Source organism: Coregonus lavaretus (genome assembly GCF_964263955.1).
Source record: "Coregonus lavaretus genome assembly, chromosome: 7".
Classification (NCBI taxonomy): Eukaryota; Metazoa; Chordata; class Actinopteri; order Salmoniformes; family Salmonidae; genus Coregonus; species Coregonus lavaretus.
Window position 1 is genome coordinate 21,493,150 of NC_139994.1, and position 63,832 is coordinate 21,556,981.

General features: G+C 42.6%; 1 protein-coding gene across 3 annotated transcripts; it reads right to left on the bottom strand.

Annotated features, from left to right (window-relative positions):
• Nucleotides 1–22,092: 22,092 nt before the first annotated feature.
• LOC311132816 (uncharacterized protein) lies at nt 22,093–60,606 on the bottom strand (the record flags this gene model as incomplete). 3 transcript variants are annotated; one of them, XM_084166159.1, is made up of 11 exons in its annotated part: nt 22,093–23,372; nt 23,830–23,988; nt 29,822–29,900; nt 30,113–30,182; nt 31,614–31,676; nt 36,622–36,697; nt 38,195–38,265; nt 38,727–38,844; nt 40,704–40,837; nt 58,749–58,874; nt 60,493–60,606. In XM_084166159.1, the coding sequence occupies 11 exons, from the start codon at nt 60,604–60,606 to the stop codon at nt 23,360–23,362; spliced, it is 1,023 nt and encodes a 340-aa protein (XP_084022285.1). In that variant the 3' UTR covers nt 22,093–23,359. The 3 variants fall into 3 exon arrangements, 1 of the variants encoding a protein (XP_084022285.1); XR_014613544.1 differs by lacking the exons at nt 29,822–29,900; nt 58,749–58,874; nt 60,493–60,606 and adding an exon at nt 45,457–46,174 and having other exon boundaries at nt 22,093–23,365; XR_014613545.1 differs by lacking the exons at nt 29,822–29,900; nt 58,749–58,874; nt 60,493–60,606 and adding an exon at nt 45,457–46,174.
• Nucleotides 60,607–63,832: the final 3,226 nt, after the last annotated feature.

A 63,832-nucleotide genomic window follows, 5' to 3' on the forward strand; every position in this document is an offset into this window, starting at 1 on the left:
TTCGAGGCTGACGTTTGGCAACTCGAACCTTCAGCTCCCTCCACAGATTTTCTATGGGATTAAGGTCTGGAGACTGGCTAGGCCACTCCAGGACCTTAATGTGCTTCTTCTTGAGCCACTCCTTTGTTGCCTTGGCCGTTTGTTTTGGGTCATTGTCATGCTGGAATACCCATCCATTACCCATTTTCAATGCCCTGGCTGAGGGAAGGAGGTTCTCACCTAAGAATTGACGGTACATGGCCCGTCCATCGTCCCTTTGATGCGGTGAAGTTGTCCTGTCCCCTTAGCAGAAAAACACCCCCAAAGCATAATGTTTCCACCTCCATGTTTGATGGTGGGGATGATGTTCTTGGGGTCATAGGCAGCATTCTCCTCCTCCAAACACGGTGAGTTGAGTTCATGCCAAAGAGCTCGATTTTGGTCTCATCTGACGACAACACTTTCACCCAGTTCTCCTCTGAATCATTCAGATGTTCATTGGCAAACTTCAGACGGCCCTGTATATGTGCTTTCTTGAACAGGGGGATAGTGCGCGGCGCTGCAGGATTTCAGTCCTTCACGGCGTAGTGTGTTACCAATTGTTTTCTTGGTGACTATGGTCCCAGCTGCCTTGAGATCATTGACAAGATCCTCCCGTGTAGTTCTGGGCTGATTCCTCACCATTCTCATGATCATTGCAACTCCACGAGGTGAGATCTTGCATGGAGCCCCAGGCCGAGGGAGATTGACAGGTCTTTTGCGTTATTCCCATTTGCGAATAATCGCACCAACTGTTGTCACCTTCTCACCAAGCTGCTTGGCGATGGTCTTGTAGCCCATTCCAGCCTTGTGTAGGTCTACAATTTTGGCCCTGACATCCTTGGAGAGCTCTTTGGTCTTGGCCATGGTGGAGAGTTTGGAATCTGATTGATTGATTGCTTCTGTGGACAGGTGTCTTTTATACAGGTAACAAACTGAGATTAGGAGCACTCCCTTTAAGAGTGTGCTCCTAATCTCAGCTCGTTACCTGTATAAAAGACACCTGTCCACAGAAGCAATCAATCAATCAGATTCCAAACTTAGAGTCACGGGTGTTCTCAGAGTTGTGTAGACGGTTAGGCGCGGAGAACACGCGCACTACTCCGCTTCACCCCCAGAGTGATGGGCTGGTGGAAAGATTGAACAGAACATTAGTGCAGCAGCTGGCTATCGTCACCTCAAAACACCAGAGAGATTGGGACACCCACTTACTGTTTATTCTTATGGCATGTAGGTCGGCTGTTCAAGAATCGACTGTGTGCTCCCCAGCGCTACTAATGTTAGGTTGTGAGTTGCGCACCCCAGCCGAACTGACGTTTGGCCACCCTCCTGATAACGACGACGTGGTTTTTCTCGGCACGAACTATGTTCGTCGTCTGCAGAACCGGTTAGAAGCGGCTCACACCTTCGCATGAGAGCAACTTGAGAACGCAGGGGTGCGCCAAAAGCGCCACTATGACTCGCACGCTAGGGGGAGAATGCTTGTGGCTTCACAACCCCACGCCCAAAGCTGGACAGTGCCTGGGTGGGGCCGTGCCTGGTGATAGAGAGAGTGGGGGAGGTAACGTACCGTGTGGAGGTTCCCCCACGGAGCAGGAAGGTGGTGGTCCACCGGGATCGATTGGCGCCCTACAGAAGGAGGAAAACGGTAGGGAATGGGAGTGAGGACTCTGCTGTGAGCACACGGGGACAGTCTAACGACTCTAGCGCGACCTGAGCCTGGGGAGGGGGCTGCCTCTTCGGAAGGTGCTGGAAATGACATTGGGGCCGATGAGTGTTCTGGGGGTCCACCGGTGAGAGCTACGGGGAGGCCCAAGAGACTGATGCGACCTACGCATCGTTTTAAGGATTTTTATTTTGTGTAACCCTAGGGGCTAGGGTTTAGAAATGGGGGGGCTATGTAATGACCCGGTATTGTGTTCTGTGTTCATGGGTGTGTTATTGTTCTCATGGGTGCTAGCAGGGATTAAATATGCCAGGACAGATGGAAAGGTTGGGGGGGTATGATGGGTAATCCCTCTGGGTTTTGAAATGCATAAATAAGGGCTACTGTCTCATTCGGGATCTTGATCTGCTCCTATGAGTCTGCCACTTAACTTTACATTGTGTATTTGTGTACGTTCTGAATTTTGCGGTGTGGGCTGTGGCCTGAACAATAGCCCAGTTTAGGAATAAACCTGTGTTCTGCCCTGCACATCTGGTGTCTGTCTGTTTTTCCTTCATGACCCAGCCCGGGTCATTACAATACATTTTTGCATAGAAGCACAGGGACATAATTTAGTGTTTTGTGTAAGCTATTATAATAGTGCACCAGAGACCCGCTTTGGAATGCTTGAGGGTGAGGCTAAAGTAATTGGGGTGAAATACCAGATCAGAAAAACATAAAATCACGGGAAGGGACAGAGTTGTAAACTCGCCACTGCGAAGGGAACCATAGAAAGCCAAAATAAACACAGCGTCAAACATAGTGTAAAGAAAAGGGGGGAAACAACCTTCCCTGAGAATGGATAGCATGTGTTGGAGTATAGAAACCTTTTTTTATGCCTTTGAGCATTAATTTAATAACGGGGTTAGAAAATAAACTCAGAAATGAAGGATCACAACATCTGGCAAGGAATTAAATAAGCACCACCATACAGTGAATGTGACGCAGGGGCGGCCTGTTCAATAGGGCGATATGGGCGACGCACTGCCAAACGGGAAAAGGAAGGGATTTTTTTTCTAATCAATTATATCACGGCAACAGTAGTTATCAGTGTTGTAATCTATACGTCTGATCTGCCACAGTGCCACACTGCCACTAAATGTCGAATCAGGCTAAAGTCGTGCTTCAAATGGCTCCCCCCCCTTTTGGGGCGATTTCAGTCAGGTTGAAAATCGCCCAGAAGTCTGTAATAGACTCCCATGTAAAATCTATTTTTTTCAAATTTCAGAGCCTTCAATACAATCTCAATGGGTGTCTGTGGGCTTGCACTTACGCGCTTTCGTCATACGTTACGTAACCATGAACGTAACTGATAAAAGAGTGGATTGTTTGAAAGAAGTTCCTTTTTGTCGGCGAACAAATGAAGATAAATTGGCAACGAAACAATTAGGACCTCCCAGACCAAATTTAATAATTCAACAGGTTTCTACTAAAGGCGGAAAGTCCTACACCCGAGGATTTTCCAAAAATTGGTACGAACGAAAAAAGACATTGCCACTCACTCAACTGGATGACGAGGGATACAGGCTAGCTGTCCGCCGCCACAACGATGAGGTTAGTGTTGATAATCACAAGTTTACTGGATGTGGATATGGTGTAATAAAGGCAGTTTATTCAGAGGTAAATATATCTGGAATCGCGTTCACGGACCCGTTCGTCAAACTCTTAGGGAGTTATAAATTAAGCCCCATTACTTACCATATCAGATAAGAGAAATTGCTGCAGCTACATATATTTTACATCCTGGCCCTACATAGTTCACTATTTGCATCACTTACCAAAATATTACATGTGGTCATATATGCTTGGAAAGTGGAGATGCCATAGAACGTCAAAAAAGTAAACATTGCTGGAGACACATTGCCGTTTTGGAGAAGACATCGCGTTTGCTAGCGAAGAGATTTGTTGTGGCAAATGAACTTGGGCTGGGAATTGCCAGGAACCTCACGATAAGATATATGCATCAGCATTGCGAGTCTCATGATTCTATACGTATTGCGATTCGATACTGTGATTTTATTGCGCACCATATGTCTGTTGCAGAGGGATCAGAAAGCCATGAGAATGAGTTTTGATCAGTCATGGAAATAAAAGTGCTAAAAACAAATTGGCTCCCAATGTGAAAAGATTGAGAACAAGCTATGAAGGAACAATAATGGTGTTTTGGTGCAGGTACAGCCAACTAGCGCTAAAATATTGCGATATTGTCAATACAGTATATCGTAAAGTATCACTATGTAACTCGATTTCTTTCACCCCAATCCCTCAAATTAACGGTAAATAACTGAATTGTTTGCCCCACATTTAGCTAAGATGATTAGCTAGCCAGCTAAAATGTTTTAGTTAGTTAGCAGTCGCATCTACAATAGTTTACTGTCAATAACATGTCTCCAAAAATGACGTGGTGTCTCCAATTGTGTTGACATTTTACAATTGCAATGCGCATCCATGAGTATCCACTTTCTGTAGCTCAGCTGGTAGAGCATGGTGCTTGTAACGCCAAGGTAGTGGGTTCGATCCCCGGGACCACCCATACACAAAAATGTATGCACGCATGACTGTAAGTCGCTTTGGATAAAAGCGTCTGCTAAATGGCATATTATTATTATTATTATTATTATTATCTGAAGAGAGCCCCGAAACATTGTGTGCAGACATTTTATGCAATAAATGAAGTAGGTTCAATCTAGTAGTTCTGATCTTCTGATTGGTCCTGATGAGTTGGGCGAGGTCACCTCCAGGCTACTGTCACTGTTGCATTGGCTCTGAGTCGGGTTCTCTGTCTTCAAATGTTCAGCCTAAGAGAGGGGATTTTTGTGTGTGTGTGTGTGTGTGTGTGTGTAACAGTGATGATGTGTGTGTGTGTGTGTTTGTGTGTGTGTGTGTCCTCAGAGCAAGAACTCGTGAGTTGGAAGAACTGAGAGGCCTATGGCGTGGGTGTTGTCCTTGGCCACCTGCTGACAAGGCTGACAAGATAGGACCCTTTTGTCCATTGTTATTGGATAGGAACAGAACTTATAACCAGCTCCTGACCTAAATAGATCTTAGCACAACATTTTACTCAACATATCATATTCCATATTCACTATAACAAATATATTTACTACGACATTAGCAAGAACCGCCACATCCTCAGCCGGCTAATCCAGTGTGTGAAGTTTTGCGGAGTGTTTGAGTTAGCTTTGCGAGGCAAAGATGAAACTGAGGGCTCCACCAACCCTGGTAAGCCAACACTTTTGAGATCAGTCAATAAATGCTTCTGGTATTGACTTATATGCTGCCCCTGTCTTCATGTTGTTGCTGGACATATCTTTTTTTTAAATGTGTGTAGGTCACCTAAATCATCAGAAAAATTGCCCCTCCTGAGAATTTTTTCAGGAGCCGCCACTGAATGTGAGCAAAATGATGATGATGGTGCATGCAGAACGTGATAAAGGCACCGATATTAGTTATGAGGGCAGGATGTTAACGTTAAACAAAACGCAGAAAGCAGCAAACTATTTCTATGCGGAATTGTAAGACTTCAGAGTAGAAGTGGATATGCCATTGCGCATGTAAACGAACCCAATAGTGCGGCGATCGCAGTATTGATTAGAACAGCAGCATTTCCACGCGAGGAGGAAGTGGCACCGAACCTTCCTGGCTGCTGGGCAAAAGCGATGAAACTGCAGTATTCTCGTTGGCAGGGATGTACACAGCATTAATGATAACATTCTGAATGACAGACAGCCATGTAAGGTGCCTGACCAGGGGCATAACTATGTTGGCTGACGAAGTCCTTTATTGATTATGCCAACTGCTGCTTCATTGTCACAATGAACAATGGTGCGTTTTTATTGCAATACACGGCCCCATATAGCACAAGCCACAACAGTGGGGCAGATTTTTTTATTTAAATTTTGATAAGTCTTTATGATCTAAGTTTGAACGCTTGGATGGCCATCTACCTGCGAAAGACTGAACCTGAAAATCCGCCCCTATACCCACGGAACTAGCCGCATCCGTGAAGAACTGTAGGGCATGCGAGGACACTGGCATCTCGTCATAGAAAACAGAGATGCCGTTCAAGTGGTTGAGGAAAACAGCCCAGATCCAGGATTACTGGTTTGAGGGGACCTGGTTTGAGGAAGCTAGCGTTAAGAGGCGTGATATACACTGAGTGTACAAAACATTAGGAACACAATGACTGACCAGCTGAATCCAGGTAAAAGCTATGATTCCTTATTGACGTCACCAGTTAAATCTACTTCAATCAGTGTAGATCAGGGGTGTCAAACTCATTTTAGCTCAGGGGCCACATGGAGGAAAATCTATTCCCAAGTGGGCCGGACCGGAAAAATCATGGTATATATAACTTAAAAACAACAACTTCAGATTGTTTTCTTTGTTTTAATACGATCAACGTACAACATAAAGCTGGAGCCTGAGGACAGTGTGTCCAAAATAGTACAAGCACAACATCACTATTAATCATAAAACACGTCAAGTTTATTTGAAAATTCTAAAGAAAAAGAACACACAAACACACAATGCCTCAGTGATTAACAGAACTGTTTCACAGATCACATAACTATATCAGGGTGTCATTTCTCAGGCAGAAATGTAGATAAAAATAATGAAATCCTGTTCCCCAAACAAGTGCAAGAACCACAGAGTCAATAATAGGTTAAATATACAAATAAAATAAAATCAATTAAAAACAATAGCACATCAACATAAAAACATATAAACATAAAGCTGGAGCCTGAGGACAGTGTCCAAAAGCACAACATCACTATTAATCATAAAACACCAAGTTATTTGAAAGTTCTGAGGACAAAGAACACACAAACACACAATGCCTCAGTGATTCACAGAAGTATATCACAGATCACAGAACTATATCAGGGTGTCATTTCTCAGGCAGAAATGTAGATAAAAATAATGAAATCCTGTTCCCCAAACAAGTGCAAGAACCACAGAGTCAAGAATAGGTTAAATATACAAATAAAATAAAATAAATTAAAAACAATAGCACATCAACATAAAAACATATAAACATAAAGCTGGAGCCTGAGGACAGTGTCCAAAAGCACAACATCACTATTAATCATAAAACACCTCAAGTTATTTGAAAGTTCTGAGGACAAAGAACACACAAACACACAATGCCTCAGTGATTCACAGAAGTATATCACAGATCACAGAACTATATCAGGGTGTCATTTCTCAGGCAGAAATGTAGATAAATATAATGAAATCCTGTTCCCCAAACAAGTGCAAGAACCACAGAGTCAAGAATAGGTTAAATATACAAATAAAATAAAAACAATAGCACATCAACATAAAAACATATAAACATAAATCTGAAAGCGTTGCTCAAACTCCCGTAACAGTCCCGTTATTTTATCTTTGAACCGCTTCATGTCTGCCACATGTTGGGTCGCGCACACATTTTTCAGACAGGGGAAATGAGCTGCATCACCACTGGCAAGTTGCGTCTCCCACAATGACAGCTTCAACTTGAAAGAACGTATGCTGTCATAATACTGCATGACAACTTTGTTGCGCCCTTGCAGCTGTTTGTTCAAGTTATTCAGGTGCTCTGTAACATCCACCATAAATGCAAGGTCCTGCATCCATTCTGCGGAATGAAATTCTAACACTGGTTTGCCCTTTTCTTCCATGAACTGTTCCATTTCTTCTCGTAAATCAAAGAAACGCCTCAGCACAGCACCTCGGCTTAACCATCTTACCTCAGTGTGGTATGGCAGGCCATAGATGTGGTCTTTCTCTCTGAGAAGGCTGTCAAACTGACGGTGATTCAGGCTTCTGGATCGGATGAAATTAACAGTTTGGATGACCACCTTCATGACGTTATCCATCTTTAATGACTTGCAACACAAAGCCTCCTGGTGCAAAATACAGTGAAAAGTCAAAAAATCACGTCCTCCATTTGCAGATTGCACTTTCTCTCTGAACTTTGTCACAACGCCTGCTTTTTTCCCGATCATTGAGGGCGCACCATCTGTAGCCAGGCTGATAGCGCGGGACCAGTCCACTCCGACCCTGTCCAGCGCGCCGACGAGTGCGGTAAAAATATCAGCTGCTGTCGTTGTATCTGTCATCGGCACCAACTCCACAAACTCCTCGGTGACGGTCAATGTGTCATCAACTCCGCGGATGAAAAAATGGCCAGTTGTGCAACATCTGTAATGTCCGTGCTTTCATCAATTGCAACCGAAAACGCAATAAATGACTTTACTTTTTGCTTCAACTGGCTGTCCAAATCCACTGAAAGATCGGAAATCCTGTCTGCAACTGTGTTTCTTGTCAGGCTGATATTTGCAAAAGCCTGCCGCTTTTCAGGGCACACAATCTCCGCTGCCTTCATCATGCATGTTTTTACAAATTCACCCTCACTAAATGGTTTTGAAGCCACTGCGATTTCATTAGCAATGAGGTAGCTAGCTTTCACTGCAGCGTCACTGATGTCTCGGCTGTGAGTAAACACAGACTGCTGTTTCTTCAGACCCGCCAACAGTTCATTCACCTTCTCTCATCTCCGCTGTCCTTGAATGTTGTCATATTTGTCGGCATGAAGACTCACATAGTGGCGACGAAGGTTATATTCTTTCAGCACTGCAACATGCTCTGAACACACCAAACATACAGCTTTCCCATTCAATTCCGTGATTAAATAGGATGACAATTTTTCTTGGAACACTCTGCACTCTGCGTCCACTTTTCTCTTTTTTGACAGAGACATATTGGGGCAATGAGGGTGCCAAAGCACATAATGTTAAAAGTAGAAGCCGTAATAAATATCGCGGGCAAAACAAAGTAGCTCATTGGCTGCACGTGCTTGACCTACTTGCTCTGCCCCGGTATAAACAGTTTGCTTGCTTAACACAATTGCTATTGCGCCATCCAGTGGACGCAATTGGAACAGCAGTTTATTTAATAGAAAAATTGCAGCGCATTTTTATACTTCTAAAAAAAAAAAAAAATTTTTTTTTTTTTTCTTCCAAAATCATCTCGCGGGCCGGATTAAACCCGTTTGCGGGCCTGATCCGGCCCTCGGGCCGTACGTTTGACACCCCTGGTGTAGATGAAGGGGAGGAGACAGGTTAAAGAAGGATTTTTAAGCCTTGAAACAATTGAGACATGGCTTGTGTGCAGTATGTGTGCCATTCAGAGGGTGAATGGGCAAGACTAAATATTTAAGTGTCTTTGAACAGGGTATGGTAATAGGTACCAGGCGCACCGGTTTGAGTGTGTCAAGAACTGCAATGCTGCTGGGATTTCTCCCCAAAGTACACACAGTATAAGCAAATCAAATGCAAGTCAATGGAGACTGGAGAGTGAGTCATTTTACAGCCTTTTCCCTGTAAAATGTTTATATACATATTGGTCCAAACTGATCTGAGAAAGATTTTAAAAACGCTGATAAAATGACTCCAATGAATTTGTTTATACTGTATATACTCTAGGGGTGTGTGCGTGAGAGAGAGAGTGTGGATTTATTTAGATATTCGTTTTATATTTATAAACTGAACAAAAATATAAACGCAACATGTAAAGTGTTGGTCCCATGTTTTATGAGCTGAAATAAAAGATCCCAGAAACCTTTTCCATATGGACAAACAGCTTATTTCTCTCAAATTTTGTGCACAGATTTGTATACATCCGTGTTAGTGAGCATTTCTCCTTTGCCAAGATAATCCATCCACCTGACAGGTGTGGCATATCAAGAAGCTGATTAAACAGCATGATCATTACACAGGTGCACCTTGTGCTGAGGACAATAAAAGGCCACTCTAAAATGTGCAGTTTTGCAGTGGTGGGAAAAGCACTCAATAATCATACTTGAGTAAAAGTAAAGATACCTTAATAGAAAATGACTCATGTAAAAGTGAAAGTCACCCAGTAAAATCCTACTTGAGTAAAAGTCTAAAAGTATTTGGTTTTAAATATAATTATGTATCAAAAGTAAATGTAATTGCTTAAATATACTTAAGTATCAAAAGTACAAGTATAAATCATTTCAAATTCCTTATATTACGCAAACCGGACGGCACCATTTTTTAAATTAATTTTTTTACGGATAGCCAGGGGCACGGTCCAACATTCAAATATAATGTGTTTAGTGAGTCCGCCAGATCAGAGGCAGTAGGGATGACCAGGGATGTTCTCTTGATAAGTACGTGAATTAGACAATTTTCCTGTCCTGCTAAGCATTCAAAATGTAACGAGTACATTTTGGTGTCAGGGGAAATGTATGGAGTAAAAAGTACATCCTTTTCTTTAGGAATGTAGTGAAGTTAAAGTAAAAGTTGTCAAAAATATAAATAGTAAACTACAGATACCCCAAAAAACTACTTAAGTAGTACTTTCAAGTATTTTTACTTAAGTATATTACACCACTGCATATCTGGCACACAACACAATGCCACAGATGTCTCAAGTTTTGAGGGAGCGTGCAATTGGCATTCTGACTACTGTAATGTCCACCGGAGCTGTTGCCAGAGAATTTAATGTTAATTTCTCTCAAGTCGCCTACAACGTTGTTTTTTCAAATTTGGCAGTACGTCAAACTGGCCTCACAACCGCAGGCCACGTGTAACCACGACAGTCCAGGACCTCCAAATCTGGCTTCTTCATCTGCGGATCGTCTGAGACCAGCCACCCGGACAGCTGATGAAACTGTTGGTTTGCACAACCGAAGATAATCTGCACAAACCGTCAGAAACCGTCTCAGGGAAGCTCATCTACGTGCACGTCGTCCTCATCAGGGTCTTGAACTGACTGCAGTTTGGTTTCGTAACCGACTTCAGGGGGCAAATGCTAACATTTGATGGCCACTGGCACGCTGGAGAAGTGTGCTCTTCACGGATGAATCCCGGTTTCAACTGTACCCAGCAGATGGCAGACAGACTGTAAAGTGTTGTGTGGGCGAGCGGTTTGCTGATGTCAACGTAGTGAACAGAGTGCCCTATGTGGCGATGGGGTTATGGTATGGGCAGGCAAATGCTACGGACAACGAACACAATTGCATTTTATCGATGGCCATTTCAATGCACGGAGATACCGTGACGAGATCCTGAGGCCCATTGTCATGCCATTCATCCGCCACAATCACCTCATGTTTTCGCATGATAATGCACGTCCCCATGTCGCAAGGATATGTACACAATTCCTGCAAGCTGAAAATGTACCAGCCTGCATACTCACCAGACATGTCACCCATTGAGCACGTTTGGGATGCTCTGGACATGTACGACAGCGTGTTCCAGTTCCCGTCGATATCCAGCAACTTTGCACACCCATTGAAGAGGAGTGGGACAACATTCCACAGCCACAATCAACAGCCTGATCAACTCTATGCGGAGAAGATGTGTCGCGCTGCATGAGGCAAATGGTGGTCACACCAGATACTGACTGGTTTTCTGATCCACGCCCCTACCTTGTTTTAAAGTGTCTGTGACCAACATATGCATATCTGTATTCCCAGTGATGTGAAATCCATAGATTAATGCTTAATTTATTTATTTAAATTGACTGATTTTGTTATATGAACTGTAACTCAGTAAAATCGTAGAAATTGTTGAAGCGAGAGAGAGAGAGAGAGAGAGAGAGAGAGAGAGAGAGAGAGAGAGAGAGAGAGAAAGAGAGTGAGAGAGAGAGAGAGAGTGTTGATTTGTTTCGATATTGTTTTCATATACACTACCAGTCAAAAGCTTGGACACACCTACTCATTCAATGGTTTTTCTTCATTTTTACAATTTTTTACATTAGAGAAAGATAGTGAAGACATCAAAACTATGAAATAACACATGGAATCATGGAGTAACCAAAAAAGTGTTAAACAAATCAAAATAGATTTGAGATTCTTCAAATAGCCACCCTTTGCCTTGATGACAGCTTTGCACACTATTGGCATTCTCTCAACCAGATTTATGAGGTAGTCACCTGGAATGCATTTCAATTAACAGGTGTGCCTTCTTAAAAGTTAATTTGTGGAATTTCTTTCCTTCTTAATGCGTTTGAGCCAATCAGTTGTGTTGTGACAAGGTAGGGGGGTATACAGAAGATAGCCCTATTTGGTAAAAGGCCAAGTCCATATTATGGCAAGAACAGCTCAAATAAGCAAAGAGAAACGACAGTCCATCATTACTTTAAGACATGAAGGTCAGTCAATACGGAACATTTCAAGAACTTTGAAAGTTTCTTCAAGTGCAGTCGCAAAAACCATCAAGCGCTATGATGAAACTGGCTCTGTCAACTGTAAGTGCTGTTATTGTGAAGTGGAAACGTCTAGCAGCAATAACGGCTCAGCCGCGAAGTGGTAGGCCACATAAGCTCACAGAACAGCACCGCCGAGTGCTGAAGCATGTAGTGCATATAAATCGTCTGTCCTCGGTTGCAACACTCACTAACGAGTTCCAAACTGCCTCTTGAAGCAACAGCAGCACAATAACTGTTCGGCGCGAGCTTCATTAAATGGGTTTCCATGGCCAAGCAGCCGCACACAAGCCTAAGATCACCATGTGCAGTGCCAAGCATTGGCTGGAGTGGTGTAAAGCTCGCCGCCATTGGACTCTGGAGTATTGGAAACACGTTTTCTGGAGCGATGAATCACGCTTCACCATCTGGCAGACGGACGAATCTGGGTTTGGTGGATGCCAGGAGAACGCTACCTGCCCCAATGCATAGTGCCAACTGTAACATTTGGTGGAGGAGGAATAATGGTTCGGGCTAGGCCCCTTAGTTCCAGTGAAGGGAATGTTTTTTTATTTATTATATATTTTTTACCCCCTTTTTCTCCCCAATTTCGTGATATCCAATTGGTAGTTACAATCTTCTCTCATCGCTGCAACACTCCAATGGACTCAGGAGAGGTAAAGGTCGAGAGTCATGTGTCCTCTGAAACATGACCTTCCAAGCCGCGCTGCTTCTTAACACACCACTTGTTTAACCCGGAAGCCAGCTGCACCAGCTTGCATGAAATCAGCTTGCAGGTGCCCGGCCCGCCACAAGGAGTCTCTAGAACACAATGAGCTAAGGAAATCCATCCGGCCAAACCCTCCCCTAACCTGGACAACGCTGGGCCACTTGTGCGACGCCCCATGGGACTCCGAGTCATGGCCGGCTGTGACACAGCCTGGGATCGAACGAGAGGCTGTAGTGGCGCCACTCGGGAGGGCCCATGAAGGGAAATCTTAACGCTACAGCATGCAATGACAATCTAGACGATTCTGTGCTTCCAACTTTGTGGCAACAGTTTGGGGAAGGCCCTTTCCTGTTTCACCATGACAATGCCCCTGTGCACAAAGCGAGGTCCATACAGAAATGTTTTGTTGAGATCGGTGTGGAAGAACTTGACTGGCCTGCATAGAGCCCTAACCTCAACCCCATCGAACACCTTTGGAATAAATTAGAACGCCGACTGCGAGCCAGGCCTAATCGCCCAACATCCGTGGCCGACCTCACTAATGCTCTTGTGGCTGAATGGAAGCAAGTCCCCGCAGCAATGTTCCAACATCTAGTGGAAAGCCTTCCCAGGAGAGTGGAGGCTGTTATAGAAGCAAAGGGGGGACCAGCTCCATATTTATGCCCATGATTTTGGTATGAGATGTTCGACGAGCAGGTGTCCACATATATACATGTAGTGTATCAATGTGGCCTGTGTAAACACTTGTAATTACAATGTTGACACAACATTTCATGTATTTACACCAAAAAGAATTTGTTCAGTGGCGCATTTTGATATTGTACTAAGTATAGTACAAGGATGTGAATATCCTAATCAGACAAAAATTCAAAAAAGGCTTTGTCAGCTGTTACAGAATCACACAGTGTTCACAAAATGTCATCAATACAATACAAGAGTGAATAATCAGTGTGTCCTCGGACCTCCAGTCTGGCATCAATCACTATCAACAGATATGAGAATAATCCATAATACTCAGCTTCAAGTCTAGTGATCATCAACCCGCATCTTAAGTGTAACAAATAGAACACTGGAAATCATGTGTGTTAAAGAAAGGGAAAATATATAAATGCCTGGCGAAAACCAAACTCTGCATTCCACAGTAAGAACATCATACCAAAGATCAAGCATGGTGGTGGTGGTGTGATGGTTTGGGGATGCTTTGCTGCCTCAGGACCTGGACAACTTGCCTTAATAGAAGGAACCATGAATTCTGCTCTGTATCAGAGAATTCTACAGGAGAATGTCAGACCATTGTCTCTAAGCTGAAGCTGAAGCGCAGCTGGGTCATGCAGCAAGACAATGATCCAAAACACACAATCAAGTCTACATAAAAATAGCTAAAAAGCAACACATTTGAAGTTTTGGAATGGCCTAGTCAAAGTCCAGACCTAATCCCAATTGAGATGTTGTGGCAGGACTTGAAACGAGCAGTTCATGCTTGAAAACCCACACGTCACTGAGTTAAAGCAGTTCTGCATGGAAGAGTGGGCCAAAATTCCTCCACAGCGACGTGAGAGACTGATCAACAACTACAGGAAGCATTTGGTTGGAGTCATTGCAGCTAAAGGTGGCACAACCAGTTATTGAGTGTAAGGGGGCAATTACTTTTTCACACAGGGGAATTGGGTGTTGCATAACTTTGTTTATGAAATAAATAAATTATTTTACCAAGAAGGAGAGTGATGGAGTGCTGCCTCAGATGACCTGGCCTCCACATTTCCCTGACCTCAACCCAATTGAGATGGTTTGGGATTAATCAGACGGCAGAGTGAAGGAAAAGCAGCCAACAAGTGCTCAGCATATGTGGGAACTCCTTCAAGACTGTTGGAAAAGCATTCCAGGTGAAGCTGGTTGAGAGAATGCCAAGAGTGTGCAATGCTGTCATCAAGGCAAAGGGTGGCTATTTGAAGAATCTCAAATATAAAATATATTTTGATTTGTTGAACACTTTTTTGGTTACTACATGTGTTATTTCATAGTTCTGATGTCTTCACTATTATTCTAAAATGTAAAAAATAGTAAAAATAAAGAAAAACCCTTGAATGAGTAGGTGTGTCCAAACGTTTTACTGGTAGTGTGTGGGGCGAGCACGGCCCCATTCACATAGACGGGGCTGCAGTGGAGCGGGTCGAGATCTTTAAGTTCCTAAGTGTCCAAATCACTAAGGACTTAAAATGGTCCACACACACGCAAACAGTCATGAAGAAGTTGCGACAGCGCCTCTTACACCTCAGGATTTTGAAAATATTTGGCATGGGCCCTCAAATCCTCAAAACGTTCTACATTTGCACCATTAAGAGCATCTTGACTGGCTGCATCACTGCTTGGTATGGCAACTGCACCGCCCTCGGTGGTGCGGACAGCCCAGTACATCAGTGGGGCCGAGCTCCCTGCCATCCAGGACCTCTATATAAGGCTTTGTGAAAGGAAGGCCCGGAAAATTGTTAAAGACTCCAGACACCCAGGCCATAGACTGTTGTTTCTGCTTCTGCACGGCAAGCGGTACCGGAGCAACAAGTGTGCACCAACAGGCTCCTGAACAGCTTCTATCCCCAAGCCATAAGACTGCTAAAAAGCTAACAGAATGGCTACACGGACAATCTGCATTGACCTATTTTATTTACATTTTTGCACCGTCTCAATGCACACTCACTCTATGCACACTATAGACACTCACTCACACACACTCACACTCCAACAAACACACACACTTCATTTTGCTCACACACACATTACAAGCACTCACATTCATACTGACTCTACACACACGCACGCACACACACTCACATTCAATCATCATATAAGCTGCTTCTACTCTGTTTATCATATATCCTGATGTCTAGTCACCTTACCCCTATACATATCTACTCCTACCACTCCAGTATCCCTGCACATTGTAAATATGGTATTTGTCACTGACCCTGGAACTGATCCTGTATATAGCTTATTTACTTTCTCTTATTTCTATTTCTCGTGTGTTTTTGTTCTACTTGACTTTTTTTTTTTAAATATATAGTACTACAGATATTGATTATTGCATTGTTGGGAAAAAGCAAGCAAGAAAGTCATTTCACTGTATTTGTGCATGTGAAAATAAAACTTGATATTTGAAAATAGCATCAATTAGCATTGCTACTTTAGCTAGCTAGCTGGCTAACTTAGCTGGCTACTGTAGCTAGATAGGTTCTTTACAACGATTTGATGCAGTCAAACAGGCACAACCAGATGGTATGATAGATAACCTATGGCAGCAACAAGTTTGTCTAACTAGCGCGAGTCGGTTTGGCTACTTTCTCTCTCTCCATGCAACACACATAGATTGTTACACCGGTCTCTGCTCCGCTCTCGCCCCTCCCCCACCAGTCTGCTGAAACAAGCAGAGCACAGTGCACTGGTGCGCAAGCAAGTCTCCATTGAAGTAAACAAATAAATATAGTTTTCTTTAAAACACATGTATTTCGACTATCCGGATATCCCCAAAACACATCATGATATTATTTGAATAGTGAAATCATTTCAAATGCCCATCCCTACATTACTCCATAGAGAATCTTTCCAGATCCTTGATATCCTTTGCCCTGCGCTTATGGACTGCCCTCTTCAATTCAAACAACAGGTTCCAATGGGGTTCAGCTTTTATTCAGCTACAAATGTCTTATTAAGGCACATGATAGTCCACATGTTCAAGAAGACATTTCAGCAAAATAATGAATTTGGAAGATGTATTTTATTTTATCTCCTGTGAAGTAGGAAAGTGTGTCTAATGTCACGTGCTTCATTTCCGACTTGCTAACTCGTTGTAGAAAGATTATCCCATGTTTCCCACTTGGGAAGTATGAGAATCAACCAATACGAAGCTCTACGCAAATAACTCTGATGTTCCGAGTTTCCGATAGAACGTGAACTCTGCATTACGCTCACCTTCCTGAATTCGGACACATATGGAAGAAACATTAGATTTTTAAAATATATTGTCAATAATATTCTAAGATCCTTTTGTAGGATTATAATAATTCATAATTCACTTATATGCTATTATTAAATAAAGAAAATAAATTTCCCAGAATGCATCAAACACTACAGAATGGAAGGGATCAACCTTATCTCATGACAAAAAAATAATAATAATACCGTGTGACTGAGTTGTAATCAAGCTAATATTTCTTTGCAGTAATAAGTGGCAGATGCTTTTGGAAAAATATTTGTCAAAGGAATTAGACTTTTATGCGTCATGTCTCAGTTGAATTTCTTTGAATTGCTTTGAATTAAATTCGACTTCCTTTCATTCAAATTCAATTGAAATTCTGCTTCCTGTAGGGTGTGTCCAATTCAAATTCGAATTTCATTTAATGGGTTGAATTGAATGAAATTCTGAAATTCTGAATTGACCCCAAACCTGGGTTCCACAGTGCTCAAAAACACCACTGCCACTAATGTAATTAAGAAATTATACATAAGAGGCCATGTGTTATGACATTTTTATCATGGCTGTGACGTGGTCATACTGTAGCCACGAGCCGAAGCCAGGTGGAGTAGACCATCAGAACCATAATACAAATGTCATAACACATGGACTCAAGCATATTATTGCTTTTATAAAACGGTTACCAGCATAAAAAAACCAAGATTAATTCCCAAACCATCATTTTTTTTAACTATCACTTTTTTCTCTCCACAGAACACATTGGTATCCGTTTTTTGTTTGTCCAGACGAAACCAGTCTGTCAAAAGATTCTAGCTCATGTCCAAATTCTCAAACTAAATACATACTGCAATTCCAAAGACAAAATGTCTTAGCTTTGATTTTAAGACTCAAAATAAAACGACTTGCCTTGCAGTAAAAGTAGTAAATATTTGGCAGTAGTAGTTGTACGTAAACGCTGGCACTTTTTATGTTGTCTAGGATATCATGGGCAGGATAGGTTCTAAGAATGGGAATTCCAAACCACCCGTTGTATAATGTTCTGTAACGTGCCATTTGGAGGGTTCATGAAAGTTAAGACTAGACAGAGGCAGCATCCAGAGTGGTGTACTATGAATCTAGACAGAGGAGTTAGCGAGCTAACTTTGGTCAAATCCGAGTTCAACTCTGGATAACTGGTGACACGAAATTGGCTCACCTTTTAGCCAGGTACATTTCTATGGCAACTAATCCTTCAGAACTAACCTGCTCCCAGGCAGGCTAACTCAGGGCTAACTTCACTTATCTTGAATATGAAGTGTTTGAGCCATGAGTTGAGGACCAATAAAATGAATCCCTTCATTATCCGGACCATATTTGAGGAAGACGACTGATTAAATATTTTATTAATCAAATGTTCTTGTGTGTTAAAAATAGTAATATTCAGATACATATCACACAACACATTTAGTGATAAAAGGATTTGAAAGTTCACATGCAGTAAAACTTTAGTATGACTTAATACAATTATTTGATTGATAGGAGTGGGGAAAAAAGTTACTCCTGCATTGATAAGCACACCAAATAAACGATATGCGTAAGAAAGATGGAATTTCTAATAGCTCATTTCACACAATAGCCTGCTGAATTTGCAAGGTAACTTTTCTTTCAAAATGTGACACTGACTCGCCCATGGATGGATGTTTCAGCATTGTCTCAATGAAGAATTTGGCATTTGACTAGCCATGTGCGACATGAACGTGCAGTTACAAGCCCGGCTCGAGCAGTCTTGAGTAAGCAGCGGGTGCACAATCAATATCTACCTTCTTAACATGGATGAAGCCTGAGCTGGAATGTGAAGCTAACTGAAGCTAGCTAATTTCAGAAAAGCCTGAGTAAATCTAGCTAGAGTTGTAGTATATCCCTCAGGAGCTATATAAAACGTGACTTTATTCTCAAGCAGCAACCACCATCTCAATTAGTTCACGTGACAGAGGAATTTATAGACACAGGTCAGGCATTACTAATCAATGATGAACATCCAATTCTCACTCCTGCACAATGAACAGTTGTGTCAAGATTTGGGCCTTGATTAGTCAGCTGTCAGTTGCTTTCATGTCATTTAGGCTAGGGGTTTTGTCAGAGGTATATCAAAAGTAGGCCTAAGCCTGTTAGTGTGCACACGCAGAGATTTGAAGCCATTTTGATTTTTCATCCTCATTCATGGGTTTATTACAACTAGATCAAATATTTTTTATTTCTTTAAAATACTCTATATATTTTTTTTAATCAATTTTCCTGTTGAAAAACAATATCCCAAGTATACATAGAGTAATGTACAAAAACGTATGGTTAAAATACGTGTTTTAGACAACAGCAAATATCAAGAGTTGGTCATTCAAGAGGTTGGTCTGATGGGTCTACTCTGTCATCGGCCTTCCCCCTTGCTTGCGGGAACAATAGAGGACAGGTCCACCCCCCACTTGTGCCATGTCATACCTGGACTACCTACTGAGCTTTTGTTAAGTAAATCAGGGGCTAAATTAGGTGAAAATGAGACTGGAGTGTGCCTTTAATCGTTTTTTATAAAGGAGACCGGAGTGGTGTACTAAGGCATGAAAGAGGAGTTAGCGAGCTAACTTTGTTCAACTCTTGAGTTCAACTCGGGATAAACGGTGACACGAAAGTGGCTCACCTTTTAGCCAGATACTGTACATTTCTGTAAACAAATCCTTTAGAACTAACCTGTTCTGGGGCAGACTAACTTCGGGCTAACTCCATTTATCCTGAATGAAGTGTGAAGCCGCGAGTTGAGTACCAATGAAATCAGATTTCCTCCCTCTCACAAAGATTGCATCACCATCCCCTTCATTTGAGGAAGACGACTGATTCAATACTTTATTAATAAATGTTTTTTTGTGTTATGGCATGAAACATTTAGTAATAACAGGATGCATTTGAAACTTCATCCACAGTAAAACTTTTGTAGCCTATGACTTACAATTATTTTATCAATAAGAGTGGGAAAAAAAGGTGCTTGTGCACACCAAAGACAGCATTAGCAAGACCATAGCCTGCTGAATTTGAAAAATATATTTCCTTTAATTTGGTGTGAAATGGGTTATTAGAAGTTCCATCTTTCTTACCCATATCGTTTCTTTTGTGTGCTTATCAATGCACCAGTCCCTTTTCCCCCACTCCTATCAATAAAATAAGTTGATTAAATTATACATTTTTACTGCGTTTGAAGTTTCAAATGCATCCTGTTATTACTAAATGTGTTGTGTGATACACTACATGACCAAAGGTATGTGGGCATTAATATGGAGTTGGTCCCCCCTTTGCTGCTATAACAGCCCACTCTTCTGGGAAGGCTTTCCACTAGATGTTGGAACATTGCTGCAGGGACTTGCTTCCATTCAGCCAGAAGAGCATTTGTGAGGTCGGGCACTGATGTTGGGCAATTAGGCCTGACTCGCAGTCGTAGTTCCAATTCATCCCAAAGGTGTTCGATGGGGTTGAGGTTAGGGCTCTGTGCAGGCCAGTCAAGTTATTCCACACCGATCGAAAAAACAATTTCTGTTTGGACCTCGCTTTGTGCACAGGGGCATTGTCAAGCTGAAACAGGAAAGGGCCTTCCTAAGGGGCCGAGCCTGAACCATGAAAACAGCCCCAGACCATTATTCCTCCACCAAACTTTACAGTTGCCATTATGCATTGGGGCCGGTAACGTTCTCCTGGCATCAGTCAAACCTAGATTTGTCCGTTGGACTGCCAGATGGTGAAGCGTGATTCATCACTCCAGAGAATGCGTTTCCACTGCAGAGTCCAATGGTGGCAAGCTTTACACCACTCCAACCAACGCTTGGCATTGTGATTTTAGGCTTGTGTGCAGCTGCTTAGCCATAGAAACCCATTTCATGAAGCTCCGACGAACAGTTCTTGTGCTGACGTTGCTTCCAGAGGCAGTTTGGAACTTGGTAGTGAGTGTTGCAACCGGGGACAGACTCATTTTACGCGCTTCTGCACTCGGCGGTCCCGTTCTGTGAGCTTGTGTGGCCTACCACTTTGCAGCTGAGCCGTTGTTGGTCCTAGACGTTTCTACCTCACAATAACAGCCCTTACAGTTGACCGGGTCAGCTCTAGCAGGGCAGAAATGTCACAAACTGACTTTTTGGAAAGGTGGCATCCAATGACGGTGCCACATTGAAAGTCACTGAGCTCTTCAATAATCGGTTGCAAATGTTTGTCTATGGAGATTGCATGGCATCGTGCTCGATTTTATACACCTGGCTGTCAGCAACGGATGTGGCTGAAATTGCTGAATCCACTAATTTGAAGGGTTGTCCACATACTTTTGTATATATAGTGTAAGTGGTTGAGGAGTGTCTCATTTCGTTAGTGGGCAAACGGAAGCGTCGTCCCTTCTAGCCACCTTTCATAGAGGATACTAATGTTTAAAAACAATATGCTACTTATTGTTTTTTCTATAAAATGTCTCAAACTTAATTTGCTTTGATCACTTTACACATTTATTTTGGGATCCACCACTGTAAATTTGCCTAATGACTTGAGTGGAGAAGCACATTTTCATCCACGTTCACGCTCCTCGCAGACTCTCCTCGATATCTTTGACCTCTTTCAAAATAGGCGAGAGAGGACACAGGACATAACATCTAATTGATAAAAGGCCAGGGACTGTGTCTGGAGGCCTTGGGGGTGGGGAAGCTGTGAACGGTGATTCTCAGTGGTCATTTGTCATTGACTGACACACACACACACCTTGAAAATTCAACCCTGACTAAATAATAAATAATAATAATAATAATAATATGCCATTTAGCAGACGCTTTTATCCAAAGCGACTTACAGTCATGCGTGCATACATTTTTGTGTATGGGTGGTCCCGGGGATCGAACCCACTACCTTGGCGTTACAAGCGCCGTGCTCTACCAGCTGAGCTACAGAGGACCACACCTGATGAGATGAGGCCCAAGCCCTACATTAAAGACAAGTGACTTACTACGAAGGGCTTAACGTACGTACCTCGTATATACGTATGCCATGTACAATTACGTTAGGCTTCGGTGTAAAGTGCCTAGGGCAAGGGACCGGGGGTCAATTTGGAATGGGGGATTTGACTGATGTCCTCCTGTTTTGCCCCCTAGTGACACCCAGCCATTGGATTACCCCGACTGGTCTGAGGTCATTAAGAAGCCAGACTCCTGCAATGTCGTTGTGGTGATGCGTGCCAATCACAAGCTGCCCTGCCTGTATAAGCGGAGCCGGCTAAGCCCAGGGGCGAGGCTTCCTTGGAAAACTGACAACGACCTGCTCTTCTGATTTCTGCCTCGGTACAGCAAGGACGAAGCATTGAGGACTCCCACACACACTCAAGGCACAAACTTGACATGAACGGAGTGGACACAAACAGGTAGTTGTACCAAAACATGGACACAATGGTGCACAGACACAAATACAATTGCTTAGCAATACCACAGTAAGGTCTGAACATAGAAATGTCAGCCACTCAACATATTTAATTAAAAATGGCTGTAAACAGGATATACAGTATGAAGACAGACATGCTACACATCAAGACTTACTAAAACCATAGTAATTTTTTTTGATTGAAAATGATTAAAGATAACTATTCCTCCAAGTTAGCTGTACATTACTGTTTGCGTAACATTATGGAAATTGTACTCGTGTCTATTTTATGTATGCATGCATCACTTGCTATGTGTGTTTTTAAAATGGGCTAATTATAAATCAAATCAAAAGACAGCACAAGCCATGGATGGGTCAATTCAATCAAAAATAGGCTATACAGCAATCAAATTGCACTTGAGGAGAATCTAACTTCAAATGAAAATACAAAAAGACAGTTTGTATAGCAGTAAAAATCATGGTCTTTATTCAACAACAAAAAAGTCATTACAATGGAACAAGACTGTAACAGTGGTTATACATCTCTGGTGAGTTTCCAGTTAAAATAATTAAGACCTCAATGTTTCATGTGTTGAAGTTTTTAAATCCCCTACTAAATGTATAGGTTTTGCATCAAACTGATCGGATCCCCCACCCATTTTCTATAATTGGCATGGTACTGGCAAGGTGATAGCCATTGATTTTTGAACCCAACAACCTCACCATAAACCTCTCAAACTAAAAAAGCTGCGTTAACACAGGCAGCCCAATTCTGATATTTTTTTCCACTAATTGGTATTTTTATCAGATCAGCGCTGAAAAAGATCTGATGTGAAAAGATCTGATGTGATAGGTCAAAATAAATTAGCATAAACAAGTTCAGAATTGGAGAGTTCAGAGGCCAAATAATTAGTGTCATACAAGTGCAGCACTGTTTTGTGACAGTGGCTATGGTTTCAGTGGGAGAAAACAGATACATTAAGCAAAATATCATGCACATAAACAAATTATGCATATCCATAATAATAGGAAAATAGGAATAAGAAAAACAATCGCATGATACATCTTGGATGTCATCAATACAGACCACCCAATGTGGTTTCTGTCCCAAACTGTATTGGTGTAAAGTAGGGAAAATGAGCGATTAAAGGGATATACTGCATATAAGGACAGAAAGAAGCCCAGTTCCATTTTGGACCCTATCCACTAACCCTTTTTGGTGTCAACTAATCATAAAGGACAGCAAAGGCCTAAGCAACGTGGTGATGGCCCAGCCCTCTGATAGACCAAGTGGAGCTTCTTCCATCTTGCTTACCCCTCTTCAGCTCTTTCAGATCTGTGAACTTTGAGGGTTTAGGCATTAGGGGAAGGTGCTAGAGAACAAAATAGAACCAGTCCAGGGTATACAACAGCAGGACAGGTCAGAAGTCAGAAGTGTAGTAAATGGCTGGCAAAAATCATGTGCCCAGTTCCTCCATTTTCTATGGTTGGAAACTAAAATGGTCTATTCTATCGGTGAGTGGACTGACCATGTTCTTGTTTACTTGGCAAGGAATCCTTAAAGGCTGTCATGCTAGCCCCATTCAAGCAAGGAGAAGATGGCATAGTATACCACACAAGTATGACAGAGTTCCCCTATTAAAGACCATTCCAATGGATAAAGGCAAGCGCTTCCGCAAGATGTCACATTGAAGAATACTGAAAGTTTAACAATCAAAGCTGTTGAGAATAAAGGTGTCATAGTAAATAGTGGTTTTGGCACACTCCAGCATCACAACCCCCAGTGGTGCTTTTTCCTACCTTGACACCACGGCAGCAGAGTGGGTAGAAAGGAGAGACAAAGAGAGAGAGTGGGGGGGGGGGGGGGGGGGTGTTCTCAGAAGCTGTTGAGGTCCTGCAGGGTCTGGTCCAGGGTGGCATGGATCTTGAGGTTCTCCTCCTTGGCATTGGCCAGTCTCTCTGGAGAGGGAGATAGATTCATAATTTACACTTCGTCTGGATTCGCAGGGGAACACGGCAAGAATCCCTAGGTACCACTTTAATGGAGCTCTCTGTCATAAGGGCTACAGAACACTGCCATATTCAGCCGTTGTCAGTTTATGACAACTGACTTAAACCCCAATAATTACTTCAGCCGATTTGCTAACCGTCGCAACGGTTTCTCATTGCGAATATGATTTTGCCCAATATGACTCAGGGTTTGGGTAATGTTACCCTCTAAAAATATAACATGACATTTCTAAAATGGGCAATCTTCAGTGATAGGGTTGCAAAGGGAAGGTATATTACTGGAACATTTCTAAGTTTACCAGTAAATTACCAGAATGTTGATAACTTTTCAATTTTATTTTATCAGATGACAACTTGGTGGTCTTTGAGTTCCTCAGATTTTCATGTGTCTAATTATCTCGGTCTGTGTGGCCTTATCACACGTAAAATATATAAAATAATCAAATAAGATTACTTTTATAAAGTTGGAAGAGTTGCAGAGTTAATTGAAATAATGCCATTGTTGATTAGATGCTTTCTTCTTAATTCAGCTATTTTCTCTTAAACCATATGGTCTATTCACTAGAAACTCGGACACAGATAAAAATTAATAAACGATTACATTTTTGAAAATGTATTCAAGTATAAATCACCAGAATTACCATAGATTATCTGTTAATTACCAAATTTACTTAAGAGTCCAGTAACTTTGGTAAATTACCGATAGCTTTGAAACCCTATTCAGTGGCTTAACTTGCTTTCATGAACCAAGCCGATATACAAAGGCCGCATTTACAAAGACAGCCCAATTCTGATATTTTTCCACTATTTGGGCTTTTGATCTTTACACATCAAATCTTTTTTCAGAGCTTATATGATTGGTCAACAATATAAATTGGGCTGCCTGTGTAAATGCAGTATAATAAGTATCCAAAACCCAGCATTAACAGTTGGTCCCCAGGATACACATTGAGCAACACCGCTATAAAGTGTAGACAGTAAGACAATCAATCAAGTGGATGTGAAAAGGCAAAGTAGTAGAGGGTAGTAAACAGAATGAATAATACTACTAAACAAAAAATACTAAATAAGCAAAGAGTACAGAAAAGGTCACATTACCTGAGCATGGAGTAGTGGGAAGATGAGGAAAAAATTGCCACAAGAGGGCAGACTAACTAAATTAGCCACTAAGGCAGCGTTTCCCAAACTCGGTCCTGGGGACTCCAAGGGCTGAATGTCTCGTTTTTTTGCCCTAGTACTACACAGCTGAGAAATATGGTAGGACACTTGATTTCAACATCTGAACATAGTGGACAGGCTAGCATGCTGTTCAAACAGTTGGAGACAGACAGAAGGGTGTGTTCATAATTAAACTGTTCTACCTTGTTAGCTAGCAAATCAATCCAAGTTCGCTATATATCCCCTTTTTGTCCCCATCCAAATTGGTAGTTACAGTCTTGTCCCATCGCTGCAACTCCCGTACGGACTCGGGAGAGGGCAAGGTCGAGAGCCATACGTCCTCCGAAACACGACCCTGCCAAGCCACACTGCTTCTTGACACACTGCTCGCTTAACCCAGAAGCCAGCCGCTCCAATGTGTCGGTGGAAACACCATACAACTGGCGCTAGAGTGCGACGGGACAAGGACATACCTGCCGGCCAAACCCTCCCCTAACCTGGACGACGCTGGGCCAATTGTGCGCCGCCTCATGGGTCTCCCGGTCGCGGCCGGCTGCGACACAGCCCGGGATCGAACCCGTATCTGCCACTCGGGAGGCCCAGCCTAAACTATTTTGATAAAATAATAATGTGTGTTTCTTATGGTTGAGGAAGGCTGATATTTAGCCTTGGTATAATCTCACAAGCCCTGAATTCATTACATTATTGCTGACCGTTTGAAATGAAATGCATTTGACTTTTAAATTGTACAAAGCTTAATTACAGAAAACAGTCCAGATCAATCCAGATATATTGTGAATCGCTCAGAAGTTAAAAAAAAATACTAAATCTTTTTTATGCTGTATCGCCCAGCCCTAAGGAATATTTGAAGAGAATGGCCACTCGTTGGAAGCCCACTAAAGCACAGTGTAGGAAGAAAGTGTAAAGTGCATATGGAAAAGGAATGTGTACACTGAGGAAGGGAATACCTGAGCAACATGGAGACTCAAAGGCTACAAAACAAGTGGATGCTATAGGACCAGTAAAAGGCCGCTACACACTTTAGAAAATGATGCAAATTTTGGAACGGAATGTATACGAAGCTCTGTCGCTCTGTTTGTGTAGGGTGTGTTGTGCCTTTAAAGTAATTGTGGAACGTTGCAGAAAGAAATGTCATGAACAGAGCTGACGTGACCCCTATTCTACATGTCAGAGGAATGTTTGTTCTACATAATGTTTCAATCTGAACATTCCACAATTTGCCCAGTTGAACACGGCCTAGGATAGAGTCACTGGGAAAAGTTGATAGAAGAGCAGTCTCTTGGAGTAATGTTTTTCCTCATTGCAAGAAAAATATTCCAGAATATTCAACCACTGCATCCTTAAGTTGAAGTGAATTTACTACAAATACAATATATTTTTTCCATCACTATATCAGGAATATGTGGTCATATTCAAATCTGATTCAAGTTTTTCTAATCTAATTGAAATCTATATAATCTTCAGAGTGCCTGCTGATTTTCCGGAAACCTGATTTTTTGCTGCTCAGTGCTCAGCTGCTGCCCCTCCTTGATCTGCGATGAACGCCGTTGAAGTTTGTAGGCTACACCAGACGTTGTACACAAAGGACATGGTCGATATGTTCCAACTATTGCATTTCATGCCTCAGTAGGCTTTTAAACATAAGTGCGATTTCAAGTGCTTTTTTCAGGAGGGGGTGTTCCAGAGGAGCTACACCGGGATTATGCGTGGGCAAACAGGATGTGAACAGGACGTGAGCGCAGTAATTTTACCTGCCACACCAGAGATGTAAACAGATGCGGAATCAGTAGCACTCGGTATCTTCTGCCAGGAATCTATTGACTTTGGGTCCAATATGACAACCATATTTCTCATGACATCAAAAATGAAAGTTGAATAAAAATTATACAACCATCTAGTCAATTAATTAACCTCATTCATTAAATCAACAATTGAACAGTAGTTGGCTAGCTGTCTGTACTTTGCAGGGCAGAACAAACACACATCCATTTTGACATCTTTGTCCTGTCAAATCAGAACATAAGGGGAGGGGTCTACCCTGCAGCATCCTCTGCCTCAAAAGTTAATACAAGGAAGACAATCTGCAACTGCCTTTCCATTCGTCAGCTGGTTTGAATGTGTAAAAGTTTCTAAAAACCATTGATACTACAGGATTACAACCTACCTCCAATTATGAACTAGGAAGACTACAGTTCCGTTTATATATTTGTTTTTCATACAGGTAGGCCTACTGCTATTGTATTGATGTAGCCTACTACTATTATTCATGTTTCTATTACATTTTCATACTATGAAGCTGAGTGAATGGTATAAATCCTTTGACACAAAAAAAAACAATTTCAGGCACTTTGTATGGTGTTTACGTGCATGGACCCGAGAAAAATAGACTCCAAAACGTAAATTGTACGTTGCTGCTACAGCAGCCGCGCAACATCTACGCTTTACGCACGCGACGATGTAGCAGGTAACATCGACTACAATAGGACTATCAACTTCGTATCACGCAAGTCTCACTGTCTCAGTTACAGTAGTGGTGTCATTTTCAGCAACTCTGGCTAGTGGCTACGATATGTCAGCAAGTAAAACGTAGACAGTAGATCTTGCTGCAGATAATGTCCTGGCCTGTCATAATATAAGACAAACAATTAAAGCTCCCACCGTGTCACACACATTAGCCCTTGTTGCTTGTTTTCTTTGTGTATTATTTCCCATGTACATTTGTTTTTTGTTGATAATTGCCAAAATAAAAGGAAAACACTTGAGTAAACGTCTAGGTGCAACAACGGCTCAGCCGCAAAGTGGTAGGCCACACAAGCTCACAGAACAGGACCGCTGAGTGCTGAAGCGTGTCAAAATGGTCTGTCCTCAAAGCGAGATCGGTGTGGAAGGACTTGACTGGCTTGCACAGAGCCCTGACCTCAACCCCATCGAACACCTTTGGAATGAATTGTAACGCCAAATGCGAGCCAGGCCTAATCGCCCAACATCAGTGCCCGACCTATATCTATCTGACCATTTTATAAATTGCGTGAAATCACAGCATTTTGCGAACCCACTCGCCCCGTCGCTCCAAGATGACCCGGATCAAGGACAAGACGGGCAACTACAGGAGATCAGATGCAACACAGAACAAGCCCAAACCGAACATTAGTTAGGCTGTAAAACAGACACTAGATGGGGTAGATGTTCACATTGAAATTATTTTATGAATGAGTTTATTTTTTTAATCATGTTCATATATCATGTAAGCTGCACTGCTATTCAGTTTTTTGTATTGTAAACTGCTAAAGTGCACTCGTGGCATATCTAGTTGTATGTGTAAACAAAACCTATCCATTATTTGATATCTTGTTTGAATGAACTTGTTGCGAGTGGCTCTAGATAAGAGTAAATGAGCAAATGTTTAATGAAACCTTGTGCTTTGCCCTTAAAAAAGGCATTGTGTTCTTATTGCTAGTGCTAGCCTAAACCCCAATGTGGAGGCACCATCACTACTGCCAACACCTCTGCTCTTTAAAATCAGATAAATGTACAATTTCTACCATGACTATTTGTGGAAAAACAATTAACATGGTAAGAGCACCAGAAACCATTTGGTGTTTGTGATGTCACTTTGAAGCTACTCTAGGCCAAAAAACGTATAGGAAAAGGAGACAGTAGACAGGTTTTTCCTCCTCCCTTTGTTCAACATTTATAGAGAATCACATGTAGAGAACAGGGTGAAACAATGGACAAGGCAAAGATGGTGAAAAGAAAGGAGAGAAAAAAAAATTCAAAGAAGTGTGCAGGCTTGAGCACAGTGCAGACAGTGACCCAAAGAAACAACAATTACTGTTGCCCAAAAGGAGGGGGAGAGAGTGAGGTGAGGGAGGGTGTGTGGAGGGATAGAGAAATGGCGAGAGAAAGTGGGGGAAAAGAAACAGGACAATAAGAGTGAAAAGAAAAGCACTAAAGGGAACAGATTTAACAACCACGTGAGGAATGAGTGAAGATTGACAGGGGGGGGGGGGGGGCAGGAAGGGAGAGGGAGGGCGAGAGAGAGGACCGCGCCACCGAAATGGATGTTCATCAGGAGGACTGAGACGAAATTCTTGAAACCACAACAGGGGAGTGAGCAAGTGAGCTTCCCGACATTTATCTGAAAACACAGAGGGGTTGAGAAACCGTGACTACAGATTCTGAGAATCATTACATTGTGACGATTAGTAGCCATTGGGTATCACCGACTCTTGACAGGTAAAATTGCAAGCATTCAGTTATTCGGTTATTAGACTTCATGAACCACCTTTTAATGTCACACCACTCATATCACACTTAGATATTTTTCCAATCACAATTTTTTTTTAAAAGTATAAATCCAGTGTTGGTTGGCAGTTTTTGTTGCATGACTCAAGCTTTGCTTTTGCATGTTGTAGTTTGGTCATGGTCGGCCATCTCTTTAGAAACATGAACACACTACATGGATGTTAGGGGATGTGTTATAGAGTCAGGTGTTTTTCCTGACCCCCTGACTTCAGTGCAGTGTTAGGGGAATATTAGATTTACTCAGTCAAACTCCACAGTCCCTGCACAACAACCACACACACAGCGAGCCCGTATTTACATGGAGGTCATGTCATTGAGGGCGTGGTCCAACTCCTCGCTAATGGCCTTGTACTTGAGTTTCTGTGCATATAGCTCATCTGTTCACGGAGAGGCCAAAGAGTGAAGGGAAAAAGAGGAAGAGTGGAGGAGAAAAGGAGGCAAAGAGAAGATAAGGAGAGAGCGAGGGAAACAGCCCAAGGGAAAGTGATGTATGCTAAAATAATAGTCTGATTAAGCCAGAACAGGACTTTTTCCATAGACGGTGCATTGGGAAATACAGGAGTTTTAAGGCAAAGCGGCTGGATCCTACCTTCCAGATCATCTATGGTCTTTTCCAGCTTGGCCACAGACCTCTCAGCAAACTCAGCACGAGTCTCAGCCTAAGAAAATAAGTCAAAACAAAGCAATCAATCAAGAAACTACTAAAACCTAGATGACATAGATTAAATATGTTAACTTGGAGAGACTACAAAAGGAATTGAACCAAACTAACCTCACTTTGTGAATAAACAAAAAGGTGACTAGACCAAACAAATGCAATGAGCAAGACAAAGAAAAATACAAAGGAGACATCCAGACAAACAGATCGGAAACAAAAAAAAAAACATCAATTAAATACTATCAAACATATCTCAGACGAAACCTTGGAAAAAAAACAAAAGGAAAAAAAAAAAAACACCCCAGACGCCACACAAGATACTACAAGGGGACATTTCAGGGACATGTCAACACAGATGTCAGACAAAAACAAACAAAAGATGGCCTTCCCTGAATTTCGCTTGTGAAAGTGTCAACCATCTGCAATTATATCTACCGAACTAAGGAGGCTTTTTTCATTCTCTAAGTCAGGGTTCCCCAACTGGCGTCGCAATATATTATTTTATTGTTGGGACATAAGATAGTAAAAACACACGCAGCTCCAAGTGATTTTAATTTTGGAAATCTGTTCCAAAGTATTCCCTCGCATAGAGATATACAGTGAGCTCCAAAAGTATTGGGACAGTGAATTGTTTTGGCTCTGAAATGATACAATGACTATGAGATTAAAGTGCAGACCGTCATCTTTAATTTGAGGGTATTTTTTATTCATATCTGGTGAACCATTTAGAAATCACATCACTTTTTGTACATAGTCCCCACATTTTGGGGGACCAAAGTATTGGGACAAATTCACTTATATGTCCCATATTCCCAGCACGCAATGATTACATCAAGCTTGTGACTCTACAAACTTGGATGCATTTGCCATTTGTTTTGGTTGTGTTTCAGATAATTTTGTGCCCAATAGAAATGAATGGTAAATAATGTAGTGTCATTTTGGAGTCACTTTTATTGTAAATAAGAATAGAATACATTTCTAAACACTTCTACATTAATGTGGATGCTACCATGATTATGGATAGTCCTGAATAAATCGTGAATAATAATAATAATAATAATGAGTGAGAAGGTTAGACGCACTACTAACCTCTCACCTTTGCAAAAACAGTGGAGGTTAGCATTTTAGGGGGTATGATATTTGTGCGTGGGTCACTGTCCCAATACTTGGAGCTCACCGAATGTGATCATATACAAATGTAAAGCAAGGTTTGAAAATATTATGTTTTAGTCAAATTTTACATCTTAGGGCTTCTTGCGGTCAATTTGCAAACTACAAATTATTTGTAATTATTTTCTGGCCCCGACCAGCTGCTAAATAAAAACTTCAACAATTTAAACATAATAATAATAATAATAATAATAATAATAATAATAATAAGCTCGCGTCTGAATCTAGTTGATGATCACTGCTCTACAGGTTATCCACTTACCTCTTTGAGCTTGTCGGTCAGGATCTTGATCTCTTCCTCATACTTGTCCTCCTTCTGGGAATACTGTAGTAGAAAATAGAGGATTGTCAGTTTAAAGCAGAGCATGCACACACCAAAAAATAAACTGACATGACCTCAATCTCATGTAAAAAACAGTGTGTCAATGCTGCAATAGAAGGATTCCTAAGAACATGCCATTATAATGCATGCCAAATTAGTTCAATATCAAGGGCAATCCCTGTGAAGTCAACAGCACGTGTGACTTGGCTCCTTCAGTGGTTAACTTAATTCATCCATCTATCTACAGCTCTAGAGATCCCAGAATTCTTGCTGAGATTTCAATTCTGGGTGGGGCCTTGAATACGGTTGGATCACAGTGTCTCAATTGCCCAATCACTGATTGGCTAGAAAGAAAATACATATCCGATGAGTGTTGTGTAGAGTGAAACGTTCAGGATGTTGTAAATAGAAATGTACCAACAAACAAAAAACTGTAGATAGTCATTTGAAGCATTCTTATGCAAAACATTTCTATTGACAAAGTTCTGAAACATTTTCCCCATAGGACTGGCCACTGGTTTCCCGGGACTAAATCTGCCACTGGTGAAACAAATGGAGGAATACGAGAACACTACTGTCCATAAAAGATGGAAGTAGAATACCACTGATCTAACCATTAAAGCAACTTTAAAACAACACTAAAGCAACTTTGCTTGCAGGGATGTTTACAGTGCATCTGCTCTGAGCAGATCTGGACATCCATATGTAGGAATGTAGAGGGAACAATCATAAACCTGGGTTGTGTTCATTAGGTCACGCAATGGAAAACGTCAAATCGTTTTGCAACAGAAAACGAGTCCTGGTAGCCTCTCCTGTTTTAGTCTTTTCTGTTTGGTGCCTAATGAACATAGCCCTGGAAGAAGTGTTAATCTGTATTCCACTGCAGTGTCATTGAAGGATACCGATTACAAATGTGGTGCAAAGGAACAAGTCATTATGGCACCATTGCCTCTTCAATGTAATGAGAGCCATTAAGAGTAACATTTTGTTCTCTATGTTATATTAGACCAAACCCTTAACTTAGTATGGGGGTGTTTGTCCATGCAGGCCTTCGGTCCAATCAGAAATATGGAGATTAAAGGAACTCAATGCCTCATGCAAGTGTGACCTTTCTAGAAATTATAAACATAGGCAGTAAAGGGCATTGATGACAAGAATGGTTGTCTGGGAGAGGTAGGGGGTATTCAAGACTGGAATGGTGGTAAACGCCAAAGGGAAATTAACTACACAGACCAATTAACCCAAGGGTAAGTGCCTGAGGTATCTGGATATGGACTACACACACACACACTGCCAATGTTGTTCAAGGCAGAGTCAATACAGAACCCTTGTTAAGGGTGAATACAGCAGCTGTACTCTCAAATACAAATGCTGCACACAGATAAACAGGTACAGTATACAGTACACACCAACTGCAAAGGCAAATCAATTAACACACAATACTTACAAAAATCGCTTCCTCAGAGATGTATACAGTCACAAAAAAACATGCCCACACAGGTAACATGCTGGTTTAATCTGAGGTTCATACAACCATGTAAAATACCAACACACAGACACACTACCTTCTCCGCCTGGGCCTCCAGGGACTTAAGGTTATTGGTGACATTTTTCAGCTCCTCCTCCAGTTCAGCACATTTACTGGATTTGAGGGGAGGTCGCCATTGAGTTTGTTTCAAGAGAACGAGAAGACAAGGAGAGATGACACAGTAGGCGACGAGGGCAGAGGGTGGAGCAGTGAAAAGAGGAAGGAAAGAGTAGCAGTGTGAAAACATTGGCAATACGGTTTAAGATAATTGATGGTGAGAGATGACAAATGGAGTTGGGAGGAGTGTGGAGTAGATGATTAGGAAACACAAAGAATGAGTGCCTTATGACAGAGAAACGGCAGAGATGAGGCTAACCACAAACCGCAGCGGTTACAGACCCTTGACACTACCATATCTCCATATTAAAGTGAGCCCACGTCACAACAGGAAATCAGTAGAACATCCTTAACCAAAGACAAGCTATACGAGCAATGTTCACTGTCGTTAGAACGGCATGCGTTAGGCTGGAGATGTCCTTATAAGGGCATTGAAAAGAGTGAGTTGTGCATGCTCGAGTTCTCATGAGTCAATTCTTAATTGTGTTCAGTAGGGCACACCGTAGCAAAGTGTTTCTTACTGGATGAGTTCACATAGCATCACCCATTTTCCATCCTACTAAACACAACGCGAACTCTCCCATCGACTTTAGAGCAGTAGGATGTCACTTCCTTAACACGCACACTGGATTTCATGCAAACACAGGTTGAGAAAAAGAGTAGGGAAGGGAAATGGAGGCAAGCGCGAGTCAAGGAGAGAAGGCAGATACTGAAAAGAAGGAGAGGTTGGAGTCCTGGAGTCATACAAAGAGGACCACCCGTTTGTCCTGAGGCCACGATTCTGATTACTTCTTTCTCCTCCTCACTCACACACAGAAAATACTTTCTATGTCCACCTATTGAGATCTTTTAACTATAAATAGTTCCTATATCCATAAATCTCAAGACTGATTTTCTACCAATGGTATATTACACTAGAGCACATCTAGTCAGTTGAGCATGAACACACTCTCATACACTTTTTTCTCTCTTACACACCATAAAGTATAGGCACATTCCCCAAACACACATAAACAGTAGGGTGTCCAATCAAAAACATGATTTTTACCAATGGGTAAAATAATGTTAATTGTGTAGATAATCCGCTGAGAAAAAAACAAATGGTCCAAACCTTATGTCTCTATCATAAGTTATTGGAGTTAATAATAAATAAATAAAAATCAGGAAAATAGCATTGCGTCAGGTAGGCTGGATTCTGTGCAAGAACTAAAGCTACCGACTACCTGACAGGCTCACTTTGACCGTTAAACTCATCTTTCTTCTCGAATCAGCAGGACATAAAACAGAGCTAAGATGGATATAGATTGAGACATGACATGTATCATTTTCATATTTTAGTAGACGCTTTTCATATTAATTAGAAATTCCTGTTTTTAGAAGATTTCTCACAAAAACAAGCGTATCTCTGAAATGTCAACGGAGCACTGAGCTTATTATTTTCAAAGCCTTTACATTTAATTCAGCTTGTGTCATGCTAGTTTTGCGACCCGCAGAAACAACTGAAGATGACAACCAAAATGTAGAATCCTCAAAAGTTAAGAAACCTGAATGCTATGTCAACAGAGCTCTGTGATTATTATCAGATGTATTAGGTTACGAAATCTGACTTATTGGATATAAATGTTAATGATATGTTACAGAAAGACCCCACTGAATGATTCAAACATGAATAATCATATTTGTCTTGGTAAAATGTATTTTATAACATAAGGAAGTGAAATATCATCACCAAATATTGTTTTCAGCCACTGTGGGCAGAGTGGGTAGACACCCTATACACACACACCTCATTTTCAGTATACACACTCACACTGAAGTATAGGCATTTGAACAACACAGTGCCTTCAGAAAGTATTCACACCCCTTGATTTTCACATTTTGTTGTGTTACAGCCTGAATTTAAAATGGTTTAAATTGAGATTGTGTCACTGGCCTACACACAATAACCCATGTCAAAGTGGAATTATGTTTGTAGAAATGTGTACAAATTAATTAAAAATGAAAAGCTGAAATGTCTTGAGTTAATAAGTACCCCTTTGTTATGGCAAGCCTAAATAAGTTCAGGAGGAAAAATGTGCTTAACATGTCACAAGTTGCATGGACTCACTGTGTGCAATAAGTGTTTGACATGATTTTTGAAGGACTACCTCATCTTTGTACCACACACATACAATTATCTGTAAGGTCCCTCATTCGAGCGGTGAATTTCAAAACAGATTCAACCAAAGACCAGGGAGGTTTTCCAATGCCTCGCAAAAGGCACCTATTGGTAGATGGGTAAAAAAAAAGAACAAAAAGCAGACTATCCTTTTGAGCATGGTGAAGTTATTACTTACACTTTGGATGGTGTTTCAATACACCCAGTCACTACAAAGATACAGGCGCCCTTCCTAACTCAGTTGCTGGAGAGGAAGGAAACCGCTCAGAGATTTCACCATGAGGCCAATGGTGACATCAAAACAGTCAGAGTTTAATGGTTGTGATAGGGGAAAACTGAGGATGTGATCAACAACATTGTAGTTACTCCACAATACTAACCTAAATGAAAAAGAAAGCTTTTACAAAAATATTCCAAAACATGCATCCTGTTTGCATTATTGGAGTAAACTGCAAAAAATGTTACTTTATGTCCTGAATACAAAGCGTTACGTTTGGAGAAAACAACATCACCGAGTACCACCTTTCATATTTTCAAGCATGGTGATGGGTATGCTTGTCATCAGCAAGGACTAGGGAGCGTTTAAGATAAAAATAAACAGAATAGAGCTAAGCAAAGGCAAAATCCTGAAGGAAAGAACCTGGTTCAGTCTGCTTTCCAACAGACACTGGGAGTAAATTCACCTTTCAGCAGGACAACCTAAAACAAAAAGGCAAATATACACATTGTGTTCTAGTTACAGCTTTGACTTAATCTGTTTGAAAATCTATGGCAAGACTTGAAAATGGCTGTCTAGCAATGATCAACAACCAACTTGACAGAGCTTGAAGAATTTATAATAATGTGCAAATATTGTACAATCCAGGTGTGCAAAGACTCACAGCCGTAATCTCTACCAAATGTGATTCTAACATGTATTGACTCAGGGGTGTGAATACTTATGTAAATTAAATATGCAAACATTTCTAAAAGCATATTTTCTCTTTGTCATTATGGGGTACTGTGTGTAGATGGGTGAGAAAAAAATTATATTTATTCAATTTTGAATTCAGGCTGTAAGACAACAAAATGTGGAATAAGTCGAGGAGTATGAATACTTTCTGAAGGCACTGAATTCACTCCACAGACACACAAACACACACTACCTGGTCTTCAGAGGCCTGCAGGGACTTCAGCGATTGGTCGAAACCCCTCAGCTCCTCCTCCAGGGCCCTGGCTTTGCTGTTAGTGCAGGGAGGGTGCGGAGTCACATACATGCGGAGCGGGGGCGTATTGTGGGGGGGGGTCATGCGTGGAATTTAGGTTGGACCCACAGAAACATGCAGAGACGGACAGATGGGGGAGGAGGGCATTTATTCATTAGGATACAGAACCATTGTTATGCAAACACACAAGTTTATTCTCATGGCCGTGGGAACAGTGAGGATGGGGCAGATTTGGGATGATACCGGCAGTGGGACTGGTATAATGCAGAACCGTATCAAATACTTTAAAAAACATGAGCTGCGCTTGATTTTGTTGGTCCGATACAATGGAACAGTCCCAAAAGTGCAAACAAATATAGTTTCAAGCAGCCATGGCGGGGTTCAAGCTATGGCCTCACAGTACCACCATCAGGACAAATTGGACAGATCGCCATAGGATTTGCTACTTCTGTAGTTTTTACCACGCTTGCCAAATATCAGAACACAACATCAAACAGATCAAGCAAAATGTTTTTGATTATGAATTTTGGACCATTTGTAATAACGTTGACTACTTTAAACGTCTTCTCCAGAACCGCTCGACTCCAAACTTGGTATATAGCATCTATGGATGCACATCTTTAAAACGCTATGTTTTCCAAGACTCTCGCTCAAACAATATGGCCGCTATAAGCCAATGAACATGCATTAAGGTTTTTCCTGTCCAACAGTGCCACCATGCAGCCAAAGATAACCATACTCTACAGGTTAGCTAGACTCATCCCTGAGTGCGCCAAATTTAAATCAGATCAAGAGCAATCAAGATAGTCAAAACAGATCAAGAGCAATAAATAAGTGCCCGTTATAGCGCCACTGTGGTCAATTTAAATGTGCTTACATTGAGTCTTGACAGTGTTTGGAACATGTCTATCAAGATGTTACAATACGAATATTGTGTCTGATTTATATGCATTTCAAGTGCCAGGCCAAGACCACTTGAATGTTTATTGGTCAGTAGCAGCCATGTTGTTTGAGATGCTACCCACATTAGCTCAAAACGGGATGAGGGGCATGACCTTTAAATGTTTGCATCTTCAATCGCTTGTTATAGCGTCACCATGTGGCCAATTGACATGGCATTGCATGAGAGGGTGTGGCCTAGCTTTGCTGCTTGAACCCCTAACAATGCATTTGACCCAGGCATTGTGATGATGTAGACTGGGAATTGTTCGAATATAGTTCAAATATAATCCAAATGAGACGTCACAATGTATGTTCGCATTCTGCATTGTGTAGTTGTGACAAGAGTATGTTTATGACAGAGCTACAATGCTGTACATGTAACATTTTATACCGTATTCTATGTGCAATAGATGTCTACATTCCCTTGGGGGAAAATGTCAGTATAACTAAATTATTTGACAGAATCATATTTCGCCGTGTGGAATAAGTGTTGTTAACGTACCACTAGTGTAGTTGTGTATACGTGTGTGTTTTACTATTGTGCAGTTCAATCATGTGGACGGCCACTTACGCCTCAGCAAGCTCTGCCCTCTCCTCTGTGCGCTCGTGATCCCCCTCGATGATCAGCAGCTTACGAGCCACCTGTAGATGCACACACAGAATTATTTGCTGCCAGTTGCACAAGAGGGCAGACGGAAACAATTGCTCACAAGATTGCCGCAGATGGTGTCCAGGTGAAGTATGAGGAGAGACGCCCATGGTGGCTATAAATTGGGTACATCTTGGCCAAAACTGTACTAGTGAGCTTACAGCCTTGCGTGAGAAGAAATGTATGCGATTATGTCCACTTCTGTGTCTCGATGTTGAGGATGAGGACGTTACCTCATTGTGTCCGTGTGCGTGCATATGAGGCAGTACTGAAGCATTGTGTATGTACATGATCGCACCAATTTCAACACACATACATTATTACCTTTCCTCAGCAATGTTGCTCAACTATCCGAGGATAGTTCAGGCACAGCAGGAAATTCTATTCATTCTGAGGAGGACCCTGCAGTGTGTGTGTGAAGTCTGCCGTGTGTGTGTCCGTGCGATATCCTCACCTCCTCGTACTTGCGGTCAGCCTCCTCAGCAATGTGCTTGGCCTCCTTCAGCTGGATCTCCTGTAGCTCCATCTTCTCCTCATCCTTCAGGGCCCTGTTCTCAATCACCTTCATGCCCCTGGAACCAACACACACACACGTTAGATGTATTGTATCATTTGGTATTGAAACGTACATTATATGTATCCTATCATAACAGCGTACCATTTTGTGTTAATAAACCAATTCTCGATATTAGACTTTGGATATTTGTCAAACTAAACACACTCTTATCATTGCACACTGTCAGCAGCATGTGACTCTACATTTCACACACACTCAGGGAGGGAGCATCAGAGAAAGACACATCCAATCAATTAACATTAGTGACTGGGCCATTGACTCATGTGGAGATAGCGAGGCCAAACATTTTACATTACATTTTAGTCATTTAGCAGACGCTCTTATCCAGAGCGACTTACAGTTAGTGAGTGCATACATAATTTTTTTATTTTTCATACTGGCCCCCTGTGGGAATTTAACCCACAACCCTGGCGTTGCAAACGCCATGCTCTACCAACTGAGCTACATCCCTGCCCTACCCTGGACGACGCTGGGCCAATTCTGCGCCGCCCCATGGGTCTCCCGGTCGCGGCCGGCTACGACAGAGCCTGGATTCGAACCAGGATCTCTAGTGGCACAGCTAGCACTGCGATGCAGTGCCTTAGACCACTGCGCCACTCGGGAGACTACACACACACTATCATCAAAGATACTGGTAACTAACCCAAGATTCATCAATTGGCATCAGGAGCAACTGAAGCACAGTGGGCAGAACAAGCAAGGAGGAGGGAAGAGCCAAGCACAAGTTAGCGAGATCCTATTGGTGCGTTGTAGCATGTATTTGCATATTTCCGTTAGGGAACGCCTTGTCTGAAGTACACGTGTGCAATAACTCATTTCGCCCTTGCACTCCTAAACAACATTTTTTTAAACTAATGCAAACTTAGCGCACTCCGTAACTTTTTTGTTACAGAAAGTTTAATCAATGACAAAATTAGCAGAATGTCGGCCAAGTTTAATCTAGCTCCATCTTCTTCCACTTCCCGCCACTGGACTTCCTCTCATCATCATATTTGAGGGGAAGATCTAAACAGATGCGTTTCCCCTTTTGTCTGTGCCATCGTTGCGCCCATGTGCTTTCACTTCCTGTCCAATAACAAAGACAAACTAATGAGGTGTAGAACAGGGATGGGCAACTGGCAGCCCGCGGACCAATCTCATAACAAAAAAAAAGCTAAGAAAACTCAGTCAGGGTCTCAACTTACTGTTTTGCTCGCGGGGGGGGGGGTGACGCACACCCACGAGCCACTGCGGCCCTTCCGATTTTTTGTGCCCCCACCCCCATCAGTTGCCCATCCCTGGTTTAGACCATAATGACTGAGGCCAAGACCCCTCTTTTCAAGATATTGTCTTACTTCATGTTAAAAAGTTATGCTTCCATTGCTGCATAAGGCCTTTTATAATAATAATGTTGGTGGGTGCTTATATTTGTCCTATTTCACACATGTACAAGTGTATATAAGTTTATGCAGATGACACTTAGGTACTGTATGCCATTTCCAACAGTTGACCAGGCTATGTTAGAGCTGCAATCTGAGCTTGCTGCCTTACAGAAAGCCCTGGTTCGTTTATAACTCGTACTTAACGCGGGCAAGACTAAATAAATGTTGTAGCATGCTAACAGATACCCATAGACTTCCACTCATTGCGCTAACGCTAGTTAGCATTGGCTAGCGAAACTACTTCTAATTTCCTTCATACTGGACACAGATATAAAAATGGTATCCACTAGTTCAGCTGTCTCTAGGGAAGTAGATAAAGGGCCTCATTGCCAAAATCACTAAGTATCCCTTTAAACTGTGGCGTTTGGAGAATTAGTGTGGGGGCCTCTTTTCCCCTCTTTGTTCATGTGCGCTGTGGGTGTGTCCCACTGACCTCTCACTTTCGTCTGCAGCCTTCTCTGCCTCCTCCAGTTTCTGCAGAGCGGTGGCCAGTCTCTCCTGGGCCCTGTCCAACTCCTCCTCAACCAGCTGGATACGCCTGTTCAGGGAAGCAACCTCAGCCTCAGCCTGTATCAGGGAGGGGGAGAAGAGAAAGAGTTAGGCTAAATGTCAATATACTTCTCAAATTGAAATGGAATTGACCCCAACCCCTCTTAGAACCTACAAACAATGATGTACTATATATGCCACGATAGATAGGCTTTCTATAGTGCTTTTTCTAGTGCTCAAAGCACTTAACATTGCATCATGTAGGAGGCTAGACACAATGTTCCAGTCAGATGGCCATTTATTCACCTTGATTTTCTCAACACACACACATCCATCCAGTACACTGGTTATGTTCAGTGTAACAACATTGCAACTATGCAACATCTGTGACTTTGGGGGGGAATCTGCATTTATTTTATCCTACCAATTGTTTGTTAGTTTTATCCATGGTTAACCACCATTGAAGAGGTCTCTAGAGCAGCTATAACAATTTGCCAGTGTACCCAGGTATACATAGGAGAAAAGGCAGATAACAGGAGAAAATAGATAGCCATAGATGGACAGACGAGAGAGACGGAAACATTGACACGCGAAAGGTGGAAGTAGCCTACAGTGGCTAAATGACAGAATCTGGCACTGAATAGCCATGTCAAGCTAAAGGGATCCTCTACTCTATAACTGTAGGCCTACCACGCTTTATGTGTAATGTGAGGTGGATCAATTTCCTTCTTAATGGTACATAAGGATATTCATTACAAATCACGGTTTAACTAGTGCTGAGCGATTAGCCAAATTCAGGTATATTTGGGGGTTTTAAATAACTAAATTGACCGACGTCGGTTCAATTATTTCAATTGCATTTTGTTCGTTTTTTTTCTGTGAGCTCAACGCACCGTTTCTCTATCAATCATGAACTGTGGGACGATGTAGGAAGGTGTAGTTTTCAACAGGTCAATATTTGTAGTAGTTAAGAGGAGAAAATGTGGCAATTAACTACAATGACCACAATCAATTGTGCCTACAGCTGTGTGTTATCAGTGAGGGAGTTCTATTACGCTGGCCCAGGTTTTCCATAAAATAAATGTTAGAATTTTCAAACTAGTTTTTATTGGGGAGGCAGATAAAGCGTTATCAAATCACTTTTGCATGTGAAAATACAGAATCCTACTTATTACTACACGTGCTTAAATAATTCACTTTTGTTTTGAGCCGACTTCGCTGTTGGACAGAGCGGGGCACCTGGCTCACGCCCGGGAGGTAGCCTGGTTTCAAATCGAACAGAATTAACTTTCAGCTGGTAATTGCCAGGGCAAGCCTGTGGGGCCGGCAGACAGACACGGAGAGGAAGGGAGGGACAGAACACATTGCGAATGAGAGAGACAGTACTTATCCACTGAACACGATCATTCGGATAGCCATGCTAGCGTCGCCCTTATGCCGGTCCTAGCAAGCATGCTAGGTGAGCCAATCCAGTAGGGGCTGGAAGCTATTATGAGCTTTGATTGGTCAATCGCAACATGATATCACAGTGGCCTCCCTTCTTAAATGGAAGACGTTTGGAACCACCAAGACTCTTCCTAGAGCTGGCCGCCCAGCCAAACTGAGCAATCGGGGGAGAAGGACCTTGGTCAGAGAGGTGACCAAGAACCCGATGGTCACTCTGACAGAGCTCCAGAGTTCCTCTGTGGAGATGGGAGACCCTTCCAGAAGGACAACCATCTCTGCAGCACTCCACCAGTCAGGCCTTTATGGTAGAGTGGCCAGACGGAAGCCATTCCTCAGTAAAAAGGCACATGACAGCTCACTTGAAGTTTGCCAAAAGGCACCAAAAGGACTCTCAGACCATGAGAAACAAGATTCTCTGGTCTGATGAAACCAAGATTGAACTCTTTGGCCTGAATGCCAAGCGTCACGTCTAGAGGAAACCTGGCATCACCACGCAAAATATATATATATATAAACTAGGCAAAAAAAAGAAACGTCCCCTTTTCAGGTCCTTGTCTTTCAAAGATAATTTGTAAAAATCCAAATAACTTCACAGATCTTCATTGTAAAGGGTTTAAACACTGTTTCCCATGCTTGTTCAATGAACCATAAACAATTAATGAACATGCACCTGTGGAACGGTCGTTAAGACACTAACAGCTTACAGATGGCAATTAAGGTCACAGTTATGAAAACACTAAAAGAAGCTACTGACTCTGAAAAACACCAAAAGAAAGATGCCCAGGGTCCCTGCTCATCTGCGTGAACGTGCCTTAGACATGCTGCAAGGAGGCATGAGGACTGGGCAATAAATTGCAATGTCCGTACTGTGAGACGCCTAAGACAGCGCTACAGGGAGACAGGACTGACAGCTGATCGTCCTCGCTGCGGCAGACCATGTGTAACAACACCTGCACAGGATCGATACATCCGAACATCACACCTGCTGGACAGGTACAGGATGCAACAACTGCCAGAGTTACACCAGGAACGCACAATCCCTCCATCAATGCTCAGACTGTCCGCAATAGGCTGAGAGAGGCTGGACTGAGGGCTTGTAGGCCTGTTGTAAGGCAGGTCCTCACCAGACATCACCGGCAACAGCGTTGCCTATGGGCACAAACCCACCGTCGCTGGACCACACAGGACTGGCAAAAAGTACTCTTCATTGACGAGTCGCGGTTTTGTCTCACCAGGGGTGATGGTCGGATTCACGTTTATCGAAGGAATGAGCGTTACACCAAGGCCTGTACTCTGGAGCGGAATCGATTTGGAGGTGGAGGGTCCGTCGTGGTCTGGGGTGGTGTCACAGCATCATCGGACTGAGCTTGTCATTGCTGGCAATCTCAACGCTGTGAATTACAGGGAAGACATCCTCCTCCCTCATGTGGTACCCTTCCTGCAGGCTCATCCTGACATGACCCTCCAGCATGATAATGCCACCAGCCATACTGCTCGTTCTGTGTGTGATTTCCTGCAAGACAGGAATGTCAGTGTTCTGCCATGGCCAGCGAAGAGCCCGGATCTCAATCCCATTGAGCACGTCTGGGACCTGTTGGATCGGAGAGTGAGGACTAGGGCCATTCCCCTCAGAAATGTCCGGGAACTTGCAGGTGCCTTGGTGGAAGAGTGGGGTAACATCTCACAGCAAGAACTGGCAAATCTGGTGCAGTCCATGAGGAGATGCACTGCAGTACTTAATGCAGCTGGTGGCTACACCAGATACTGACTGTTACTTTTGACCCCCCCTTTGTTCAGGGACACATTATTCAATTTCTGTTAGTCACATCTGTGGAACTTGTTCAGTTTATGTCTCAGTTGTTGAATCTTATGTTCATACAAATATTTACACATGTTAAGTTTGCTGAAAATAAACGCAGTTGACAGTGAGAGGACGTTTCTTTTTTTGCTGAGTTTACTTTTTTAGTGGCGTGCCTCTGCTAAATGCATATAGGGGAAACACTGAAAATATATCTTTGCGTTTTCAAACTAGTTTTCATTGGGAAGGCAGATAAAGCCATTTTATCAAAAGCAATCACTTTTGCATTTGAAAACAGAATCCCTACCTCATTCCTCCACGTGCTTAACCTACGTCACATTTGTTTTGAGCAGACCGCCATCGGCCAAAACTGGGCACCTAGCACAAGTCCAGGAGGCAGCCCAGTTTCAAAACGAATGCAATTAACACTAACCCGGTTCACTTATCAAATCCCCTCAGTATATTTGGCTTAATGTACATGTCCTGTGAAAATCTAACTTTCCTTTAACTCATACCCAAATAACGTTGATGACTCAGCCGATACTCGTATGTGGCCAAAGCATAAATTGGAAAAACACTTCAAAATCCCTACTTCGAACTTATATCTCAAACAGAAAGTAAAAAATTAAATGCTTGCTATTTCCTCAGACAGAGGATGTCATCATTTAGCAATTAGCAGTCTAATTGTGTTAATATTTTGAATGATATGTATATGCCCATACCATTCCAACACAGAAAAGCTGCTTTTAACAAACATAATTACAATTTTTGGAAGAAAAACTATTTCACCCATATTGTAATCAATTACAGGTCATATCCAGACAGTTACTTTAAGTTCCAGTCCCTCAATGACTTCAATCATTTGGTCGAAAAGTCCCCACCCATATTGCTCAAAACCTTCCACTAACAATTCCTTCGTAATGCTATTCAATAATACACACCCCATTTGATGTGTCAATGTCAATAGGAGATTCCATAAAAACACTTCACTTCGATACAGCTACGACCGGAAATTATGTTTTCGTAGCAGGTAGGGAGAATTAGGTTAAGGTTAGGAAAAGGTTTAGCGAAAATGCTCTCCTAACTCTGTGGCTCCCAACCAGCGGTACTATGACTTGCCCTAAGACTCATGATCCCATAAATCTACTGGTAAAATACACGAGAGGATACTTCAGGGGTACTCCGGCAGAGTAAAATGTTGTTGGTGGTACAGTAACAGAAAACGGTTGGGTACCACTGCCCAAACCTGCTACGAAAAGTCCCATGTCAATAGGCTCCTTGTAGGGCGGAGGTGTAAAATGTTAATTGCATGAATGACGACCCAGTCCCAGTGTACTTTAAAAAAAAGAAACAATGTAGCCTATCTGCGCACGTCGTAGATCGAATCTTGTCGAAATGCCGAGAATAAAAAAATAAGGGAACTTCTATGGATGATCCTAAAATATCATTTTACCTGTTCTCTTGATGTTTTCTCCACCTCGACCTGTCTCTGAAGAAGTTCAGCTCGCTCTTCGGCTTCATCTGCCTGTTGCTGTAAAACTTTTATCTTTCGCTTAACCGCGTCGATGCTGTTGTTTCCAGACATTTTCTTGTGTTTGTGAGAGTGGGCTAGGCCTAGTTAGTTTTTTCCCCCTTCTTTAAAAAGTTTCTTAGAACTTCTACTCCAGTACGAGTGCTCCAGAACGAGAGAAAAAAAGCAGCAACGCCCTGCCAAAATGGTCAAACGTTGATTGTTGTAGGCTAGTGGCGTGGGAATATGCGTTCTTCCTCCAAACAGCAGGGACACTCAATAACGCACTTACAATTGACACTGGTCTAACCTAATTTCGTCGAAAATTCGTGTTTTCAAAGTAGCCTAATCCTGTTGGATGGTTTAAATAGTTTCTGCAGCTATCATTAGCCAGGAAGCAGCAAATATGTTATTTTTCTACAGACGTGGCAAGCAGTCCTAATTCATTGGCTTCCGCTGTGGAAAATGGGGCGAATTATTTCAATTGCACGCGGTTATAATTTAAGCTAATTCAAACGAATGAATTCTAAATTGCCTTGACAAGGGATTTGCTGTCCGGTCTCTCCCTCCCCTGTCTCAAAATCACTATGCCCTGCCCGCTTGGTTCAGCTCTTTCCTTTTCAACCCACTTCCGGCTTGCTCCACACCCAAATGTCTGGCGAAGACAATAAACTGGAATGCGGATACAGTCTGCCCGTAGAACACTAGTTGGTCCTCAGAGGAAAAGTAAAAATGATCCCGTCAGCGCATTGAGCAGGATATCTCTTCGACAGGAAGGCACTCCTTGGTTACACATGTCCTGACCAGGTGAAGTGACGTAACATGTATAAATCATTCGCATTCCAAGCCACTCCGGAGGTAACGAATGAGAAAGTCCATGTAGGTGGGTATATTGTCGAAACTTCAGCTTTCATTAAGAGAAACCAACCATTTAAGGCAGCACATAGTGTGCGTGTATGATTATTGCCCCAGTCTTTTATCTAAATTGATTTTGTTATTTGTGTGAACTTCTGACATATTTGTCTCAGCCATCAATCTGTATGTGAGCTGTAAACTATGTCACACTGTCTCTATACCCTGTCTACGATTTAGTACATATTTGTGAACGGTGTAAGTGTGTGTCTATATGTGTGTGTGTATGTCTTCTATCTACATGCTATTTTGAATTGTATGCCTACTTGTTCATCGTGTGTGACTATGTGCTTGGTATGTGTACATTTGTTTGCTTGTCATCACATTGTACCTGAAGCCTCCAGACACCGAATATGACGGCTTCTTCATTCCTTCATGTTGCACAACAACTGGAGGATGCTGAGACATGCACCAGAACACACACACACAAATCAAGTCACTACTTGTGAACCATCAGTAAATTCAGTGTGATATAAAACAAGAAAATGCACCTTGTCTTGTTAAATGTTGGTTTATAGATGGGTTAAAAGACAGACGTTTTAATGAAAACAGCAGGCATGGCTAATATTTCAATTATGCCCAAAATAATATTTCCTTTTGCGATAAAGAAAGTGTTTTGAATGGAATTGAACTCTTCTATTTCAGTGAATGAACAGAGCTGTGAAGGCAGCTGTGTTTCAAACAGGCCTTGAGATGCAGAGTATTGAGAATTCCTGCTGTAGTCATCATGTTGCATTTCATGGCCCTCCTTTCCTGTCTCTCACTACCGGGATTGTGTTTATTAGGGCACGCAATTTAAAACATTTTCCAACAGAAAAAGGAAAAAAAGCGTTTCTTATTGGTCAACTCCAGTTAGTCCCTCCTTGCTTTCTTCCGTTTGGTGCCTAACGAACACGATCTTGTCGTTCCCTCATGTGAATGGTCTCAGTAGGTGGATTGATTGTCCACTTGTACTTCCAGTTGTGACACCAAGTGTCGCCCCAGACCACATGATTGGCACTGTGAGCCATCTTTAGACGTTGACTGAGTGTGTCTGCACATTGACCACGTTTACCTGCATTTCGAATAGTAGCTCATATCCCGTTTATGGGCTTATTCGGGATAAACTGTTTACATGCACCTTTGATATCCCGCTAATGAGTATCCCTGTATCCATGATTAAACAGAATATTCCTAATTTAAATTAATATGGGTTAAATGGAATAGTAACTGAAATATGGACACTGACTGTACTGTAGGCCTATAACCTCTCACATGTAGCATATAATATTATCTCCTACAGAATTATTCATTTCTTGCAGTGAAATTATACAACAAATGTTAATTTTGTCTCGGTAACAGGAGTGGATAAATATTATTTATTTCTTTCAGCATCTCTTGAGAAAATACGAATGCATGTGTAATGTATATTTTTTGACAACGTTATGCAAGCAGACAGTATTTCAACCACATAACATATGCAACCAAGACGAGCTGAAGTCTTATCGGAAGCGTGTTTCGTCGTTTTATCAGCTTTTAATTTCCTTAAAACCGGTCAAACTCATGGCATTTGGACATTTTGCACAGGAACAACCTTTCCACTGTTTTGGAGTTATTGCATTTTCTTCCCGGTCCCTAAACGAAACAGACAACTTTGCCAGTGTTAACTAGATTACTAATGCGTTCCTTCTATCGATGTCAGACATTATTCTACATTATTTAGTCTTTAGGGGCAACACGTTATGACAGAAGAGAATCTGCATGTATCAAACTATAGTTGACAAACAAATGGCCTACGAAATGTCGGAAATTATAATGACCTACCAAATTTAGGAAAATAATAAGCAGAAACTTAATTTAAATGATAGTAAATTAATTATAGTAGGCTAATTTATTATGGAATTATTATGGTGGATCGAACTGTGCCGGTAGATTACTTTTTTAAGTGATTTGATTGACAAGCAGATGAAAACAATCACCACAACGCCCATAATATGTGAAAGTGAGCCTGCGCAGACCGCGAAAAACAACAGTAAACGGGACAAGACTTTTACATGCCACAGTATCCCATCTTAGATCAGCATATCCTAAGCATCTTATCCGGGGATCTCATAACGTGGATACAAGCTTTTTCGGGTTATTGTAAACGGGATATGATGTTTATATGAGTCAACTCAAACACAGAATACTTCAGTATCCCGAAAAATAACTGAATATTTGGTGTGCATGTAAATGTGGTCAGTGATTCTGCATTGCTATGGCCAGAGTATCCCTATCAATTTACATAACTGTGAAATGTTAATTGTATGAGTAGGTCTAATTAGATGTATAACTAAGTTTGTAACTGTAAGTCTATTTTCACATTTCAAGTTTAATTGTCACATGCACAAGTACAGTGAAATGCATTTCCTGCTTGCTCTTTCCCAACAATCCAGTAATCAATATCAGTAGTACTATAAAATAAGTAAATACATTTTAAAAAGTCAAGTGGAACAAAAAAGTAAGTAAGCTATATACATGGTCAGTTCCAGGGTCAGTGCCAATACCATATTTACAATGTGCAGGGATACTGGAGTGGTATGATTAGATATGTGTTACAGGAAGGGGTTGCAGTTCCGGAGCGACCCACTAGGTGTCATCCTCCGACAACCTTAGGCACCTCCTCACTCACAGTTGGGACTAATCATCTTCCTATTGGTGTCACCTGTGTCTATCTGATTCACCTGTGTATTTATGCCCTCACTTCCCTGTGTTCCCTTGCTCAGTTTTCTCTGCGAGTTTCACTATGCCAAGCAGTACTGATCAGTGTCTGATCGAGTGACGTATGGACAGGTACGTGAGAAGTGTTCTCCCTGTTTATTATTTCAGTCATAGTTAGTATTTCATATTTTTGGTTGTCTGCCTGTTTTTTGGAGTCTTATTTGCTACGCCTTTCTTTTTCGTGTAAAGTCCGTTATTTTGTATCCTGGCTTCGGGACCATCAGTAAAGTTCCTTGTTTCACCATCTCTGCCTACTGTCTAACCTGCATCGCACCTGGGTCACACCTCACACCAACCCTTACAGAAAACTGAGCAACTATGGACCCAGCGGAGGCAGCACAGTATCATAGCACATTGGCAACGCAGGGAGCCATGCTGAACCAGCACGACCGCAGAAGATCATCAGCTGACGATCGCCGTGCAGAGCCGGGTGGACACCCGACCAGCACCGGCAGCCGGCGGAACAGAAGCCGCGGCAGCGGCGTCTCCAGTCTCGCCTGCGACATTGCGGGAACCCTACCTACCACCTCCGGAGAGGTACGACGGACGTCCAGAGGGCTGCAGGGAATTCCTCACCCAGTGTTCCCTGATATTCAGCCTACAACCCTCCTCCTTCCCGATGGAGCAGGGCCGGGTGGCCTACATTATCACTCTTGACGGGTCGGGCCCTTTCCTGGGCTACCGCGGAGTGGGAGAGCCAAACTCTGGTGTGCTCCGATTCCTACCTGTTCACCCGGGAGCTACGCAAGGTGTTCGACACCTCTCTGGTGGTGTCGGGGCATGAGGCCGGGAGGCGGCTCACAGCCTGTCAGCAGGGTGACCGTTCGGTAGCGGACTACTCCGTGGAGTTCCGGACCCGGGCTCGAGAGGCAGGATGGGAGGAGGCCGCCCTGGTCGTCCTTTATGCTCAGGGGCTATCGGAGGGGATGTAGGACGAACTCTCCTTCAGGGAGCTGCCTGAGTGACTGGACAGCCTCGTCAACCTCTTGGTGCGGGTAGACAATCGGCGTCGTGAGAGGGAGCACGAGAGAGGCATGATGCAAGGCGTGCCTCCGCGTCCCCCTATCAGCCCGGAGGCTTTCCGCCGATTCAGGGAGCAGACGCCTCAGGAGGAGGCTAAGCAGCTGGGTGCGGCGCGCTTGTCCAGGATGGAGAGGCAGAGGGGTCTGCGCCAGGGATGTTGCCTGTACTGCGACCAGACAGGTCACCACTGTGAATCATGCCCGGAGAAGCCGGGAAATGGGAGGGCTCGCTAGTATTGGGAGGGGTGCTAGCGAGCCGGAACCGAAACCCCAACTCCAGAGACTCTTCTCCCCTTCAGGGTTCAGTGGGCCCGCGCTGCGCGTCGGGCGCATGCACTGGTGGATTCTGGGGAAACCTGATGGACGTGGGGCAGGCCCAAGGGTGGAGCGTTCCGTTACTCTCCCTCTCCGAGCCGGTTCCGGTCATGGGCCTGGACGGCCAGCCGTTGGGGTCGGGCTTCATCACTCGGCGCACTGTTCCCGTGCGTGTCCGGGCGGCGGGGGGGCTATGGGAGGATATCCAGTTTTTAATTGTGGACTCTCCTGAGTGTCCCCTCGTCCTCGGGCACCCCTGGCTGGTTGCCCACAAACTGGTCCAAGGGGCGGCTCATCCTGGAGGGAGGCGCTGCCCCCGTCCTGTTCCGGTCTCCACCGACCACTCATCAGCCCAAACCACCGTCCCAGACCACCTACTAGTCCTCACCTCTTCCCCAGGTCCCGCACTCCGAACCGCCTACCGCCCTAGCGGCGGTTGCCATCGGGAGGACGGCAGCTACAGACTCCGTCACCGGCCCAGACCTGGCAGGCGTTCCCCGGGCGTATTGTGATCTGGGGTAGGTGTTTAGTAAGAGGCGTGCCAAGGGCCTACCTCCTCTTAGGCCATACGACGGTGCTATCGATCTCCTGCCGGGCGCCATGCCCACACAAGGGCGACTGTTTTCCTTGTCCCGGCCGGAGATGCTGGCCACGAGGGAGTATATCGACGAGGGTCACATCCGTCCCTCTACCTCACCCGCGGGCGCGGGCTTCTTCTTCGTGGGAAAAAGGACGGTGAGCAGCGGCCGTGCATTGATAACCGGGCGCTCAACGACATCATCGTTAAGAACCGCTACCCACTCCCCCTGATGACGACGGAATCCGAGTCGTTGCAGGGAGCCCGGGTCTTCACCAAGCTGGACTTACTTAATGCCTACAACCTGGTGAGGATTCGGGAGGGGGACGAGTGGAAGACAGCGTTTAACACACCCAGTGGGCATTACGAGTACCAAGTCATGCCGTTTGTCTCTCTGATTCACCTGTGTACTTATGCCCTCACTTCCCCGTGTTCCCTTGCTCAGTTTTCTCTGTTAGTTTCACTATGCCAAGCAGTACTAATCAGTGTCTGATCGCGGGTCGTATGGACAGGTACGTGAGAAGTGTTCTCCCTGTTTATTTATTATTTCAGTCATAGTTAGTATTTCGTATTCTGCCTGTTTTTTGGAGTCTTATTTGCTCCGCCTTTCTTTTTCGTGTAAAATCCGTTATTTTGTATCCTGGCTTCAGGACCATCAGTAAAGTTCCTTGTTTCACCATCTCTGCCTACTGTCTAACCTGCACCGCACCTGGGTCACACCTCGCACCAACCCTTACAGATATGTATAGGGGTAAGGTGACTAGGCATCAGGATATATGATAAACAGAGTAGCAGCAGTATGTATGATGATTGTATGCGAGTGCGTGTGTGTAGTCAGTATGTATGTGTGTGCGTCTGTGGAGGCTCCCCAGAGGAGGAAGGGGAGGACCATCCTACTCAGTGAATTAAATGAAAATGTAAAATAGTGAAACATTAAAAGTTATCATTTTTAGATAAAACTTTACTAAATATATTCACGTTACCAAATAACTGATTAAAACACACTGTTTTGCAATGAAGGTCTACAGTAGCCTCAAAAGCACTCTGTAGGGTAGTGCCATGGTGTAGCCGGAGGACAGCTATCTTCCGTCCTCCTCTGGGTACAATACAAAACCTAGTAGGCTCATGGTTCTCACCCCCTTCCATAGACTTATACAGTAATTATGACAACTTCCGGAGGACATCATCCAGCCTATCAGAGCTCTTGCAGCATGAACTGACATGTCGTCCATCCAATCAAAGGATCAGATAATTAATCTAGTACTGAAAGCATAAGCTACAGCTAGCTAGCACTGCAGTGCATAAAGTGTGGTGAGTAGTTGACTCAAAGAGAGAGAAAGACAATAGTTGAACAGTTTTGAACAAATTAATTTATTAAAAAACTAAGGAGAAGCAGCAGAGAGAGCTAGCTATATTTCATTGTATTTTCTTCTTCTTCCTAGTTTACCTTTCACTTACTTAGCTAGCTAATGCAGCTAATTTAGCCTACTCAACAACCTGAGGAATGCTATTTATGTTAGCTAGCTGGCTAAGGTTATCCTACACTGCAACTCTTCCAAGTGAAGGTAAGCTTTCGGTTTTATGCATTTATTGCCACTGGGGTGGAACTGCTAAACTGTTTGCTGTACACTGTATTGCGTGATTGTACACATGGATTGGATTGTGGGAGAGTGGGTTTACTAACGCTTTAGTTCTAGTAGCTATGTTGACTACGGCGTTAGCTAATATGGTGACGATGGAGGCTGTGTAGCGATTAGTGGTTATGGTATGAAGGTTTGGCTTTAGTCGTTTTTTCGCCTTGTCACAGACCGATGTTGTGCACTGAAGTCCACAAGCGAAGGGAAAAGGTGAGAGGAGGAGAGCACTTAGATGCGAGAAGGAATTATTCAACGAACAAAGTGATGATGCATGTGGCTGCTATGAAAGTGAACTGTGTGTGCGGGTGTATTCATTCCGCCAATTCTGTAGCAAAACGTTCCTTTAAACAGAAACAAACGAGGATGGACCTATCTGAATTTGTCCAATAGAAACTCTAATTTTAGTTGCAACTGTTTGGACTAATGATTACACCCCAGATCAGCTAGATGCAGGCAAGAGTGTGCAAGGCGGTATTGAATGTGTTACTGTCTGTCACCTTGATTAGTCCAATTTGTCTCTTGACCTGTGCATCTACTTTATAAAGTTTCATTTATAGGCTGTTGTAGCAACCTCATGATGGGTATAGGTCAAATTCGAGTATCATGTAGTAGCCTAAACCTATCGATATTACATTGTGCTGGGCGAATGGAATATGAATGACAGTCATCCAATATGCTGTAATAGAAATAAGGCCATGTTCATAGAAAAACAAATCGTCCTCCCTGATCTTAAACGGCCCGGCGTTAAACAGCCACTGGTGTGCATGTTGTGTGTGTGAGCAAATTAAGTGTGTGTGTGTATGCATAGAGACCCCCCAAAATTATAGAAGGGTCAATGCAGATAGTCCATGTAGCCATTTTGTTAGCTATTTAGCAGTCTTATGGCTTGGGGATAGAAACTGTTCAGGAGCTGTTGGTGTCAGACTTGATGCTTCAGTACCGCTTGCCGTGCGGAAGCAGAGAAAATAGTTTGTGGCTGGAGTCTTTAACAATTTTCCAGGCCTTCCTGATATAGAGGTCCTGGATGGCAGGGAGCTCGGAGCTAGTGATGTACTGGGCTGTCCGTACCACCCTCTGTAGCGAGGGCGGTGCAGTTGCCATAACGAGCAGTGATGCAGCCAGTCAAGATTCTCTCAATGGTGCAGCTGTATAACTTTTTGAGGATTTGAGGGCCCATGCCAAATCTTTTTAACCTCCTGGGGGGGGAAGAGGCGCTGTTGCGCATTCTTCACATCTGTTTCAGTGTGTGGACCATTTTAAGGGTCTAGGAAACATTTAGGCTACATTTCCTAGACCTAGGGTTGCCAAAAATTGGCGAACAAAAAGGCTATTTCAGGATTTTTTTCTGAAGACTGAAATTAAGACATGAAAAGTAAACAATGTGAAGAATGATTTGTGTTTTGACAGAGAAAGGGGGGGAAAAACTGGATGCTAAACTATGCCTTCAGCAGGAGTTGAATGCACATTTGTTTTTAGCCGTTAGCTGCTGGCTAAGTAGCGCTGCTGAAAGAGCGGAGCTTTGAGAGCTCCTTAATGTGTGAAGATTGAGTTGCTCTTTACCCTCTTGCTGAAAGCTGGGTGCCTGTGATTTAGTACAAGAGCATAAGGAGCTAGGCACACTCAGGCAGTCATAAAACTGTCCTTTAGCGTGGTTTATTATGATGCTAATCCCGAGCATGTGGAGAGAGGCAGACAGGCCACTTAAGTCAAAGAGAGGTCTGTCCCAACAGTTTAGAACTCTGTCTGACTCCTCGGAGACTCAATGACACTGGAAAGGACACACACACACACACAGACAACCACACACATCGCACACGCAAAAGGACCACAGAAAAAAAAGCACACAGATAGTCATAAACACACACACACAGCAGAGCACTGTTTGGAGAGATCTGGTTACACTGCAGGGATAAATGCCCTTCACTAATATCTTTGACACTATTGCTTCACGTTGATCTAGTTGTCTCTATGAAACAATTATTCTATTCTGGGGGAGATATTTAGGACATAACCAGCTAGAGGGGAAAGAAGGTGGGGGCCCACCTAATATAGAAATACATGTTATTAAGATAGGTAGAAGGTAGGAAAAAAAGGGTAAATCAATATTAAGAAGAGAAGTAATAGGATGAAAGGGTATAGTACACTTAGCCTGACAGTGCAAGCTAAATTCTTCTGCTGCTCTGTCGTTCGCTACATACTTTATTTAGTCTGAGGATGCCATCATTGCAGTCATTTCTGGTGACGAGGGGCACGAGGGGAGTTGTACAAAACAAAGTCATTAGCGATTGGATCGTCTCTAACCAATCAGAGTATCAACGGCAATGGCTAATTTTCAAACCGCTGCTTTACCCACGTGTGTTCTGGCTCTGGCCCAACCTATCGGTTTCTGGAACAATCAGACTGCCCCGAATGTGTTCGCATTTGGTGTAGGTACTCAGATCCAGACTCATTGCGGAGAAAAAACTAACGTCCGTGGGTGTGGTGTAGCGTTTGGCCAGAGCAAGGAGTCTGGGTAGCCAGGCAAAAGTACACTCCCCTTCGTATGGACAGTGAAGCAAAAACTGTACATTTGGCTCTGTACTCCAGCATTTTGGATTTCAGATCAAATGTTTCATGAGGCGACAGTACAGAATGTCACCTTTTATTTGAGGGATTTTCATACATATCTGTTTTACTGTTTCGAAATGAAAGCACTTTATATATCTGGTCCCACCCATGTGAAGAAATCATAGGTATTTGGACAAATTCACTTATGTATCAAAGTAGCCAAAAGCATAGTATTTGGTGCCATATTTCTTGCACGCAATGACTATATTAAGCTTGTGACTCTTTTGGTTGTGTTATGCTTTGCCCAATAGTTACTGAATGGTGAGTGATGACTGGAGTGTTTCTGAACACTTTTAAATGAATCCTAATAATTCCATGATTAAGAAAAATCATGAATGAATCATGATTAATTTCGAGTGAGATGCCGTTCAGAGGCTACAACAAAACATGCTAACTTCTCACCATTACCAATAACATGGGAGGTTAGCATTTTTTTGGGGGTATGATCTTTATTCATGATTTTGGGGGTATGATCGTCATTATTCATAATTCATGATTCATTCATGATTATCCGTAATCAAGGTAGCATCCGCATTAATGTAGAAGTGTTCAGAAACATCTTCTATTCTTATTTACAATAGAATTTACTCAAAAATTATATAATACATTATTCACCATTATTCAAACAATCTGAAACACAACCAAAACAAACTGCAAATCCATCAAGTTTGTAGAGTCACAAGCTTGATGTAGACATTGTGTGCTAGGAATATGTGACCAAATACTACACTTTTGACTACTTTAATACAGTATGAGTGAAATTTGTCCAAATACTTATCGCGTCTTCAAATTGGGGGACTAGATATATAAAGTGCTTTCATTTCTATAAGGTAAATGTATGAAAATACCCAAAAATAAAAAGGTGACATTCTGTACTGTCGCCTCATATGAAACATTTGAACTCAAATCAAAATGCTTGAGTAAAAATGTAGCTTCACTGTCCAAATACATACGGAGGTGAGTGTATATATAAAGTTTAATGTTTTTTGCATTTAGTAAGTTTGTCCCATTGTCTTCTCCTATGAGGCAGCTGTACATCCCCCTCTGGTATTTCTGTTATGCCCCATCTTTCCCCTTTCAGACCACTAAACGACTTGAAACTCGTAATGTGTAAGCTCACACACACACAGTCACATGATTTTGCCACATAACTGTACAGACAGTGTAGGGCAGACTGACCAGACGAGCACATAACACCCGTAATGACCTTGGCTGGTTGTAAACCATACGAGTCATTGGGTAATCATCACTCCAAGGCACCACACTACCTATTTACTGCAACACACACACCTAAGCCCCTCTGCTATTTCAACATGGTCACTCCATGCATTCTCCCTATTGAGGCAAACGATTATGATGGCAGCTGCTGTTTGTGTTATATATATATATATATATCTTGGCTGTGATAGCCTCAAGGTTAGAGAGGCAGGTTGGTAATGGGAAGTTTGCCGGTTCAAATCCCAGTGCTGACTGGAAAAAGTGAGCTGGCAACCGGAGGATTGCTGGCCTCAATAACTAAAATGCCATCTACAGCAACTGTGCCCTTGAGCAAAGCCCTTAACCCCCAAACTTCTCCAGGGGCGGCGCTCTGTGGCTGACCCTGTGCTGCTCCCAGCCTGTCGTGTTTGTGTGTGGTGTGTCTGTTGGGTACTGTCACAGCAAAAATAACAATATCTGTGCAAATGGACAATAAAGGTCTATTATATTCTATTCCATTCTTTGGGGAGCGTTCAGATAGTAAAGCATGTGTGCACTATCCAAAATGAGCATGAAAACCAAACCTTTGAATTATATGTAAGCTTCCTAGCACTAGAGTTAACCCCTAACTCCAGCGGTTTACTGCTCGAAATGAACTGCTACTAAAGAGAAATCCCAGAAACAGGCATGGCTTTGTGGTTTTCACATACTCCTTGACCGAACTAAAACAGGCCCTCTTTGGCAATGTATGGGTAAAGGCACTATGGCTCGTGAATCCAAATGTCATGTGTTGTTCAGAAAATCGGAATGGTTATATTATCTGTTGCTCAAAAAGTCTGATGACTTTGGAGATGGTTAGTGTCTTGTCTTTCTATCGCTAGTAACATAACAGCAACTAGATCCAGTGTTCTTCAATCCTATTCCTTTGGACCCACAGGGTGTGCAAGCTTTGTTTTAGCTTAGCACTAGCACTCCTGATTCAACTCAAGGGCTTATTGATTAGTTAAATCAGGTGTGTTAGTGCTGGGCTGGAACAAAAGCCTGGTCCCCTAGTGAATATATCGATGGTTATTGTCCCTAAAATGGTAGCATGGTTAGTGTGATAGTCATAGCTTGACTGGATGACATAATGGTCAGAATAGGGGGATGAAACAGCTGTGGATGGGTGATCAGAGGGAATGAGAAGAATGGGAGGGAGGGGAGACACCAGGCACCAGGTTTAACCTCCTGTGGTCAGCATACCACCCTGCATCCAACTGCTGGCTTGCCTCTGAAGCTAAGCAGGGTTGGTCCTGGTTGGTCCCTGGATGAGAGACCAGATGCTGCTGGAAGTGGTGTTGGAGGGCCAGTAGGAGGCAGTCTTTCCTCTGGTCTAAAATAAAATATCACAATGCCCCAGAGCAGTGATTGGGGACATTGCCCTGTGCAGGGTGCCGTCTTTCGGATGGGACGTTAAACGGGTGTCCTGACTCTGTGGTCACTAAAGATCCTATGGCACTTCTCGTAAGAGTAGGGGTATTAACCCCTGTGTCTTGGCTAAATTCCCAATCTAGCCCTCATACCATGGCCACCTAGTTTTCCCCAGCTTCCAATGGGCTCATTCCTCTCCCCTGTAAATGAGAATGTGTTCTCAGTCAACTTAACGGGTAAAATAAAATATATAAACCTGTCTAACCCTGTAACAGCAGATTGTCTTTTAAGAGCACAAGTGTGTTTGCTTTGTCATACAGTATGTAATATAAGCAGGTATGAGGCTTTTGGTGCCTTCAAGCTTACTAAATGTTTAATGGGTACCTGCCCAGAACCTGCATTGCTCCAGGTTCAAAGCTCGTATCTGTAGCCTGTTATAACTTCGGGACTTACTAAGGCATCTGGCTAGACCTATTCTACACCCTCTTCTGTTGATGATGATCACTGGACCAATTCCACAACACCTCTTCGAACTTATCATAATTTCCAAAGCAACCCCAGCATCTATGTCATGGCACCAATGTGACCGGCCTGGTGTCAAACCAGGATCGTCCCTGCTACTTAAGACCATGTTAACCCACGTAACAAATAGCCTAGGCATCAGTTCTTGGAGCTAACACACGTCTTTAGGTCTCAGGAAAGTTTACTTATCTGGAGCTGAGTTGGTAGAAGTTGCACCTAACCACTGGTCCAGGGTCAGCAATTTTATTGTCCTCGTAATACTTAATGTAAGACCTAGGAAGAACACAACACACTTACATCTGCAGCCTTCTTGTCCGCAACCTCCAACTTCTCCTGGGCATCCTTCAAGGCCTCAGAGTATTTGTCCAGCTCATCCTCAGTTCCCTTCAGCTTCTTTTGCATCTGCAGCAACTCATCCTCGTGCTGAGAGAGAGAGAGAGAAAGAGAGAGAGAGAGAGAGAGATTTGCACACTTTTCACACTATGGTGCAGACCTGAATCGTACTGGGCTGACCCTGACATTTTCTTTTCACCTTGACCTTTCCAGCACGGTTCAAGCAACTATGGTGGATACATAACCAGGCCAGCACAGTAAAGCTCGGCTCATTAGTGTGAAAATAGTATTTGTTAACTGATAGCCTCATAACCTTGTCCATTGCCGTTCATCAAGGCATCTTGACTGTCACCCAGGCCTGTGTTCAAATAGTATTTTTCTTCTTTCAAATACTTTGAGTGTTTGATTGAGCTTTTCTGGGGTGGCAAATGGGCCGGTTTTGCACTTTTGGGACTTTTCCATTGGCTCCATTGCACCAGGCAAGCAAAAAAAAAAGTACTATTTGAACCCATCTCTGCAGCCGCCTCACCTGTCCTCCTGTCACAAGTAACCTAAAGCCTGATGACAGGCCTGGCGTGGTTCCACTTCAACGCCATCTAGATATAAATACTCCCTCTGGATGGTAACATCCCCTAACAATCACTCAGTGAAAGGATCCTAGTGTATAGCCTTTTGCAATTTCTCAGTGGAGAGATCACTAGTTAAACCACTCCAGCCTTGACGGACAGCCTGTCTGGCCTTGCTAATGAGAGAAATATGGTCTAACGTTTCTATCAAGTTGTCTTGGCATGGTTTTGAATTTTCCAGTTGTCTTTTTTTTCCTGGACAGGTGTCACTTTGGATTCAGTTGTTAAGTCTAGTTAACTCGGTCCTATTCTTAACCATATCCTAACCTCTAGTATTTATAGTAATGTCATGAACTTAATACCTCATTTTCAAGAATAATACATTAAATCACTGGAATGTAAAAGAAAACCCTTACAAATTAAAGTATATATATATATATATATATATATATATATATATATATATATATATATATATATATATATATATATATATATATATATATACACACACACACACACACACACACATCTGTTACAAACACATCTAGAAAAGCAGGTGAGATGACTCTTTCACTAACTAGTATATTGCAATATTGGTTTAACATTTCACATCTGTTTGAACAATTATTTTTTAACTCTAACTTTTAACAATGACAGGCCTAGGGGTTGCAACCAAGTTATATCTAAGCAGATGACTACCCCTGACCATTTCCAATAACACAGCCACATCATGGAAACATATAAGCCATTTCACCTTTCAAGACTTCCACTCCCCATCCCTGTCCCAGTGGGAAAAAGTTGGCATGGGACGTCATAATGACATTTTCTGATGGTTAATTGGATTTCCACTTGTACAGACAATACAAACAGGGCTCAGGTCAAAAGTAGTGCAATATATAGGGACTAGGATGCAATTTATGACACACACACACACGTCTTTTTCTGGTCACTAAAAATACGTCTGAAAAAACATCCTTGTACAATAAATATACAACCTGACCATGACGTACAAAAAATGACAGAATGACGTCATTGCAACCAGTTTTGCTCCCTGGGGTAGTAGTAGCAGCCTATAGGTGCCCATGTCCCCATCCATGATAGAGGGCCCCCCCTCACTCTCTCTAATGTTGTTGGCCCACCTGCTTGCTCCTCTCCTCGGCTGCCTTCTTGTCGGTATCGGCTTGTTCTGCCGCGTCCAGAGCATTCTCCTTATCCAGCTTCAACATAAGCATCTTCTTCTTGACTGCCTCCATTTCTACGAAGGTTTTTGGGGCTTTTTGACCTCAAAGATATAGGAAGGGGGGGAGATAAAGGGTGCAGGACAGCCAAGTCCTGTCAACTCAGTGGAACAGGACAGACAGAGAGAGGGAGTGAGGGAGAAAGAGTAGAGGAGAGACCAAACTCATGGATGGAAAGGGAACATATATATCCCCAAGTGTAGATGGCCACACCCACAAACATGTCCCTCCCACTTTAGCCTTCTGGCTCCAACCAATTCAAACCTTTAAAGCTCTGTTCTTCAAAGTGATCTACTGATCCTTCCTCTCCATAATAAAGCAAATTAGGATGAACTTACCTTGATGTTGCGTTGTTCCCCTAATGGTAAAGGTCAGGTTTGGGGACTTTTGGCAAGTCGGTTAGGACATCTACTTTGTGCATGACAAGTAATTCTTCCAACAATTGTTTACAGACAGATTATTTCACTGTATCACAATTCCAGTGGGTCAGAAGTTTACATACACTATGTTGACTGTGCCTTTAAACAGCTTGGAAAATTCCAGAAAATGATGTCATGGCTTTAGAAGCTTCTGAAAGGCTAACTGACATCATTTGAGTCTATTGAAGGTGTACCTGTGGATGTATTTCAAGGCCTACCTTCAAACTCAGTGCCTCTTTGCTTAACATCATGGGAAAATCAAAAGAAATCAGCCAAGACCTCAGAAAAAAAATTGTAGACCTCCACAAGTCTGGTTCATCCTTGGGAGCAATTTCCAAACGCCTGAAGGTACTACGTTCATCTGTACAAACAATAGTACGCAAGTATAAACACCATGGGACCACGCAGCCGTCATACTGCTCAGGAAGGATACGCGTTCTGTCTCCTAGAGATGAACGTACTTTGGTACGTAAAAGTGCAAATCAATCCCAGAACAGCAGCAAAAGACCTTGTGAAGATGCTGGAGGAAACAGGTACAAAAGTATCTATATCCACAGTAAAACGAGTCCTATATCAACATAACCTGAAAGGCCGCTCAGCAAGGAGAAGCCACTGCTCCAAAACCGCTATAAAAAAGCCAGACTACAGTTTGCAACTGCACATGGGAACAAAGATCGTACTTTTTGGAGAAATGTCTTCTGGTCTGATGAAACAAAAATTGAATTGTTTGGCCATAATGACCATCGTTATGTTTGGAGGAAAAAGGCGGACGCTTGCAAGCCGAAGAACACCATCCCAACCGTGAAACACGGAGGTGCCAGCATCATGCTGTGGGGGTGCTTTTCTGCAGGAGGGACTGGTGCACTTCACAAAATAGATGGCATCATGAGGAAGGAAAATTATGTTGATATATTGAAGTAACATCTCAAGACATCAGTCAGGAAGTTAAAGCTTGGTCGCAAATGGGCCTTCCAAATGGACAATGACCCCAAGCATACTTCCAAAGTTGTGGCAAAATGGCTTAAGGACAACAAAGTCAAGGTATTGGAGTGGCCATCACAAAGCCCTGACCTCAATCCTACAGAAAACGTGTGGGCAGAACTGAAAAAGCGTGTGCAAGCAAGGAGGCCTACAAACCTGACTCAGTTACACCAGCTCTGTCAGGAGGAATGGGCCAAAATTCACTTGTGGAAGGCTACCCGAAACGTTTGACCCAAGTTAAACAATTTAAAGGCAATGCTACCAAATATTAATTGAGTAAACTTCTGACCCACTGGGAATGTGATGAAATAAATAAAAGCTGAAATAAATCACTCTCTACTATTATTCTGACATTTCACATTCTTAAAATAAAGTGGTGATCCTAACTGACCTAAGACAGGGAATTTTTACTAGGATTGTTTGTCAGGAATTGTGAAAAACTGAGTTTAAATGTATTTGGCTAAGGTGTATGTAAACTTCCGACTTCAACCGTATATTGTACGTTTCCTGCTGTGTGGGCTTTTCGTAATAAAAAGTGAGGTGGTGGGAGAGAGAAATAGATAGAAGGACAATCAGAGTGGGGCATAGAGAATTAGGCAGATGCGGTCATAAAACAAAAGAAACAGTTCTATTTCTGTCTTCCATACACGCATGCACAGGGTTCGAATTACAGAGGTGTCTATGGGTGCAGGGTAGTGTGGGGAGTGGGCACTCCCATAACAAATCAGGAAACCCCTATATCATAGCTCTGGGCACCCCTTAAAATGTTGAAAATATTAGCTTCAGTGAAATAACCTTGGCAACAAAACCACCAAACAGAGTAGTACCTGGTTTTAGTATTCATCCAAATTACATATTGGGTTTGTTACCCTATAAGGAGTCTATCGACAAGGCAAGGCAGCACTCTATCCTTTGGTTTTTACCTGGCCACTGTCTCCAAACGCTACATTTTGTATCATTTTTGTCCAAAAACCAATGCAAGTCAATGTCCCTGATATAAGCATGTTCTGCATTTCATGTCCAAATCATCTTAAAAAGTAACTTTATTGAGTTAGACAATTTTAGACACTTTGAGATCATTTAGACATGAAATGCTAGACATGCTAACAAGGAGAAAGGACTTCATCTCAACAGCTTATTCTAAAGAATCATGGCATAGTAAATATTGAGGTCATAAACTTATACTACTTCATAACTCTTTTATAACAGTTCAGCAACACCTGCTCATGTCTGACACCACTAGTGCAAACTCCAATGCTCTTAAACAGAAACTTGACAGCCAAAGATACAGAGTGACTGAAAGAGAGACGCCTAGCAATTTTACGTTAGGTTAGTTAAGGTTAGCTAATGTTAGGTTAAAGGTCAGAGGTTCAGGGGTTAGATCAAGGTGGAAAAGCCAACAACACTTAGGGCCCGATTCAATCAGATCCGCTTTAGCCGACATCCGCATGTCAAATCCACAAGCAGCTCCTGGCATTATACCTAAAGCGGACATTGCCATTTTCTGCACGGAGTCGCATTAAAAATAAATCTCATGCAGTCGAAGTTCGAACACTGGAATGTGAGATTAAATCTACACCTCGATCAAGCTGGTAGAAATCCTCATTATTTTGTTGAATGATTTTCAATTTGAGCGTCATTATTTCTATATAGCCTACACTTTCTCGTTCTGAACTTCTAACGTGAGTGGGATGAGTGTGGCTTCCTGACAATGATCAAGAACAGCTGCTCACCGATTTTCCAGCTCCAACTTAGTTACACCTCAAACGCCACCAAAACATCAGCTATGCGGGTGTCGGCTATCGCCGGTTAACGCTTGATCTGATTGAAAATAGGCCTTA